Source organism: Anguilla rostrata, chromosome 3 (genome assembly GCF_018555375.3).
Source record: "Anguilla rostrata isolate EN2019 chromosome 3, ASM1855537v3, whole genome shotgun sequence".
NCBI lineage: Eukaryota > Metazoa > Chordata > Actinopteri > Anguilliformes > Anguillidae > Anguilla > Anguilla rostrata.
Genome location: NC_057935.1, coordinates 3101727 through 3172690, shown reverse-complemented (window position 1 = coordinate 3172690; position 70964 = coordinate 3101727). Strand labels below are relative to the sequence as shown.

The window sequence follows — 70964 nt, the reverse complement described above, 5'->3', positions numbered from 1 at the left end:
GATGAGGGACTCAAGGTCGCCCACAACGCGGAGCTGTCACTCGAGCAGTGACCTCACGAGCTCGCGTGCGCGTGGGCGTGTCGTTATGATTATTGGCAGCACAGCTGGGTATTAAAGGGCCAATCGGCAGCCGCCGTCTCCCACGCTGAGGTTAGATTGAATAGCGCGGAATCAATTAGAAGCTTCGCTGTCTCCGGGGGGGCGTGACGCGGAAATTTGGCCGTCGGCTTCGCGTCGATAAACGAAAATGACGATCGACGGTAAACAGACAGATGGCGCGGCAGCATCAGGAGGGCTCCAGCCCGAAGACAGCGGCTGCCAGACCTCCTCCGCACTGTGTCCCTCTCAGTCGGAGCTGGCTCGGGTTTCGCCGCTCGGATAGACGGGCGGGCTTGAGCAGGCGCTCCCGGTCTTGGCCTCGTTTGAGAGCGTGGGCTGTAAGGAAAGGATGCGGACGAAGTGACTGCGACGTGACCTGTTCACTTTCCGCCCCGGGCTAGGTGAAAAGCGTATTGAAATCGTCGTGAAAAAGTGCATTTTTTTTGTGCCGCCATTTTGTCCAATTTTGAGCCAGAGACTGTGCTGTAGGGAAAAGGGGGGACCCGTATATGGGCATGAAGTCCGGCCTGGATCTGCCCCCCCCCCCGCCCGCCCCCCCCCCCCCAGCTGGTCTGAGGGATCCAGGTGTGTGTGGAAACTGTTGCTGAGATTCAGAAGCCTGCCCCCCTCTTCATCCTGCTCGCTCAGCGCAGGTGCTTCACGGCTGTCCCATTTCAGAACGCCCCCTGACGACCAGAATCTGGTGAGTGTAGCAGGCACTGCTTTTGACGGCCCCATTTACCAAATGGCCTTATTTAGACTGCCCAATTGAGTTAGACTTTTATGGTTGTCCTGCTTGGCACAAATCTGGCCTGGTGCTCGGCTGAGGAGCGGCCATTCTTTTGTTCTTGGTTTTTTCCAAACGGCGTCCTGGCAGTCATGGTCGGACTTCCTGGTCTGAGCACCCAATGCCCTGAAGTGCCGCTGGGAGAGACAGTCAATGAAAAAGCTGATCAGCGCAAACTAACATAGGCTTGCGTTGGCTTTTTTTTTTTTTCTTTCTTTTTTTTCAAAAAAACTTTTCTGGAAAAAAACAAAAAAACTAAACTAATTTTTTAAAAGCCAGAACGCAACAGGAATTAAAGCAAACATTCTTTCAGCTCAGCCAGAGAACAGATGTTGCATGAGTCAGATATTAGTACATTATTTTTGGAAAGTATAATTAATTACGGAAACCTTGTACAGTTATCATTCTTGTGCGTAGACTTCACCGGGCCCATTCGAGCACTGCGTCCCTGGATACATACTGAGCTCCAAAATATTGCCAACGTTCAGCCTGAACATTTTTTTTGGCTGCCTCTGAAGTGTTGATTTTTTGTTACTTTTTTGCATAACTAACAGAATAAACCATGGAAGAACACGTAGGCCTACTCCAGATGCTGTTTTTCATGGGAGAAATAACTCACAGATAGAAATGAGGGCACCCCCATATAAAGAGTTATCCATTGTAACGATGATATGATCATTTTAGGAGACAATAAAGGTGGTTATGGTCACAGACTATAGATTCGTTATCTGGACACAGATTACATAGCATTATGGGTTCAGGACCTGGGATCGCAGCTCCACAGTTATACTGTAGGTTCAGTTCCCTAACTACAATATTATGGGTTCTGTTGCCTGGTGGAGAACTACCACAGTACCCTTGAGCAAGGCAAACAAAAATTTGATTTTGGCCGTTATACTGTTATAAAGGGGATTATACTGTTTGAAAAAGAGTGTAGGCCAAATAGAACTGTTTGTGTTTGCAAAACGGTGATGTTACGAATGAATGTTGACATCGATACTAAGGTTGCCAGTCTGCAATCGAGATAAATTGCATGCTTGTGCAAGCGTTTTGCCTGGCCAAGCAAGTCGAGTTTGCTCTGTTTTCCCCCGATGGCTCTGTCTCTCTATAAAATACCCGACTGAAGACTTTCTGAGATCGGGGTGGCAAGGCAAGGGGAGTACCTGGCCGCTATTTAGGAGGGGTCCCCAGAATCACCGAGACTGCCGTTGGGTGACACAGCCCCCTCCCCCAATCCCCCCACCCCCCCCCGGAGTGCCTTCAGGGCAGCAGCTAAGACACCTGCTGGGCTCTTCATTCCCTTCAGCATCCGAGTCAGCTTCTCCCTGTCAGCCTCCAGGTTTGAGGGGATTTTGCGTTTTAAGACCTGTCAGATGGCGCCAGTGCTCGCTGTACACCCTGCGGGAGGCAGAGGAGGGGGTGGGGTGGTGGGGGGGGGTGTTTTGGGGGTTCTCACGGCATCTCCAGGATCGGCTTGTTAATGCAGCCCAGATGCACGGGGTCCGTCTCCATAGTGACACGATTACCGATCCAGCTCCTCCTTCCCGATATATACCTTTCCCAGGGGCTGTCACGTCCATACATGCATAAGCTCACTCTACCTGGCGGACAGGTGAGGGTACGGAGTGAGAGGAGCGAATAACGGTCCCACCCCCACACCCTTATAAACCCCCCCCACCCCCCCCCCCACCCCCGCTTTGGGGATTAATGCCGGCAAACACATGTGCAGCCTGGCTCTCAGCTTTAGCCAGCAGGATCTGTCCAAGCAGACGATAGTGTGCCTCACTCTTACGCTCCCCCCCCCCCACCCTCTCAGGAGGGGCACCTGAAGGCTCAGGCACTCAGCTAGAGGGGGGCGAGGGAGGGGGGGGGGGGACTTAATTTATTTCACAGGGAGGGAGGGGGGAGAGGGGAAGAGTAATCTCTGCCTCCGTGTGCTCGTGCGGACGGGACACTCGGAATGTGTCCTTTTGTGCCGTTCTCTGCCGGCGCCCGGGTGCAAGTGGAGAGATATGGCGGGACAGGAAGCTGGGCGGGGGCGTCCCGGAGAGGCTGCCAGCTGGGCACTTCGGTACCCAGAGGCGGGGGGGGGGGACGGGGGCAGAGGGGTAGCAGGTTCGGGAACAGGGTGCATCCTGGTCCCGCTCCCACCAGCTTTCACAGACAGGGCAGGCAGGAAGGGACGGGACGGGACAGGACGGGACGGGACGCGCCCGTCTGTCGTCTGCTCGCAAAACGAAATGCTGGCACTGCGGACGCGGAGAGGCCCTGCTGCCGCTCTGACCGCACGCGAGCTCTGTCGCCGCACGCGAGCTCTTTCTGAACCGTCAGCCGCAGCGGTCTTATTTCTGCTCGGCGTGAGCGCCTGCCGCGTGCACGTGTGCAGTATGTGCACGTGCGCAGTATGTGCACGTGCGCAGTTGACGCTTGTCCTGAATGCTTCAGAGAACCGCAGCAGTAAAATCCATCAAATCCACTCTTGTGCCTCGTGTAGGGTAATTTCATACGGCGCCGGGGTGGGCTATGCAGCTGGATATCGACTGGAGCCGCTCAGATTACACAGCTGGCGGTCGCGAGGCAGTTAGGGCGGCAGGGGGGGCGCTACTGCAGCTCTGATCGTGAATGGCACGGGCACGGGCGGGGGGCAGGAGACCTGAATCAGACAGCGCGGTCAGATTGGGCAAAGCCCCGTTGACTGTGGTTACCAACAATGCCCTTGCGCTGCGGGGGGCGGGGGGTGGGGGACGCGGGGGCGGACGGGGGGTAGGTTGAAGGGGTACACCCGTTCATGCCCAACGTTGTTCTACCCGCAGGCTTCCATCCTGATGTTGGGCCCAAAGACGTGTTGGGGAAATGCAGACCGACGTGCACCGGAACCTTCGCACCTGAAACCATGGTAACAGCTGAACCAATTGTGACCACAGGACTGAAGTGTGTGGCAGCGGGGCACAAGGCATTGTGGGAAAGCAGCAGGTGTTGTAGCAGTCAAGCTCAGGATCCGGAAAAGGACCTATCAGCTACTGGCCTTCCCTTTATATTTATAACTTTACCTTCCCCCAACAAACACACACACACACACACTCAGTTACGCACCACCACCCTGACCCCACCTATCCAGTCCCCCAGCTCTGCATTAATTAGTGCAACTGTAAACACACGGGTGTGAATAAAGCTTGTTCTTTCGCGCCACTTAAGACTAAATCCATATTTGGCTCGGCCTTAGACAGAAACCGCGGGCGTTCGTTGGAAACTACTGCTTCTCCATAACCACTGGCTCTTTCAAAGCATGAAATACGATCGATAGTTTTTCAGCTTCGTCCCAGAGCAGTTCTCTCCTGATCAATGGAGACTTATAAACCTCCACGGTTTTCCCATCGATTGATCTGCTGCTGCCGCACTCTGTGGGTTCGAGTCCGCACGTGCAACGCACGTTCCTCTCTGATCCACGAGGAGATCCTTCCACACAGAGACCTCTTCATCCCTTCTGCCGACAGTCTGCTCAAAGTGCACTAATTAATCACACAACTGCTTTACCTAATCCATTCATACAGCTCACTATATACTGCAGCAGTGGAGGTTAAGTACCTTCCACAAGGGTACAACGGCAGTACTTGTAACTTTTTTTTTTTTGTTCACACTCACAGAATCCAATCCGCTCGCAGGAGGATGACCAGGCCAAGATGGCCGAACGAAAGAAGAGCGACATCGATACAACCACAAAAGCATACAATTTACAAGAATAAAAGAAGAAAGCAAAAAAAAAAAAAAAAAACACCAAAGGGGGCTATTGGGTAAACGGAACATTTAAATGTTCCGCTCTCTAGCAACAGGTAAGACAGCACACTCCAGGCTGAGGAACACAGTGTCTTTCCAGGTTTGCTCTGGTGGTTTCCCCTGGGGTGGGGGGGGGGCGGGGGAGGGGGGGGGGTGTTTGGGGTCTCACGCTGCCCCCGAAGCACTTCAGCTTCGGAGGCACAGATGTGTCTGTGCCGGGCGAGGTGAGAGAGCTCCGGCACTTTCCCATTTCCGCTCCGCGACGGACGGCGGACGCGAACGCGAGCCAGGCCGCCGGGTGTTCATCAGCGGCTTCATTAAGAGGCGATACTCCAGCGCGTAGCGCGGCTCGCTCCGCGCCTCCTCCTCCCATGTGACTTATGGGGGGCGGGGGGGCACGTTTCTTTTCAGAGCAAGGAAATTAGCTTTTAGTTGTTTTTTTTTTTTTGTTTGTGTGTGTGTGTGTGTGAAACTGAAAGAAAAAGAATAAAATCAGCCTGAAAATGAAAGGGGACGGGAAATTAAAATGAAATGATGAGAACACTGGGAGAGAGGGGGTACCTCTCTGAATAAATTGTTGATATTCTTGCCTTCAGCCGGACTAATCTAATCCTGCGTTAACTCGGGGAGTCTTCATGCAAGGTTGCCTGGCCAAAGTTAATGAGCAAATGTATTACTGAGAACAGTGCAACGTAATAGGGTCAAATTGCTCCGGTCTGTTTGAGATTCTGAACGCTGCTGTGTAATCCAAAGCCGCAGTCCACACAATATTAAGTCACTTTAGGGTTCATGATATGGAATAACTATCGCTGGCATTAAGTTGATGAAGATTTCACAGACAGGGGCAGGGGGACAGAGAGGGTTCTGGGTAATGGCCATCTGTCTGTTGATGATTTTTGTTTGTTTGTTTGTTTGTTTTGTTTGTTTTTTTATTAATTGGCCCCCCTCCCTCCTTGACAGAGGACATCTTTATTTATTTTATGCAATTACAATACATGGAAATCATAGTGGCAATGTCACTGAGTCACCCCTCTCACTCCCCCTTGTGTTTATTTTTCAGTCGGAGAACAGATCTGGAAATTACAGTCTCGCCGAACTTTCCAAGCAGCTGCACAATGTGATTACAGTCGAATAAATGCATTAACCGTAGTGACAAACATTCAGGTAAGGTTATCCATCCTGCGATTCACCCGTCTCTCTATTTCTGTCCCAGATTAAACCCTACAGGTGCCACACGACACACAGATTCATCGCCCTCGCACCGTTGCCCTGGATATACAAAACAGCCTTCGCAAATCAGGCGAGGCATCATCCAATGGCATCTCCCGATTTGCGACGACATCCTTCAAGTACCCATTACTGGCCTATGGAAGGAGAACGGAACTGTGAGCCTCATGCAGTTATGGAGAGAGGCAGAACGTTACTGCCACTGTTACATCATAATCCTGAAATGTTTAGGAATTTAACTTCCATTGTGATGTCATCAAACAGGGACACAGTCAGGGTGGTGCTACTCCTCTGATGTCCTCACACCGCGCCATTCCGAAGAGAGGGATGTGTCGATTTGTGAACGAATCCTTTATATTGTGCGGCAAAGATAACAGGCACATCAGTCCTGAGTCATTTTTAAGCGTTAACTACACGTGGAGGGTGCTGTGGGTGTGACCTATCTGGTCCGTCAATCACTTTTGTGATTCCGTTGCCCTACAGGGAGCACTTCAGTGGAAAGTTGCACGGTCTGACAAAAATACTCCCAAAGTTTTATTAGAGATCAAATCTCTCCCAGAGAAAGTTTCAGTCACACTAAAGTAATACCAGAATTCTTAAAAAACCAACCCCAATAATATCTTTTAACTTAATTATGTTTCAATTAGGCATAATTGGAAGGAAGCTCCACAAACAACACAGCAAAGACCTGTCTGTCATCTGGGTGGATACTGTCTGAGGTTCTTGCCAGTGAAGTTTATAAATAAACACGTCTGATTTTTTTCAGTTTAGTACCTCACAGGTCCAGGCTGGTTTGCCTTTTTTGTGCATAACATTTCCAAGAAACTGGCAAGTGTACATGTTTTTCATAACTGCCTTAAAAAAGAACTAGTTCTGGCCCTCCTTCAACATCCTTACTTTTCATCGGAGATATTGATGATAATCAGCGCAATTACTCAATGACTAATGGGCCCACTTAAAACATTTCGGGGATAAAACAAGAGAAAACTGCATCGCAGCGTGTGTGTATTCAATTAGTCGCGACTCTCTTGTCTGTCCAACTGCTGGGTGATTGCCATTGCCCTCAGTGCTCTGCAGAGCTGGGAGTGCATCTGAGGTTTACAGAGAAAGAAAGAGAGCGGAGTTCTGTTGTACAATTTGACTTCGGTGAACCCAGCTCAACCCGTAAAGAGGCTTTTATTGCCAGGTTTGGGTGGGTGTGTGTGTGTGTGCGATGAAAGAGCAGGTGGAGGAAAAGTTATAATGACACACTGACGCCCAGAGAGGCGTTCGGTCTACCGTTTCCATCCTCCCTGTTTTCTACTTTGATGCCGTATTTGGACTTAGAATACCATGCCTGGCAGAGTCAGAGTCTTTCTCTGTCAGCTGTATACGTGCAAACGTGTCTGACGCTGGGCTTTAACCCTTTTGAGCTCAGAGAGGTCTCAAACCTGATCCTGGAGGCCCCCTGTGTTTTTATTCAAACCACACATAAATCTCCTGAGTAGTAGTGAGCTGTTAATTCTTCTTAATTAGACACTTCTGATGTCTGTTGAGGGCGTGGCCAGAGAAATGGTCGACACCCACGTGCCACTGGCCCCACCCATCCGTGAAGGAGAAGAGCAAACTGTTCTGTTTTTTTTTGTTGTTGTAAATGCTGTACGTCACGCTCGTTACTATGGGAACGCAAACATGGCCCTTTGATCCATATCAGTGATGTTCATTTATTATTTTTTCTTTTTTAAAAAAAACATTGTGTTACTGTGCGCTCGGAGAAAAAAAAATCAGAGTTTCATTCTCGCGGTTGAAAAACGAAGCGATAATTCCGCCAATGTGGCTGAAGAGCTGGCTGGGGAGGGACACTGTGATGGCTGAGGAGGATCTTTCAGGTCAGACAGACCTCAGACTCTCTTTACTCCTGTCTCCGGCGAGGGAGGGGAGTGGGCGGGAGGGTGCGCGGGGATCATCAGCTCAGCGTCTGGCAACCCGGGGAGCTGCAAACTGCGGAAGGAGGGAGACCCACCTAAAAACCAATAAGGTGATAATGGTCCTGTTCCCGTTTTCTGCCATTAGGAAGCTCAGCAGGCTCACTCCTCGCATACGTTTCCTGTTCCTGTACTGCTGTACCATCACAACACCTCTGTGTCCATCCAACCGACAGACTTTCAGAAAAAGCAATGAGAAACTACACATACCCACGAGTGTACAATGCAACACAATAATCAGATGAAGTATTGATACTTAATTTATGGAATTTCATATTTCTAATTTGGCCTGAAATTGATATCAACAGAACAGAAAAAGTGCGGACAAGACACATTAGACACAGTCAAGGAGAAACAAAATCCACTGAAAAGGGGGATTCTGAATATTCTGGCATGCTTGTTAACCTTTTTAGTTGTCCTTGGGTCAACAATCCCCCTTTTCAGAGTTTAACAGCTGTGTAAACCCCCCAAATTCAAATTTTTTTTAGCGTGAAATTTGATTACTTTTCCTGGAGTGACCCTATAATTAGAAAAAGTTCAACATCGCTCTATTTAAATATTTTCTATGAAAGAAGTACAGCATCAGGGCACAAAGATTGTCTTAAAAGTCTTTTTTTTTTTTAAATCGTGCAGTTAATGAAATCAGAAGTCATAATTAAAGTTGAGCGCCCACACGTCTATTACAGCAAAAAAAAAAAAAAAAAATCAAATTAATTATGTGTGCTTTGTAGTAAAAACGAGTGGTGCAGACTGAAGGAATACAGTCTCTCTGGACTGGGAAGCGGGAAGACACTGATATACTAATGAGTGACAGGTTTGTTTCTACATTTTAAAATATTGCGATTCAATTAAGAGGCTTTAAACCCGGGGGGGGGGGGGTCCGGCGAGGCCGGGTCATTTTGGACCCCGTGGGCATGTGGAGCATGCGTAATGTGAGAACAACATGAGGGGTTAATCGGGTGGATGCCATGGGAAACAGGTGGCCAGAACGAGAATGAGCCCCTCTGCCATCCATGGCTGTCGATCACCAGCCTACCAGCTTGAATCCAAATCAACAGCGTGCCACCGCAATCACAATCTCGGACATCTCCCAGCTTTTGGATAAAAAAAAAAAAAAAGAAGATGATTTCTGGGGGTGGGGGTGGGGGTGGGGGGGATCTTCAGAGCTTGGTTTAACAGCTGTGAAAAAGAAAACCCTAAATTAAAATTTTTTCAGCATGAAATTTGATTACTTTTCCTGGAAGTGACCCTATAATTACAAAAAGTTCAACATCACCCTATTTGAATATTTTCTATAAAAGCGGTACACCATCAGGGTTCACAGATTGTCTTAAAAGTCAATCTTTAAAAAGGGGGGGGGGGCGATCTTCAGAGCTTGGTTTACCGTTCTTTGCTTTTGATTTGAGAGCTGGTTCGCAGACGTGGCCAGGAGCCGCCGCCAGCTAGCGGGGTCAATCGCGGCTCAGGATGGCGGGTGCGTCGGCGCGGACCTGACAGCTGCACCTTCAGACGTCTCTGGAAAGCACGGCGCGTCTTCAGAAGCGCGCGTTCCTGCGGTGGGGGGAAGGAGTTACGCGCTCTGAAGAGGAGGATTTTGGGGAGGGATTAAAGCGCTCTCCGTGCCGTGAGTCATCGGTTCGCCGTTTTCTATCTGACGGGCGCGACCTCCTGCCTCCGTGGTCTCGGCCCGGGAGCTGGAGCTGTGGAACTGCATACAGGGCAAGAACACTCCGCCGCTGATTTCTTCAGAAAAGCAGGAGCAATCTGCAAAAGCCATGGCCAATGTGGGCGGCAGCGTAGTATAATGGGTAAAGAACCTGGTCTCGTAACCGAAAGGGTCACAGGTTCGATTCCCGGGTAGGACACTGCCGCTGTACCCTTGAGCTAAAGGTACTTAACCTGCATTGCTTCAGTATATATATCCAGCAGTATAAATGGACGCGATGTAAATGCTGTGTAAAATGTTGTGTATGGCGCTCTGGATGAACACCTGTAATGTAATGTCCAAATCAGCACACTTGCCTGCTAATGAGTATACATTGCAAGTGGATGAGAACACTGGACGAGAAGGTTGTTGAGCAGGTGGAATTTTTCCCTAAATTTAGTGTACTTAAAATCCCAGGACGATACGCTTATGTCTGGTGTTTCACTGAGTACATATTTGGGAGCACACTTTTCAGGAAGTAAACAACCAATTTGGTCCCATAACTGTGAGGCACAGCTTCCCTGCATTATTAAGAGGCTGAACAAACAGGCTTACACAGCCTAATTTGCATTTTATCTAGGAATTACCGCTGAATAATATCATTACTGGTTAATTATCTTGATCAGAGATGGTGCTTCTGAAAATCAAACCTGCAACTTTTTGCTTGCAGGCACAGATTCATAAGAATGTTGGCACACTTAAAGTTTGTTTTGAAAACCTTTGTCTGAACTTTTACTTGGCCAAGCTCCTTCTGCAGGTTAACTTGCATATCATGGAATTTACTTAGCTATTTTTACAGCCTGATATTTGCAGAAAGCAGAAAAAAAAGCACCGCAGTAAGCTTGGTTATAAATACTGTTACAGATCTTTACAAATAAATCACAGTCAGAAAATGAAGTTGCGTGTTTGTGTGATGCTGGGAAGGGAGAAGGCCAGGGACATGTGAATTTAGTTTTAACCGTTATTTTTAAAATATATTTTTCTATTTTTGGGGGGGGTGGGTTAGAGACCTATCACAGTGCCACAAACACTTTTTTGACTCTGAATTTTGCCTGATTTTTTTCATTCGGTTTTATTCTGTAGTTTCCTCTGATCATTGACTGTTTGTTATTATTTTTGTCTTGTTTTTACCTCACCACAAAGCACAAGGATTTTATTTGATTGACAGTGAGCCGTTTATAAACAATGCATCACAAGGCTCGTTTCTTACAGTGAAAAGGTCAGCTTCTGTCTCTTGTTACTGGTGCATGAGACATTGGAGCACAGCACAGGGTGGCCCATACATTTCATGTCAAAATGGTGAGTGTCACATTCAGCGTGTAAATTTGGCTTGTCATCTTAGCTCATTATCATCACTTGGTGACTATTTCCCTTTCCACAGCCAGAAATATAAAATTAGCTGTTTTTTTTATTTTTTTATATTTTTATCGGGTGTATACAGTAGGAGTGTTGTCATGGCGCTGTATCAGGGAGGAGCAGCCCCTTCGTGCTGCACTGTCAGTGTGTCACTGTGGCGACCGTGCATCTCTCCTCTGGGTTTGACAACTGTTGCCTTGTCTTGTGAGGTCATCACCTGACAGGACCATCTGCACCATGGTGATGACAGCCGTTTCCTGCAACACCCAGCCGCCCCCCCCCCCCCCCCCGCCCCATGCCCCACTTCCTCCACCACCCACAACACACACACACCCAGTGAGTCTGCACGCATGTCAATATGAGCTCAGTCTTTGAATGTCACTCATAATTAAGGCCTCTAATCATGTCCTGTGTGGTGTGTGGGGGGGGAGGTGCGGCCTGGTGACACGGGGACTCTTTCTCCACATGGGTGCCCCCCCCCCCACCCTCCACCCCTTAAGATCATTACCTCCATGTCCCCACAGGCTCCTGGCCTTTCCAACACACCAGCAACCTTTTCAGAAGCCAGTGATGACTGCCTAGCTGATGAATGAGATCACTCGTTGCTTACATCGTTTTGAGGTTTGCAATTCATTATTTATTTATCTTAAATCTATTTATTTGTCGCTTCCAATCTGACTTGATCTAATTTTGGGCTTCTGTTTTTAATTTTTTTCCCTTCAAAGGCTTCGCCAGGGCAGCCATACCACTCTGGACCATTTTGATGGTTGACTGCTCGCGCTAAGCAGATGTGGGTTTGAGGATAGCACACAGGAGTCCAGTCCTATCCGAAAAAGGGCCGGTGTGGGTGCAGGTTTTTGTTTTAGCCCAACGCTTAAGGCACCTGATTTTACACATCAGTGTCTTGACAGAAGACCATGTTAGTTAACCAGTTGAATCAGGTGTTGAGGGTATTGGGCTAAAAGAAAAAGGTTTTATTAGGTACACCACAGGTGAACAGGATACAGGGGTGTACAGAAAAGCTAGAAACAATGAGGTTTTGAGATAAACTGTGCACATATGAAATTTATGTATCAACATGTCAGCCTGTAAATATATCTTGAGGCGCTGTCTATGGAAATCTCTTTCATCTGTTAAATCGTCTGTCCAAGGTATTTAATCACATGTCATACGTACCTTAAGTGCATTGTCACTCAAAAGAAAATTCTGGAAATGCTAATCTCCTGTCCTCTTTACATCTAACAATCATCATAATGCCCCTTGCTTTTAGCATTACGTTTGATGTCAAAATGTTCACCATACTGACAACATATCTTCAGTAACTGTTGAGGACCAGCACTATAAGGGCAAAAAACAACCAAATCATCTGCATTCATAAGGTGGTTGATAACTACATTACTTATAATACAGCCAGATTTAAACCCGTTCAGCTGCTTGGATAAATCATTCATGTACACGCAGGGGCGTCGTAGTGGGGGGAAAAGTGGGACTGACCCAGGGCCCAAATGGGGGGGAGGGCCCTCGAAAAGCCTGGAATGATGCGTGAGAGACATGGATCAAGAGAGGAAGGAGGCCCACAGAGACTGCTTATGTATAGGGCCCAGAATTTTGTGCTACACCCCTGTGTACACGTTAAACAAAACAAAAAAAAAGGGGGGGGATAAAAATCGTCATATCAGCAAATGAAGATGTACTTAATGATAATGTCTGGTGAACTCACAAATCATAAAACGCGCAGGAACAAGCCTGTAATATGTGCAATATGCCCTACTGCGTAATTCAAAAATAAATATTAATCAGCTATGACTACTGTCCCTTAAGCGACCGGGAGATCTTTCTTTCAACGTTGACAGGGAAATAAGATAATGTATGCCTATCAGAAACTAACTGTCAAAAAAACTAGATGTACTCTAGTTTTTTTTTACATCGCTTACGCAAAAATTTCCCATATGTAGTTTTCTGTTATGCCGTACTGCCCTCTACTGGCTAGTTTTCGTGAGGAAGTGGGTTCTGTCGGCACGTCGTTCTTTCTGAGAGAATGTTAGAAAATATATGGAATTCTGATGGATTGGGAATTCTGGTCCCGCTTTATTTCATGCACGAAAATGGAGGTCGATGGAAATAATAAAAGTGAACAGAAGAGTCCAGTCGATGACATAAACAGTTGTTATACACTTGCATGCACAGAAGTAGCTTTTGTTTCTTGTTGTGCATTCCGAAACATGCCACCCGTGTCAGTATTAAACTGCAGATCGGCTAGTTATTCGCTTCTAGAAGTCGTAGTCTGACTGTTCTTTCCTCTCATGTACAGGCACGCAGCAGCAGAGTGCACGTTCGTATAGCCTATCCTGTGAGATTACTTTTATTTGGCAAAGGAAATGTGAACTAGCCACCAACGTGAAGCTCGTTGCTTCGGAACATTTTCAAGCATAGTAAATCAATTAATTCAGTTTCTTGAAAAGTAAGCGACTGAACATCATTATACGCATCTTTGCAGAGTTTGTTCATGTAAAGTTTCCGTCGGCTGGACGCCTGCAGTACACCCTCATAGAAGAGGTGGAAAATGAATTTCTGTTGTGTTTGTCCTTAACTTACATTTGATTTCCCTATTATAATTTTTGGCTAGCCTATTTTTATGCTTTTGGACACAGTTGCTCAGGATGCTTCCACATTAGACTGTCAAACGTTTTCTGCGACCTCTAGGAATAGTCCCCAGTGTCTCCACGACGAGTGTACTTCCTCGATGAACATCTTTTTGTGGTTGTATTGCAGACACTCAACGCAATCGACTACGATTAGCCACCGCTCCCCACCACACCTTCGGGGTCCAAACAGAATCGAATACGCTGAACGCATGGGCGCGGAAGAGTAACGCCCCACCACGTGAAAGCGGGTACGGGAACACATCACGTGACTGCAAGACGACCGACATGATGCACCGTTGCACCACGAGTATGGACTGTTTACAAGTTCAGGGCAGGGTTTTTGGCATGATCCAACAATCTAAGAATTTTAAAAAATATCTTGAGAAATAGGAATTTTCAACAACAGTGCAATGGGGAGCTATGTCATATTTAATTTTACGTAAGCAATAAATGCCTAGCTAAAATGGTTATACAGCCACGCTGTTGCTCGTAGTGTCTGTGGAATTTCATGACATCGCATATTAAAATGGATGTTATTTCTATAAGCTCTGGGAGTGAGGATGATTCCGACATTGAGATTGTCAGCGTTTACAATGACACCAAACTCGAACCAAAGGAATTTGTCAGGGAATGGGCAAGCCTTCCATCGGTAAGTAAGAAACTTACTACGCATTTAATCTTTCGTTTGACGTTTCATTATTTTCCGTATGTAAAGTTGTGCGCCGTTTCACAACTAATCGTTTCATAATCACAACTAATCCCAACTAGCCTAACTGTTTAATGACCAATCGCGAATCGCGCGGGGAGAGATAAGCTCTGCTGTTGTGACAGTTAAAGCAACCGGCCTCCTACCACATCGTTGCTTAGCTTCAAGTTTTAGCTAGGCTACCCCACGCTTTCTTAAAAAATAAATAAATAAATAAAAGCGGATGTTGACTGCAGGTCTGCGCTCGTCTTCAACAGAACAAGTGCTTTGAAAATAAACAAAGTGAAAGTTAGCCGAAGGATGTTTGCTTATTTACTTTTTTATGCATTTTTGGTAGCCTAGTCTGAAGCTCACTTGTTTGTTGTCGCTTTAGTTCTTATCAGCTAGACAGCATTGATTTGTGCGAAGGCTAGGATACATCTAAGCTGTAGGCCAAGCTGTAGCACAAAAAATAAGACCAGACAACCTACATTACTGGCCGTGTTAGCTACAGTATATGTTATTTATATACGACACCTGTCAACATCGACGAACACAAAGCCGGGAGTTCAAGTAATAGAGAAAGTAGCATAAAAAGAAGCAACTTTGGCTCAGATTGTATGCCATCGTTCCTTAAACAGTGTAGGCACTATCTTAACCTGGGTTAAAATAATGTAAGTTCTTAAAAATCGCTAGCAAATGTTATTGAAGTCATATTAATCAAGCATCTCCAGGGGCGCCGCCAGTGATTTTGGTGCCCCATGACATGATCTCACATCGGGTCCCAACACCGTTGACTGAAGCTATACACACCTTGAACTGGGCTAGCTAGTTTTATCAGTAGTCTTTTCGTTGCTTTGTCTGAGTTTGAAGTAGTTTACAGTACCAGCTCGGTGCCACGCAGATTTCAGTTCTGTATCGGCTTGCACTTTGTGTATGACAAACAGACCAACTGATAAGAACACATTCAAAGAGCAATGGATCTTTTCCGAAGTTGTTAAATAACTTAAAACTGATTTTTCTGTCATGGCGATGTGTTCGTGTGTGTGCGCGCGCGAGATAATTGCAAGCCATTTTAGAGCAGTAGGAGGTGCCGAGGGCGCGGGAGCGCCGCCAATATCACTCACCTGTCGAGTTTATATCCGGTCGGTTTATTTTCCACCACAGAGAACCTGAGGTGAGATTTTGTTTATGCTCTGGAAATAACTCGACCTGGACCTTGTGTCGCGTGTTAGAGATGTAGGGTAAATACACAAAATGTCATCAGGATGTGTAAATAGTTAATCTAGCTAAGTACACGTTTATCGTTATTTTATCACGCGAGTGTATTTAAGTAACGTTAGCCAGTATTCACAAGCTATAAACATAAACAGATAGTACATGGTTCAACATAGGCCTGCGGCACAGTAGTTTATTGATAAAGCCGGTTTGATATAACTTTACGATATGTGAACAAGTTAGTAGCTACCAAGTGAGCTAACATTAGCTAGACAGGTAATGTTAACCTACCAGCATCTATGGTTAGGTCAGGTAGCTTTATATCCGGATTCCTAAATGACAGATAAAATCCAAGATGGACATCGTAAATTAACGTCATTAAACATCTAGTAAAAATGTAATCATCTAGTAAAAATGTAATCAAACAAATGCACACTCATAAATGTGAAAATACTCAAATAAACAGGTGTTTTTCTTGTGTATGTTACACCTGTAAGGATTGGCTTATTTCTAATTATGAAGAACCTGGAGGTTAATATGCTGTCAGGTTACATGTGATGGGCCTACATGTAAACAAATAAGTTTAATATGGCTTTGTGGCAAACACGCCTGCCACAGGCCACCGAAGTGGCTTTTCTTGGGGCCCTCCAGCACAGAGACACAGGGAGAAGATGTTCAAAACAGTCCACATTTATTCCACGAGGGTTTGGCAAGATGGTAAAGCCAAATGAGCAGATGTTAACCCTGTCATGACGGAAGCTGCCTGGTGTGGTGGGATGGCAGATTTAACCTGTGCGCAGTGATTACTCACTACGCACAGGTGCAGCCACTCCTGTTCCTGGGTCAATAGCCTGGCCAATTATCTAATTCTTCACCAATTATCCAATTGGCCAGGTCTAATTAGCTTGACCCAGGGCAGGTGTGGCTGCTTAAACCAGCCATCCCCACACCACAGGCTTGCTACATAGTTGTTTGTGAAATAACGTCAGTTTTTGGCTATTGTAAAAATGGATTGAATGCCATTATAGTTACTTGAAATAATAAACTGGTAATCAACCCTGTTCCTGGACATCTACCGTCCTGTAGGTTTTAATTTCAACTTTAATTTGGCACACCCGATTCTACAAATTTGCAGCTTAACTAGATCTCTGGCTGTTGTGTGCTTTGTTAGGGTTGGAATGAAAACCTTCAGGACGGCCAATCCACAGGAACAGGCTTGGGCAGCCCTGCTTTAGCTGCTGAATGAGGTGTGCTTTGTTAGAGTTGAAATGAAGACCTACAGGACAATAGGTCTCCAACAGGGCTGGTTACCACTGAAATATTGTGTTCAAGTTAGCCAATATTGCTAATATTATGTAGTTGTAGCCTGTATATTGAAGGCGTTACCATGACGCAAACTGTAAGTGAAATATTTTCTTTGTCCCAGCCTTGCATTGACCTTACCGATTCTTGCTGGGAGCCACAAAAGAGGCGGAACCGAAGGAGAGGAAATGACTCCCTATTGGTTGCAGTGGCCGTGAGTGATAACAGCCTATCAGAAGGCGAGGTGGAACCACTGACCTCGGCAGTGGAACTTGCAACGCCGGAGGTCGAGCGAAAGACACTGTGTCACTCTCCGACCAAGTCCCCAGGAAAGCGGGAAAGGACTCCTGACTTTCTGGACAACCTCATTTTGGAAAATTGGGAATGTTCTCATCGCCACCCTTCACCGGAACCGAGGGAAGAGCATCGGGACGGCAAGTCGTGGAGTTTCCCCTGGGAGTCTGACCGCCGCTCTCCCTCCGAGAGTTCGTCAGAGGAAGAGGGAATTCCCGGATCTCCACTCTCTGGCATTCCGGAACCTGCGCGGATTCCCCGGACTACCGAAACCGAGCAGGAGACTCCGGGATCTCCGCGACCCGTGACTGTCGCCCCCGGCGTTTCGGACGGAATACCAGCTCTGACTGCGGCAGAATCGCGGCTGGAATGCGAAACCGATAACGCAGTCCGGGACGCGGGGGCGCAGGCGAGCCCTCTGCCCACAGGAGGAAGTGTAGGCGAGTCGGAGGGAGAGGAGGACAAGGAGCCGGGAGACCTGGGGAACGACTTCCCAGACTACCCCGAGGCCACCTCTCCCCTGAGCCCCTTCAGCCCGTACTACTGCCCCAGTGAGATCGACTCCCGGCTGTTCTCCGACGGCTCCAGCATACACTGCTCGCAGGACGGCGAGGACCTGGACAGCCCGCCCCCGACCCCGACCACCCCGCCTCAGGGCCCAATCAGGGACCTGCTCCTGGAGGACCTGGCCTACGGAGCCTCGCCTCCCCACCGGCCGCCGGACGTGGACTTCTTGAGTGACAGGGAGCTCCAGGACCCGCCCTCACCCAGGCCCCCACCCACACCCTCACCCGGACCACCCCCTTTCTCTCCGGGCTTTGATCAGTCCCCCCCGCGGCTCTCCCCCGCTCTCCGGCCCGGCGTGAGGTCCGTGTCCCCCACCTCTACAGAGATACTCGCCAGCGACTCGCCTGATTGGCTGGGGGACGATGCTGAGCTGACCAGTCGCAGCCCTGCCAGCCTCCTCAGCAGCGGGGAGATGGGCAGCGATCCCCGTTGGTCCAGCCCTGGAGCCGAGAGCCCTGCGCACAGCTCGGGGCCTGGGGACAGCGAGGGGGAGGGGCTATCAGAAACGGAGGCGGGGTCTGGCTCCAGGGAGGCCAGTCGGAAAGACAGACAGTATGTGTCGCGAACCCAGTTAAACAGGCTGAAGCGTTTAATGGGGAGGCCTCTACAAGAGTCGGTAAGGAGAACTGCGCAATACACACACTCACACACACACACTCACACACACTCATATACATTCCCAAACCTTGTACACATACTAATATACTCACTAATATATTACACATAAGCATTAGACACTCCTTTTTCCACACACTCTCAAACCACACATACTCACGTGTGCAACGCACAGTTTTCACACCCCCAATCATGTTTAGATTTGCATAGATCACATCCTGGCCCGGTTTATCCGTCACCCTGCTACCGCTAACCTCTTTGTCCCTCAGCAGGGCGGAGACGACAGCCCAGGATCCCTGGACGATGGTGATGATGATGATGAAGAGGAAGACTCAGGCCCCGGGGAGCCTCTCTGCCGACAGGGCCTGAGCCTGGTCCACAGCTCCATGGAAGAGCGTTGCCATGACAGCACGCTGCAGCTGCTCTCGGACTTCCTGCGCCCCCGCCGCTACCCCCCGCCCGACGTGGTGTCCCACTTAATCAGGGCCATCCTGCTGGGCTCGGAGACCCCCCCGGCCCAGGTCCTCCAGGCCTACAGCCTCCTCATGAGGATACAGAAGTGAGCACTCGCATTATTTAAGAAAAAAAAAAAAAATTTTAAATGCCTTAAAAGCCATTAGTATTCCTGGCTTTGACCCTGCTGGTGTGCACTGAAACAAAAGGCCATGAAGACCTCTTTAAATCTGGTATCCGCAGACAACTGGCTGAAAATTCCATTTTGGAAAAGTAATATTTAAGAAAAAATTTTAAATGCTTTTTTTTTTTTTTGTTCGTTTGGTTTGGCACTGCCCCCATTTAAGCTCAGAGGGCGACGAGGCGCTCCGGAAATGAGCTAGCGAGCGAGAACTGTCTGAAGCAGAAGACGCCCTTTTTAACTAAAAAGCGAATTATAATGGAATGGAATGGCTTGCTGGCAACATCATTATGGCCAATTTTCTGGAGTAAGATCCGAAAAAGCTCCAGGGGGCTGAGGTGCTCGTGTAAAGTCTGTTTCTCGCCCTGTGAATTAAGGTAAATTAGGGTGTAAATGCAGCTTTCTAGCGTCGCCTCTAAGATGCCTCACTGGTCCAGTTCAGTGTGGCTCTGTTTCGCAGAGTAAACGCTCTGGTTCTCCCAACTTTCTTTTTGTTAATGCTTTTCAAGCTCAAGTGCATATTCCCATTCTTTTCCTTTTCATTTTCTCAACATTGCCATGCAAGTGTTGCACATTTAGTCTGATGCTATTTTATTGCCATTTTCTTTTGGCGTCTATGCAAATGTTTTGTATTCAGTGGATAACCAACACATGTAATTGCATGGCCCATTCCCAGTTCATCCAGTAGAGGGCACTGTTTGGTGGCCAAACAGTTTTTTCCCCCACTGAACCTCAGAAAGCTAAATTGTATATATAGTGCAGTGGGATATATATATATAATTATTTTAAAAACAAAAAAAACCATAGGCAGTTGGCCTGACCTGCAGGCAGTGATGTCAGCGCTGAGTGATGTCAGAGGCCGTTTTCTCCGTGGTGTTTGCTGATTGGTGCTCGTCTCTGACTGCAGAAGCCTCCCTGCCACGGTGTCTACGGTGCAGTGGGACTGGGAGCTCATGACCTCGGCCATGCAGGAGCGGGTAAGACAGAGAGCCTTAAAATCGCTGAGACCCATACAGGGTCCCCAGGTCCCCACCTGAGGAGAGTGTCTGTCTGTCTGTCTGTCTGTCTGTCCAAGAAGTAAGAGAGGCTGGATAATTAAGTTTACACACACACACGCACATGCACACACACACACACACACGCACACGCACACACACACACACACACACACACACACACACACACACACACACAGACAAACTATCTCACTGTCTCTCTCACGCACATACACACACACAAAACTATCTCTCTCACATTCACACACACACACACACAGACAAACTATCTCTCTCACATTCACACACACACACATACTACCTCTCTCACATTCACACACACACCCCACACCACTACTCTCTCACACACCACACACACTCACTACTCACACACACACACACACACACACACAAACTATCTCTCTCACATTCACACACACACACACACACAGACAAACTATCTCACTGTCTCTCTCACGCACATACACACACACACACACACACACATACTACCTCTCTCTCACACACACACACAGACAAACTGTCTCTCACACACACACACAAACTATCCTCTCTCACACACACACACACGTGTATATGTTTCTGTGCAGATTTGTTTGTGAGTTCTTTTAGTTGAAATGGTTTATTAAAGGATGTCTTTCTCTCGCTCTGGAAGACAATAACATTGTATTTAAATTTCAAATGACAAAATAGCATTTGTAATCAAATTCCATTATGTTATTGCACATATGTATACAACAGTTAAATTCGTAAAAGTTAATAAAAGACATGCATGCGTTCATGCTGAGAACAGCACAATAGCGCAGTGCATATTAAAAACAATGACATTTCATAGAAACAAACACGCAAAGATGTACGACTCAATTTCATCCAGGGCTTCCCTGCTCGTCCGTTTGCTTCTCTGCCTTGGTAAACTAGCGAATGCGCGCTCTCAAATCATCTGGATTGTATTAGGTCTCAGCAGAATGAACTTTATAACGCTGACTCTGCACTGAGTGTGGCTTTTATGATAAATTGGCATGAATCATCGCATTGTGTCTCTGATAATTATCCTGTAATTAGCAGGCCATTGATTAAGGCTGTGTTTTTTTACACGTCTTCATCGACATGACCTTATATAATAGTCCTCAAAATGCATTTTTCTGATTATTTTGATGGGACATTTCTTCAAGTCAGTTATACAACGGTTACCAACAACGAGCATATGAGTTACTTTTATCATTATTGATTCATTTTAAATAGCTGAAATTTAAATATTTAAACCTCCTGACCAGACAGTACAGGCAGTGAAATTTGGTAAGAGCTGCTAGAGCCGCATGGAGGAAAATGGTGAGCATGCGCCCTTAAATAACGTCACTCCCCTGCCCCCTGCAACCCCCCCCCAGGGAGCAGAGCGGCGGCCAGTCCTCCGCCTCCTCCTGCAGTACGTCCTGCAGACGCTGCACGACGACTTCCACCTGGACCACCGGAGGCGGCAGGGCTCCATCGCCAAGGCGACGCTGTCCTGCTACCAGGCCATGGCGCACGTCAGGTAAGGGGCGGGGCCTTACCGCGGGGTCAGGAAAGGGGCGGGGCCTTACCGTGGGGTCAGGAAAGGGGCGGGGCCTTACCGCGGGGTCAGGAAAGGGGCGTGGCCTCATAGCGGGTTTACGTTATGGCTACTCTGTAAAGTGTCTTTGTGACAGTTCTCCGTAAAAAAAAGTGCTGTACAAAAATAAATTGAATTCAGCTGAATGTTTGTTGAAAGCATTGTCCCAGTCACAGTCGGCAGATTGCGTGTTAAATTATTTCACGCTCGTCCCAGGCTCAAGTCCGCGCCCGTCGTGTCAGCTGAATGAGTATTTTGCGTGTCAGTGCGGCTCCGTGGCGTGCGCTTCTTCACCTCAGCCCTTGCGTGTGCTGTAGTGAACGCACAGCGCCGCCGCACCCTAATCTTGGCTGAGCAGGGCCAGTTCTGTTTCAGTTCAGTCCATCCAAAAGAAGAACTGAAATTCCATCGAGTCGCTGGAAACGTCCCCATAGAACAAAATATTTCATATTTGTCCATGAGTTGAATTACGGTTCATTTCGGGCCTAAACCTGCGTGCGTGCGTGTCTGTGTGTGCGTACGTGCGTGTGTCTGTGCGTGTTTGTGTAATGTAATGTGTGTATGTGTGTGTAATGTGATGTGTGTCTGTGTGTGTGTGTGTGTGTAATGTAATGTGTGTGCGTGTGCATGTGTCCATGAGTTACATTGCTCATAATTAAATTAGCTTGCCCCAGCCCAGCTCCACAGATGGATAAAGTGAATTTTCCAGGGGCTTCCGTTATATTGCTTTTCCTTAATAAAAACCCCATTATTCAGTGTAACATGGCATGCAGAACTTTAATTATAATATACTCTGCAGTTTATACATACAAAGGGAGTTTATTACTGTATCTCAGTCTCTCTAATCACCGAATGACTGCGGCCGGTGAGAAACAGCAATCCGCATTTTCATTTGGAAATATAGGGTATGGAAACAAATCTGTATGAAGTGATCTGCCTCAGTTTCTGGCTTAGGCTTGTGGGACTAATCACACAATAAAAATGCAAATTCGAAGAGTGCTCTCTTTGTACTGATTGCATTTTTGTCTCAGTTCGGTTGAAATGATTGTGACTTGAGCACAGAGAGTGGTACTGCGTGAGATGGAAATCTCTGGAATATCTGGCTAGTTATTCTGAAGGTGGACAGACTGTAAGTCGGGCAACGGAAACAAACATTCTGACAACTTTCATTCTCTATTCTTCATATTGTTAATACTTTTAAGTTCGTACTGACCTTTTCTTTCTTTGTCTTTTTGATAGTCACTTTTTGTCCTTGCTGCAGGTATAATTCACCTTCTGTTAAGTGTGCTCGCCCAACCTCAGTTGCCCGGTCAGTAAGGAAGATCGCTGTGTTGCAGAGATGTGATCGGTTGGCTGGTTGCCGCGGTGATGAATTCGACCTGTGACCCCGGGGGGCGTGACTGTGAAACTGAGATGGAGACGCAGAAGGAGAGAGACGAGAATCTCAGGTGAGACAAAACGCCACTGTGCTGCCTCATTCTTTATTTATACTCTTCACCTGAACACACCGCTCGGGAGGTACTGGAGTGTGGGTTTACTACTACTATTATTATTATTACTATTATTATTATTGTTATTATTATTATTATTATTCCTAACCTATGCAGTCACTCTGGAAAAGTGCATCAGGTAAGTACCTGAATGGGAACGTTAGAAGCACAACGTTGTTTTTCGTTGTTTTGTTATTGTTTGTTTTTTTTGGGGGGTTTTTTTTGTATTTTTTTGAGGTTTGAGCCTCCTCCCTTTGTGCTTTCTAACCCCCCCCGGCTGCAGGATAGTGCTGGTCCTGCAGAAGATGCTGGCCCTGGCCATGGAGGTGGACTCCCCCACCACCAGCTCCAACAAGATTTGCGAGGACCTCCACCTGATACTGATCGGCCCCCACCTGCACAGACACCACAGGTGAGGGGGGCGGGCTGAGTTGGGGGGGTCGAAAGGATGGTGGATGAGTACCAGTTTGGGTGGAAGTGGGACTGGCGGGTTACAAGAATCGCGATGCCACCGGGGTTTGGTGTCCGCTCTGTTTCAGTTCGACCAGCGTGTGTCTGTCTGTCTGTCCTCACTCTCTGTCTGTCTGTCTGTCCTCCCTCTCTGTCTGTCTGTCTGTCCTCACTCTCTGTCTGTCTGTCTGTCTGTCCTCCCTCTCTGTCTGTCTGTCTGTCCTCACTCTCTGTCTGTCTGTCTGTCTGTCCTCCCTCTCTGTCTGTCTGTCTGTCTGTCCTCCCTCTCTGTCTGTCTGTCTGTCTGTCCCTCACTCTCTGTCTGTCTGTCTGTCTGTCCTCCCTCTCTGTCTGTCTGTCTGTCTGTCCTCACTCTCTGTCTGTCTGTCTGTCTGTCCTCCCTCTCTGTCTGTCTGTCTGTCTGTCCCTCACTCTCTGTCTGTCTGTCTGTCTGTCTGTCTGTCTGTCCTCGCTCTCTGTCTGTCTGTCTGTCTGTCCCTCACTCTCTGTCTGTCTGTCTGTCTGTCCTCGCTCTCTGTCTGTCTGTCTGTCTGTCCCTCACTCTCTGTCTGTCTGTCTGTCTGTCCCTCCCTCTCTGTCTGTCTTTCTGTCTGTCTGTCCTCGCTCTCTGTCTGTCTGTCTGTCTGTCCTCACTCTCTGTCTGTCTGTTGTCTGTCCTCCTCTCTCGTCTGTCTGTCTGTCTGTCCTCCCTCTCTGTCTGTCTGTCTGTCCCTCTCTGTCTGTCTGTCTGTCCTCCTCTCTGTCTGTCTGTCTGTCCCTCACTCTCTGTCTGTCTGTCTGTCTGTCTGTCCGTCCGTCCTCCCTCTCTGTCTGTCTGTCTGTCTGTCTGTCCTCCCTCTCTGTCTGTCTTTCTGTCTGTCTGTCCTCCCTCTCTGTCTGTCTGTCTGTCCCTCACTCTCTGTCTGTCTGTCTGTCCCTCTCTCTCTCTCTGTCTGTCTGTCGGTCAGGCTGCTGCTCCTGCAGACCCTGGAGAGCAGTCTGCTGCAGTGCAAGCTGGTGGAGCTGCTGCTTCAGCATGTCTGCGCAGACAAGACTAAGCTGCCCATGTCTCTGAGTCTGATCCTGCACTTCCTGCGCAGTGCCACACTGCCACCTGACCCCACGGTGACTACCCACAACCCCCTGCTCCTACCCACAACCAGCTGCTTCTACCCACAACCCCCTGCTCCTACCCACAACCAGCTGCTTCTACACACAACCTCCTGCTCCTACCCACAACCCCCTGCTTCTACCCACAACTCCCTGCTCCTCCTCACATCCTACTGCTTCTACCCACAACCCCCTGCTCCTACACACAACTCGCTGCTTCTACCCACAACCCCCTGCTCCTACACACAACTCGCTGCTTCTACCCACAACCCCCTGCTCCTATAGATACTGTACCACACAAACACACCACAGATCCTACATATATTGTACCACACACCCTGTGGCTCCTACAGAAAAATACTTGTAATGCTCAACTGACTGGGCCATCGGCCAACAGTGTACGGTTTCTCCAGCTTTAGATCCCAAAGGCGCACACCCACACTCACACCGCAAGTCCCAGCATGCACCACACCTCCTCCCGTCTCCACAGGGGACAGAATGAAAGTCTTATTATCCTCCTGTTCCAGGACGGTGTGGAGACCTGGAGGAGGTGGAGGGAGCTGGTGCAGCTCCTGTGGATGCTGCTCCTCAGCTATGAGGAGGTGACAGAAGGTAGGGTTCTGAGTATACCCTCCTGAGACCTAGCAGGAAAAAAAAGTTTTGTTTTTTAAATTTTTTCACAATAATAATAAGTGTCTTGGATTCCAAAAACATGTTACGGTGAAAATAATTATTTCAAAAATAATCTTATTTTTTTTTAGCGAATGTCTGTCTTTTTTTTACTACACTCCCGCTGTAAAATATTACAATATTACAGAGGATATTTTCATATTACTGAAAATATTACAGACTATATTTTTCCCATACTGCCCTTCACATACTAAACAGTATGCGGTAAACAGTAGGCAGTATGTTTAGTAGACAGTACATATTTTGAGGACGCAGTAGTTAGGAGGCTGTTTGGGACACGGCCTCTGACCTTCCTCTTCCCAAGGTCACCTTCGCCGACCCATTACCCAGCGAGCCCAGTTCAGCCACGCCCCCATCTGGACCGCCAACGATGACATCACGCCAGCGGAGCTGCAGGAAGCTGCAGACTGCTTCCTGTCCCGGGTGTCAGCTGACCTAGGCCACGCCCTCCCGCCGCAGGTTCAGGAGCTGTTCTCTTACCTGCGGGATCACCTGCTCTGTTTCTGTCGACACTGATCTGCGCACCTTATGTTTCGAGAGCGTTATGACATTTTAAATAAATATTTATTTTATTCTATAAGCACTGGTATGTTAACTTATGAGCATTATTTCAGGTTTATTGAGCGGCTCTTAACAGAGATGGAGTTTGTCATGGGTACACAGGATTTAATAAGCACAGTGCGTGTGTGCACACGTGTGTGCGAGTGTGTGCTTGCGTGCATGCCTGTGCGTGCTTGCGTGTTTAAGAGTGCAAGTGTGTGTGAGCATGTGTAGAGGGATGTGCATGCATGGAGAGGTGTATGTGTGTAGAGGGGTGTGTGTTGTATGAAGGTAAGTGCATAAAACACTACAGTTGATATTAAATGCAGTTAAATATAAATGTTAAGTGCATACCCTTGTTAAAAAGATCCTTGTCAGATTTCCCATCAAACTCACTGTAAAAGACCCCTGAGGTATTACCATCTACAGACATGTGGGAGTGTAATCAGTTATCTAACAAGCTTGTGGGCTGCACTACTGCTCCATGCCACCAGGGGGCACTGTCAGACATCTGCCTGCCTGATGAGGTATGTATGACTGCGTCACAGAGCCATTCCACTGGGGCAGTTGTGCTAGACGTATTACAGACTTCAAACCTGAGAGAGCTTGGGGATTTCTGAGAGGACATTAGGCTGTTAAACAGTCTCTCACTTCGAATCCACCTGTTCCCGAGGGCTGTCTGCCTGTCAGCACCAGTCATTTTGAAGCAGTCTCCACTGAGAACCATCCATCCCAGAGGTGGGCAATGGGAGCCGTGTCCGTTTCTGGTTTACATGCAAACTTAATTGCTTAATTAGCCCATTTATTAGCAACGTAGCCCATATGTCAGCACCCCCACGAGCCTGGCCAGGATAAGTGGGTATAGATGATGGATGGATGGATAATCTATGAGCAAATCGGTGTAGGTGTGTACTGCCAGTTAGCTCATTTAGCCAGGGTAACTGGTGGAAACGCAAACCTGCAGACACACCGGCCCTCCAGGACCAGAATCGCACCACCCTGATCTAGCCCACATTCACGCACCAGAAACACAGTGACACACAGACAAGCATTTGGTAGCCTAATGACGTTACAGTCATTTTGTAGTCCTTTGCTCTGGTACCCAAAGCTCCGCCGGACTCATTTTCGAACCCCGTGTTGATGTGTGAATGCGTATGCGGGGGGCGGAGGAGAGGGGCGTGCGTTTCAGACGGGCGGCGAACATCTCGTCTCGCATTTGGGATGAGCCTGTCAGGTCCCATTTTGCACGGCGCAGTTGGCGCTGCCGCACTTACGACTCCGCGGGGATAATTCCCTTCACGCTTTCTGCAATTTTAATGCGATGTGAGCTTTTCGCTGGAAACCGTCGCTCCCTCACACTCAGCTCGCTCTCCGAGTCTCCGGGTCCGTTGGTCGGGTCCGGTTTCATTTTAAAGTGGGTCACTCGCTTTGGAGGGGGACAAATGGCAGTCCGGCATCTGGCTGTTTCACATGTTTATGTACTTGTGGGGACATGTTGGAACAAGGTGGGGGGGGGCTTTGAAGGATGGTGCCGTTGGTGTCAGTGAATACACTTACCTAGATTCAGGGGTTTTCACGCTTTTCTCATCCAGGGATCCACCCAAACTCAGACTAAAAAGTATCCAGTGCATCCGATCATAAATTCAAATATGTTATATTAAAAAAAAATAAAAAAAAGTTTTCTATTTTGAAATATTTTCCAAAATCTATATATAGTCAACTAGTCATTTCATTTTTCCAGTAGCCATTGCATTCTGAAATATGTTGGATCCATAACTCCGAGACAGCTTGGCAAACTCCACGCCGGGATCGAGACTATTGCTTGGACCATTTCTTCCATGCTGATGAGGAAGCCAGCTTGACACAAAATGGCAGTCCACGAAAAGCACAACAGCTGCACTCAGCCATCTCTGCCAAAGAGCATTCCTTTGTTCTCTAAGGTCAAACCACACTTGTTTTCGCATACCTAATGAAGCCAAACGAATACCTAATGAGCACCTTCACCTATACACCTACACAGCATTAACCCTAGAAAACGTGTTTTTTTCATGCGTGTGGTACAAGGAGTCTTGAATTTACCCAAACTCTTCTCAGTAGCCTATAGCCCTGATTATCTCTATACATGTACATTTGAGGGCATGTCTGGTACCCAATAATGGTTTTTAAGTAACTCCAATGTCACCCATGACACATTTGCTCAAAATGTTTATTGTTGATTGGCTTAAATGGATTTAAAAATGTAACCCGAACAGAAATACACACTGGGTAATGGGAAAATGGAGAGGGGAGAAGGAAAAGGTTGCCTATACTGGAGTTTTTTTATTATTATTATTGTAACTGCCCCTTAAACACACGATTGCTTCGAAGAAATGTTCATTCATATCAGAAACGTTAATTGAATCAAAATGTAAATATCTTCCAAAATGAATGGCTACATTTGAACTATCACAGTAGCCTACAGAATAACTATGCGATGTTCATTCCAAGAAATGGACCGAATAAAGGATAAAAGCAAACTATGTATATTGTATTGTGATTTGTTGATATTTTTGTACTGATTAGAACAGCTAGAGGGAAAATTGTATCTGGTTTGCAAGTCCAGTTAGCCTTGTTCTTCAAAACTATCGCGACACTGTTGTTTTTTTCAGGGTTGGTACCTTCGTTGCTTTTCTCTTCGCGTGCAAAGCGACCGTTTTCTAATAGGCTCACACCATACACGCGACAAGTGTAGACTAATAATAGTCCAGCGTGAGGAGTACGAGGAAAAAAACAACACCTATTGTGCGTGAAAGATTTGTGGAGGCGTTGTGCGTGAGCGACTACTCATGGTCCGGGCCGTCCCTCTCCCAGCCAATGGCGTCCAGCGCTCTTATCACAGAGCGAAAAATATCGCGGCCGCCATGATGCTTGTTTGCTCTCGGTGAGACAGCAGCGGATACGAGTGAACCAGAAACAAAGAGATCAACTCGGGTCTTCGTCAACTGGTATGCGTTTGCAGGTAAAACATAAAAAAATAAAATCTTATAATTCTCCAAGCTTAAACATATCTCCACATGTGTGTATATATAAAACACAAGCGTATTTTGTATTCCTTGTCCCCTTTTTGTGATGGGAGTTCACGGAAAACCGAAACAATAAGGAGCGCAAATGCGCTGTTCAGGTGGCAATGTTGTTACTGTCTTATCGAGCAGTAATACAGCTAACGTTATCGTTAGCTCATAGTCCCTACAGTCTATGCAACCAACAATTACGTCAGAGGAGAACGATATTAGCAATTAAGGTTGCTGCGTTTAAAAATAAATAAATATACGACCACGATAGTATTGAATATTCTCTATCTTTTAAAATTCATGCACATTCAGAACTGGCTCAGCAGCTAACGTGTTATAACGTTACTTAGCCCTAGCTTGGCGATATGCTAATTGGTAGCTTGCTAACGCTGGTTATCGCTTGCATAACATGGAAAACTAGCGAATCCTGCACGGTAATAAATACTTTATTGAAATTCTTGACCGTAACTTAACGCGTTATGTGCATGTCTAACAGTGGTGTAGTATGCTAACATCACAAACTTTCACTTTTGTTATTCGGTTGATATTACGGAGCTAGGTACTATGTTTGCTACCTTTCCAGCAGGTCGGTAGACATTAGCCGTCTTGAATAGTTGCCAGTTTGTTCGTCGAAAAAAATGTTCAACTCTCCACCGCAGGTAGATGTTATGGGACCTAAGTTGCATGCTGTGAAATCTAGCTTACAAGCAGGCTAAAGCTAGCTGGGTAGCTAGCTACACGCATGCTGGCTGTGCGTTTGTTGATGTTTAGGAATACGAATGTTTTGAATGATGTCGTTGTGGTTCTGCACTGTTTGTTTTCATTAAACTTGCTAGCACCAACGTTGGCTAATTCAGACGTGGACATGTTTCTTGTTACTCCACGTGTATGATGCACAGCGTAGTGCTTCCTCTTTGTGTAATTTCATAATAACTAGTCATATGTAAACATTTTTTTTTTTTGCTTTTGCGGCCTGTCTTCCATTGAAAGCGTTCTACTAACACTGGCTATCCAGCTAGCTCTAACGAGGTCTGAGGAAGAAAGACAGCTCTGATGGATACACGTCAGCTACAGTACAGAACTGTCAACCTCGTTCTTTGGATATGAACATAGTTGCATAGCGTTTAGTGTATTTTATCAGTTATGTTTGGCTTGCACTTGTCCGGCGACTACTTGGCTTGGGGGTATTCATTCAAATAAAGGACTGTACGGGCATGTTTTTTTTGAAAACCCGGGGTTAAAATTCTCAAACTTTAATTGAACTGTATTTGCCTGATATAGTGGACGGGGTGTTTATGTAACGAAGTGGTAAACAAGGCCTTGGTCAATCTAGTGTGGGCTGCATCCAAATCGACCAATCCTTGGTTTGCTAACTTTATGTACGAAATGCTTCATGCTAAAAACTTTGACAGAGATCCACGATTTTGTCAAACCAAGCGAGGGTCGAAACTGTGGTGCATCAGCCCCATGTGTGAACAATAACTGTAATATTTCTTTTTTTTAATTATTATCATTTTATGTCCAGACGTTGTCTGAGTGTGAGAGGCTGCATCTGTTTTGCTTACTAAGGGGAATCCTCAACTTTCAAGGCTAGTTAGGGGGGACAGGCAGTTGGCTATCCCAAGCTTGCAACACCTTGTACAGGCTTGTAAGTTTGCAGACTCCCATGTGCTCATTACTGTTGTTATAGTAATGGTCAGTTATAGCCCTTTTTTATTTTTATTTCAGTGAATAATAATCTGTGAAGTAAACTTAAAGCCCAGTTTGGTCTTGAAAATGTGATCGTGGCAACACAGAAGTTGCTTATTCTGAACTTTAAAAAAGCAGGCTGTAGTGTGTTTAAAGCAGGCATTTTCATGACGTGGAGGGTCACAGATAAGAGAAGTGGACAAATTTGACCCAACAGATAATGCTGGAATGATAGATGTCAACAGTGTAGTATAATTGATTGGGAACTGGATGAGCTGTGTGTAAACGCAGATACTCTGGATCGTAGTGGGCTGAGCTGTGTGTAAACGCAGATACTCTGGACCGTAGTGGGTTGAGCTGTGTGTAAATCGGGTACTCTGGACCGTAGTGGGTTGAGCTGTGTGTAAAGGCAGATACTCTGGACCGTAGTGGGTTGAGCTGTGTGTGAACGCAGATATTCTGGACCATAGTGGGCTGAGCTGTGTGTGAACGCAGATACTCTGGACCGTAGTGGGTTGAGCTGTGTGTAACGAGTACTTTGACGGTGAGCTGTGTGGTACTCTGGACCGTAGTGGGTGAGCTGTGTGTAAAACCGGAGAGTGGTGAGTGGTGTGAACGAACTCTGGACCGTAGTGGGTTGAGCTGTGTGTGAACGCAGATACTCTGGACCGTAGTGGGTTGAGCTGTGTGTAAATGCGGGTACCCTGCATGTGTTGTGGTCAGTTTAACGGCTCTGGCTGTAGCAGCTGTCCCACACCCCCCTGTGTCCGCTCGTCCTGACGAGCGTTTGCTGTAAGAGCTGCAGGAACTGTTGCTCTGCTTTTTCTCCCTGTCGTTTTTTTTACCCGCGGCCTCCTTGTATTACCTTAAAAAGCCCCCTTTTTTCCCTTCCCAATTCAGAAATATCATGTGCTGTTCTTCAGTTACTGCTGGGCTGCATTTCAGTTTGAAAAGTCCCCCCCTCCCCTTTTTTTTTTTTATATGAAAGAGACCCCCCCCTTATAGAAAAGTGACCCCACTGATACATTTTCATAACTCACGGTGGTTTCTATCTTGTGGAAACCTGACCCCACCAAAATCCCAAGAGCCTACCTTATAGGCTAATACCTGGGTAATAAGGTAAGGGGGGGGGGGGGGTCACTTCTCTATACTAGAAGAATGACCTGGGGGCCAGGCCATTTATAGAAAAGTTTTCCGTGAGGTCAGATTTCTGTATGACACTGGCCCTGGGGTTCCGGTGGCCCTTTACAAGGCTGTTGCTGTGGCCCCGAAGTGCTTCAACATAAACCACACGCAGCGCTCAGCAGCCAAACTGTGGCCCTAAACGACTGCGAAGAGCTTTTATGCCAGAGGCCATTCCTACCTGCGGCTGAAGCACGTCGTCTCCTCGTACACTGGCCAGTCAGCGTTTAACCCTTTACTGGCCTCGTGGCACCACGGGGACACAAGCTCTGATTGGTGGAGAGACGCACCTCTTCCTGACTACAGCTGGTGGCCAAGAGGTTCCTGGTGAGCTGTCAGTCAGGAGGGCAGCGGTTACCTAGGGAGTGAACGCTTGCCCGGGTGCTGACATGTCGGAACACAGTTCACACTCCAGAGGAGCTCCCTTAAATATAGCAACTAAGAAGAGTAAAGAGCATCTCGCCTCTGTTAAACGTTACTGCTGGTTAATGACCTGGCATGGGTTTGGGCCTGTTGCCGCAGAAGCTCGGCTTGTTCTTGCAGCGGGCGGGTTTATCAGCTGATCCTCTCGAGAGCCTGGGAGGTTGCCTGTCAGTTAATCGCGAGCCGTGGCAGAAAAAACCTGGGGGCGTGTTACAGTCGGTAGCTCTCGATCTTGTTGCCAGGAAATGCCAACCGGTCTTTGCTGATTGTTGCTTTTAACCCTTTGGACAGTTTTTTTTTTTTAAGTGCGAGTGTTCCAGAACTCCGTTGCTCTCGGTCACCAGTAGTGATTGTGACATCAGCATTGGAATGTTCGGCTAAGAGCATTCTAATCCCAGGCCTGTGATCTTCCACCTCAGAGCTTTAATGCTCTGTGAAGGCTCTGTGGAAGCTTGCCAGAGGCCGTGCACGAAGGTAACCTGTATCATGTGTCACTTCCTCTTTTTGTTTCTAAACTCCCCCCCCCCACCGCAGTGAGACTTGTGTGCAGGTGTTATGAGCGGCCAACACTGCCTCCTGCTCTGGCTGCTCTCTCTGCTCACTGGTCCGATCCTCAGCTCCAACCAGACCACGGACACACTTTTCTTTTTACCCCCCCCCCCCCCCTTTGATCTTGATTTGTAGGGATGCAATGCAACCAGTGAATCAAATCTCTTTTTTAAAATTTTATACGTATCTTCATTTACGTACGTTCAGACGAAAGATGACAGAACTACAGTACAAATCCTGCTACGGTACACGGTTTGTCACCCAGTGCAAAATTGTGTAGTGGATGTGGTGTCATTTACTGGATTTGTTTCTTAGAAAAGCTGCGTGTATATTAGCTGCATGTCACATGCATGTTTAAACTCCCATCATGCTGTGACTTCTCACCTCAATAGACCGTGCACATTCGTGTCTGTCATTCTGTGGTTGAGCAGTGATTGGCAGCGTGGTGTAGGGGGGGCTTGCCTCATTGCTAATCATGCATGTTGCTGCTGAGACCCTTCACTGCATTGGTTAGGGGAAATCTCTGCTGCTGAGACCCTTCACTGCGTTGGTTAGGGGAAATCTCTGCTGCTGAGACCCTTCACTGCGTTGGTTAGGGGAAATCTCTGCTGCTGAGACCCTTCACTGCGTTGGTTAGGGGAAATCTCTGCTGCTGAGACCCTTCACTGCGTTGGTTAGGGGAAATCTCACTCTTGCTAATTCTCCCGACTTCCTTCTGTTACTATGGCATCCTCGGGGCTCAGTGAACACCGGGCTCCACAGAGTCATCCACCCATCTGTCCTGCTAGTATTGCACGTCCGTCCGTCCGTCTGTCTTTCTGTTTGTCTGAGGGTCCCGCCCCCCTCCCCCCCGAACTGGGCTGGAAAAAGCTGAATTATAAACCCACCATTTTCCATTTCATTCATCCGTCCATCGTCCATCAGTGCACGATGCAGGCAGACAGTGTTTCGGTGCTCTACCAAAACCCCCGCCCCCCGCCCCCCGCCCCCCGCGGCACCTGCTCCACCCGGCTCTCCGTTTGGCGCTCTCCTCCGTCAGCTGTCCCGGGGAAGGATGGAGCGCGGGTGCGGGGCGTGAGGCGCTGCAGAACGCTCGGAAGCAGGCGTGACCTCCGCCGGGCTTTCATTGGGGGGGGGGGGGGGGGGGTCAGCACACGGGTTTACAGTATAGAGGGGGTACGCTCATCTGGCTGACAAGGAGACCCATGAGGGCCGATTCTGGTCTTTGTGGTACACTTTTTTTTGCCGGCTTTGGGGGGGGGGAGGTTTTTGCAGGGCTGTGACTCCCTGCGGCTGCGTAATCTCTCCCCGGACGCTACCTGGAACAACCCGCCCTGCTTCTGTCACCGTTCACTGCGGGTCCACTAGGCTCCGCCCACAAACAGCCCCCACAACTGCTTCTGACTTCACTTTCTCCTCCAGACTGCGAGCGCTTTGAGTTCGCCTGACGGAGCTGGAGAGCGGGTGCCTTACGCGCTCATCAGAGGTCAGGGACACGCAGAATGGAAAATCACCAGCACTTGTGTGAGCCTACGAGGTGGGGGGGGTGAGAGAGAGAGAGAGAGAGAGGAGGAAGGAAACACAAATATAAGCACAAATTGCACATTTCATTTCCGAGGCCAGATGTTGCCATGACATTGCGCAAGGCCGTCGCTGTCTCGCGCGCATCGAGCGCCGTCAGCACAGCAGCGTCACCGCGGGAGCTCGCCGCCGCTTCTCCTTCATCTTCTTTGTTTTTAGAGGAGCGTGAGGCTGTGACGCGCTGACGGTTCCTCACGGCGAACGCACAGGGGTCTGCCGGACTGTCCGTCGCCTGGCGGGTGCCCGGGCATTAAGCCCCCCCCCTCCCCCCCCTCCCCGTCCGCAGCATGGGGTGCGACGGACACTCCCGATGGATGCGTAGTGAAACAGGAAGTGGAGACGGCGGAGGGAGAGTGAGGCGTTCGTAAACAAACAGCGTGTGCGTTTGAATGGAGGCTCATGGGAAGGTTCATTTTTGGTGCGCAGTGCGTGCGTTAGCAGTAGCGGTTAGCTGATGCGCTCGGCCCGTGTGTTGGGTAGTGGGGCGGCAGTGTGGTGTAGGGGTTAGGGCAGGGGGGTCTGCTGCCTCGCTGCTGGAGAGCCACGGGCGCTGCTGGGCTCTATTTTGGTAAATGGACTGCATTTATATAGCGCTTTTATCCAAAGCGCTTTACAATTGATGCCTCTCATTCGCCAGAGCAGTTAGAAGTTAGGGGTTAGGTGTCTTGCTCAAGGACACTTCGACATGCCCAGGGCGGGGTTTGAACCGGCAACCCTCCGACTGCCAGACAATCGGTCTTACCTCCTGAGCTATGTCGCCCCACATTTTCATATTAAAATCAGCACCCAGCCCAGACCCAGGCAACCAGGTGAAGTGAGTTAGCTGTGTAAACAACTGCTCTGACTGATTAAACAAGTGCAGAGTGACAGCTCTCCAGGACCAGGGCTGCAGATCCCCGGGTTAGGGAAATGGGCTCATAACTTGAAGGTTGCAGGTTCGATTCCCTGGTAGGACACTGCCTTTGTATCCTTGAGCAAGGTACCTATCCTGCATTACTTCAGTGTGTATCCAGCTGCATGAAGGGAAACGATGTAGAAATGCAAATATTTGTGCAAGTCGCTCTGGATAAGAGCGTCTCATAAAAGGCAGTAACGAGGCGTAATATAATTTTTGAATTGAGAAACTTTGATCCATATGACCCCCCTGGCACATGGGCACACATAACCACCATGCTTCCACTCAGTGGCCCTGGCACAGCCTTTAATAAGCTCTTCTGCTGCTGCCAGCCAGGCCTGGATTTACTGATTTATTCATTTGCACACAAAAGCTTCCCTCTGGTGTGTAGATTCCCCCCCGCCTTGGAGTGTGGGTGTGTCGGCACACAGCCCCCCCCCCCCCCCCCCCCCCAGCTGAACATGTATATGCTGGAGTATATATGCAGCCCCCCCCCCCAGCTGAACATGTATATGCTGGAGTATTATGCAGCCCCCCCCAGCTGAACATGTATATGCTGGAGTATGTATGCAGGCCCCCCCCCACCCCCAGCTGCTGCTCTAATAAATGTGCTTAATATGAGCTGCCTGTTGCACTTGTGTGGGTGCCAGTGTGTTTTTAATCGCTGTTTATTCGCATCGTAAATTCTCACTGCTGAGAACGTGGGGGGTGGGTGGGGGGTGGGGGAGGGGGCGGCTTGGTTGCCCTGAAATAGCAGCAGCAGCAGCACGCAATTAAACGTCTGGTACGTGTTCAGCTTCTGATTGGGTGAGAGGCTGAGACTGAGACGAGGCTGGTCTGCAGTCCTGAAGGCCCTTCACTACGGTCCTTCACAGACTGTGAAGCGTACGCTCACGAGTCTGCAGAAAGTGTAGTGAGACGTGCGCTGCGTGCTTCATCACGAGCCAATAAACAACCATTAAAAGCGGCACATGACTGCCTGGCTCATTGGCCAGCTGATGCTGTGTTTGTGTGCGTACGCGTGTGAGTGTGCACGTGTGTTTTATACACACACACACACATTTATGTACATTATGTAATTCGGTACGGAGCAGAGAGTACGTGGCCTTTATGGAAAGTTTTTCTGGCACATTCCGTTCCTTACCTCTAACTCTGCTTTGTTTCGGCTGTTCTTGCTTTTGTTTTTTCAGCTTTAAGTTGGCTGCAGGGTTTTTTTAAATCATAAATGGGAACAATAAGAGGAAGGCTGGAGGGCGACTCGAAAGTGGGCACGGGGCCTCCTCAGGAGGAGCAGGGGTGCGAGGGGTACCCCCTAATTCGGCGGGCTTTAGCTCGAGTCCCGTCTGTACGCTCTGACTTCACACCTGACACTTTTTTTGTTTTAAGTTTCAGTACGTCGATGGTATCGCTTGGTGGCCTGTCCGGGGGGGTGTTCCTGCCTCTCGCCCCAATGCATGCTGGGATAGAACCCCCAGCGACCCTGCCCAGGATAAGGGGGTATAGATAATGGATGGATGGATGTATGGATATGTCGATAGTTTAGTAGAAAAAACTGCGATCATCATTTGATGCAGCTATTAAATATGCACAGTTAACCCTTACAGACGAAAATAATAAGGTGTTGAAAGACCCAATTTAAACACACACACACACACACACACACACACAGAGTCATGCATGCAAAGCGTTCGCCAAATGTGGGTGACCTTTTGGTGCTCGGTGTGTTAATCATTAGCGGCTAAATGAGAGCCTTTTAAATGTAAATGCAGCTCATTATTAACCACGGCTGGCATTACCTCCCCTCCAGCTTCAGTCCAGTCTGCCTTAAAGGGGCGGGTCACCTTTTCCGCTGGTTTGCACAGACGTGCCGCAGATTGCCTCTCGCTGTGTGGCGATCATTCCCTTTAAGAGCCCCTGGATCGCTGTGTTTGTTTGTTTTTTAGTCTGGCAATGCAAACAGCCGGAACACGGTGCGATAACCCGTTTCACCAGACGTCGCCCCGGGAAGATCTGTCCATTTTTCGGCTGGACAGCTTGACGTGTCAAGATGACGTTCTTGTCTTTCAAACTATCTTCCAGTATCGTTTCTGTGGTACCCTTTCCTCAGATTCCCATAGTTCATTGCAGCTTCGTTGTCTGTGGTGTCTGGGGGGTGGGGGGAAGAACCAACATTTGGTTGGATGAATACATGCTAAACATAAGAGCTGATGTATTTCCCTGAGCTGAATATTTTCACTATGTTTAATGTGCCTCTGTTTTAGTTTTCATTTAATTGCTGGTTTTGCTAGTTGACACTGTGGTGGTATGCCGTTTGTTTTTAGGCCGATCGTTTGGAATATTCCAGTGTGTCTGGATTGTGTACAAGGGACAGAAGTATGCCTGTACGTTACATATTTAACTTGAGTTTTTACTGTGTTTGTTTTTCTTAAGATACACGGAAGAGCATTTTCTGAATAACATTGTATCGGCTACCAGTGGTGTTGTACAGGGAAAGGATGTGTACTGCTGTCAAGTGGAATTATAAAGTCTGTACTTATAGATCCATTTAAGAATCATCCGTTTTAACTTTGGGCATTTTTGTGCTTTTTTCAACAGCCCCGGGTTCATTTCTTAGAAAAATGTTGACGATGTTTTGCCAGATAAACACGCCGGTTTTATCTCAGCCTGTCTGCTGTTCATAGTGGGGGCCTAAATGCCGCACTCTGCGTAGTCAGCCTGGACTGTTTTGATAAAGTGAACCGTATGAGTTTTTTAGACACTTGTCTTTTGTGTGTGTCTTTATGCCATGCTGCAAACTGTAGTGCCCGAAAGGGAGTTGGGGGGTGCTGTCTGTCCACCAGGGGGCAGCACCGGCCCCGCACACAGGTATAGCCACAGCCGCATTGCATTGTAATCACTGCAGCTGTGGCCTGTTACTGAATCACTGGGCCCAATACAAGGTCTGTTTCACGGACCTAAAGAGAGAGAGCTTTGGGAAGCTGTGTGACGGCCTAGTGCTGTGTGTGGGTACAAGTTTTCCTTTATGGGTCTTTGTTTGTTTGTTGTTTGGGTGCACTTGTTGTACGTCGCTCTGGATAAGAGCGTCTGCTAAATGCCTGTAATGTAATGTAATGTTTATGGGTTTTGGTGGTACTTTCCCTGGGAGTTCTTTGGTTGCCAGATTAGACTTTTTTTTCCTTGTCTGGTTGAGAAGTCTGTTGGGTTGTCATTTTTGGGCAGAAATCCAAGCCACCCCCAGCCCTGCATCACAAAAGCATATCGCTCAGTCGCACATTTTCTGCTGTGATGCTAATGAAATGAAGAGGTGGTCCAGTGAGTCAGCATGAGACCTCTTTTGATTTAGGTTTTTGTTCAGCCATTTGTGAAATTCTAAAATTATAAAATGTCAAAACACTTTATGCTTTTAGCAGGTCACTGTGATCTTTTGCGGCAGAAACTGCTTATTAAATTAGTGCTTAGTGTGTGTGTCAAAATCCAGACTGAACAATGTTTTCGAGCGAAAGGCTAAATGTAGGTTTTCCCTTGGCGTTAGTTTGTATTTGTAATTTTCACTTTCACTTTCTGGAACGACTATAAAGCAGATTAGTTCTGCTTTTAACCCTTTGGGTGTCTTTCTTTGTTGAAATTCATCGTCAGTGGTCACATTAGTGATGCGTGAGCAGCACACATGGTGACTGTGGACTGTGTTGGATAAACTCGTTATGAAATTAAATATTTAACCCAGCCTGAATTGCTCTCTCCGCTCCAGAGACTCGGCAGCCAGCCGGGGTCGTTTCAGTCCTTGCGCTGTTCCCCAAACCTGTTGCCAGGTAACGGGATGGGCGTGGCGCTCCCCGACCGCATGACTGAGTTCGCCCCGCGGCGGTCAGCGCGAACGGTCGCCCCGCGCGACCTCGTTTAAAGAGGTCGTTCTGACACGTGCTCACTGGGGCAGCTCTGTGTACCGGCTGCTAAAAAGGTAAATAAACCACCAGATTGTCCGTTGGCCTGCGTGTGGGGCAGGGACGGGGCGGAGGGGGCGGGGGTAGGAGGGGGCGGGGGTAGGAGGGGGGCGGGGGGCAGGAGGGGGCGGGGGGCAGGAGGGGGTCGGGGTGGGCAGTTGAGCTCTGCATATGACTCTGGTCTGTGCAGGTGAGTGCTCCGGGTGACCTTTGAACTTTCCTGCATGGTCCTTGCGGCTCTTTGATGTGGTAACCCTTCGACCTCACGCAGAGGTCAGGGGTCGTGGGTTAGAGTCTGGACGGCCAGCCCCAGGCGGGGCGGAGGGCCATCTGTCCCGTGTGTTGAAGCCAGTCCCCCCCCCCCCCCCCCCCCCCGCTGCAGGTGGGGTCGGTGAGTGAAGCCTTGACTGAGGGGACAGGTTGTGCGCTAGGCTTGGATTAATGCTTTGAGTTTGGCTGTTGTTGGCAGTTACGTCTCCCTGCCCTTGGCTGTGTGTGGGGTTGTGCTGCTTCACTGCGTGTGTGTGCGTGTGCGTGTGCGTGTGCGTGCGTGCGTGTGTGTGTGTTTGTGCGCGTGCGTGTGTGCGTGTGCATGTGTGCGTGTGCGTGTGCGTGCGTGTGTGTGCGTGTGCGTGTGTGCGTGTGTGCGTGTGTGTGTGTGTGCGTGTGTGCGCGTGTGTATGTGTGTGCCCGCTTTCACGGGTGTGTGCGTTTGTGTTCGTGCTTATTTTGATCGCGGTCCTCGTAGCGTGTCTTTTAGGAACGCACAGTTTAAAATGTTGGCGGTGGCATTTTGCACTAATGCCACCCCTGCCCCTTGGCACCGTTGGCGGGCGAGACGCAGGGCGCTTGGCTGTGGGCGTGGTGACGCGTCTGTGCCCGGGTCAGGATTATGCCCGTGACATCAGAGGGCACCCGCGGCTTCAGCGGCAGCTTATCCTGGGGGAGGGGCGGGGGGGTGAGGAGGAGGGGGCATTTTGCCACCTTGCCTAGCATAAAAAAATAAAAATAACCGCTTGGTCACTCCTTTCCTCTCTGGTCACGCGGTGGATTTCTGTTTTTAATTTGTATTTGTTATTTATTTATTCTTTAATTGAGAAATGTGGAGCCTGTCTCCATGACGATCTTTGGTTAATGTCTCACTCTGCCGGTAAACAAAAAAAAAAAATGTATTTTTGGGCTTCGGAACGAATCTCTTCCTCCCTGGGGAGGCTGGTTTCTGGGCAGCGGGAGCGTACCGGATGAAGAGATGTGTGTGTGCAGTTTGGACGGGTCCAGAGCGGATGTCCACCAGACTATGAGCAGGATGATTGTAAACCAGAGAAACCTTGAAAATGCCACTCTCTCCGTGTGGTCTCAGTGTTCCAGGGCGTGTGTAATCCTAACGCTGTCCTCTCTGTGTGGTCTCAGTGTTCCAGGGCGTGTGTAATCCTAACGCTGTCCTCTCTGTGTAATCCTAACGCTCCAGGGCGTGTGTAATCCTAACGCTGTCCTCTCCGTGTGGTCTCAGTGTTCCAGGGCGTGTGTAATCCTAACGCTGTCCTCTCCGTGTTGTCTCAGTGTTCCAGGGCGTGTGTAATCCTAACACTGTCCTCTCTTTGTTGTCTCAGTGTTCCAGGGCGTGTGTAATCCTAACGCTGTCCTCTCTTTGTCTCAGTGTTCCAGGGCGTGTGTAATCCTAACGCTGTCCTCTCCGTGTGGTCTCAGTGTTCCAGGGCGTGTGTAATCCTAACGCTGTCCTCTCCGTGTGGTCTCAGTGTTCCAGGGCGTGTGTAATCCTAACACTGTCCTCTCCGTGTTGTCTCAGTGTTCCCGGGCGTGTGTAATCCTAACACTGTCCTCTCCGTGTGGTCTCAGTGTTCCCGGGCGTGTGTAATCCTAACACTGTCCTCTCCTTGTTGTCTCAGTGTTCCAGGGCGTGTGTAATCCTAACGCTGTCCTCTCTCTGTTGTCTCAGTGTTCCAGGGCGTGTGTAATCCTAACGCTGTCCTCTCCGTGTGGTCTCAGTGTTCCAGGGCGTGTGTAATCCTAACGCTGTCCTCTCCGTGTGGTCTCAGTGTTCCAGGGCGTGTGTAATCCTAACGCTGTCCTCTCTTTGTCTCAGTGTTCCAGGGCGTGTGTAATCCTAACGCTGTCCTCTCTTTGTCTCAGTGTTCCAGGGCGTGTGTAATCCTAACGCTGTCCTCTCGTGTGGTCTCAGTGTTCCAGGGCGTGTGTAATCCTAACGCTGCCTCTCCGTGTGGTCTCAGTGTTCCAGGCGTGTGTAATCCTAACGCTGTCCTCTCCGTGTTGTCTCAGTGTTCCAGGGCGTGTGTAATCCTAACGCTGTCCTCTCGTTTGTCTCAGTGTTCCAGGGCGTGTGTAATCCTAACACTGTCCTCTCGTGTGTCTCAGTGTTCCAGGGCGTGTGTAATCCTAACGCTGTCCTCTCTGTGTGGTCTCAGTGTTCCAGGGCGTGTGTAATCCTAACGCTGTCCTCTCCGTGTGGTCTCAGTGTTCCAGGGCGTGTGTAATCCTAACGCTGTCCTCTCCGTGTGGTCTCAGTGTTCCAGGGCGTGTGTAATCCTAACGCTGTCCTCTCTGTGTGGTCTCAGTGTTCCAGGGATGCCCAAGGAGAAATACGAGCCGCCTGATCCGAGGCGGATGTACACCATAATGTCCAGCGAGGAGGCGGCCAGTGGAAAGAAGTCGTACTGGCCGGAGCTCGAGATCAGCGGTCAGTGGGGGGAGGGGCCTCTGGAGGGAGGGGCCTGAGGAGGGCCGGGCGGGATCACAGCATTGTTAAATTTAGTACTGATGCCTTACTTTCTAAATCCTCCCATCACCCCGTAGCTTTACGTGCGGTAGAGGTTTGGGGTAGAGGTCAGGGCTCTGGGCAGGGCAGTCAAGTTCTTCTACACTGATCTCGACAAAACCGTTTATATATGGACCTCGCTGTGTGCCCAGGGGCCTTGTCATGCTGAAACAGGAAAGGGCCTTCCCCAGAGTGTTGGTCACGCACAGAATCATCTAGAATGTGACTGTATGCTGTAGCATTAAGATTTGCCATCACTGCTATCCCAAACCATGTAAAACGGCCCCAGTCCAAGGAGTGTACAGATAATTTTGGTCATGCAGTGTATTAACTGCTGCTACTTGACATCAACTCTGCTTATTTCCTAAACCTGTCTCTGTAGCTTTGTAATTCACTCTGAGTTAGAGCCTTGGAAACGATATTTGCAGACTGTTTAGCCAATCATTTAATTAAATTAAGCACTCAAGTGCAGGAACAGAATAAAAACCAGCAAACATACTGCATGTATCATTGGGTCTATGTGATGTATGTGTGTATGTACAGTATATAGTCGGGTGTAAGTGACGTGTTTGTCGCCACCTGCAGGTAAGGTGAGGAGTTTGAGCACTACCTTGTGGTCGCTGACTCACCTCACAGCTCTGCACCTCAGCGACAACTCCCTGTCCCGCATCCCGCCTGACATCGCGAAACTGCACAACCTGGTGTACCTGGACCTGTCGTCCAACAAGATCAGGAGCCTGCCGGCCGAGCTCGGCAACATGGTCTCTCTCAGGTGAGGACTGAGGACTACATCTCCCACGATCCCCCTCCCCGGCCGCAGTCTGACCATCACGTCGGCGCGAACTGCGGAGCGGACTACATCTCCCATGATTCCCGTGATAGCACGAGAGCTGGATGAGGGGCATGTATGAGCCTAAGAGGACAGGGGTGGTGGTCGTTCGTCCTGATGGCAAATTGAGATGATGCCGATGTAGTTGGTGTCTGTAATTCACAAAAGCCGAAACGCATTTGGTCGTTTCGTGTGAGTAGCGAGCGAGTGACCCATGCGTTCTGTCCTCAGCTGTCATCTGTGTATGACTGAGGCTAAATATAAACATGCTTCAATTTGTCCCTGACGTCATTCAGTTAAATAGATTTGGTTACCAGTACGCACAGCTAATAAAAAGGTCATTTAAACAAACGGCTCTTTACAACACAACTGGCAAAAGGCATCTTAAGTAATGATATCAGAACTCTCCACCATCAGGTTGTTAGCCGTTTTTAAATGGATCTATTTCCTACGATCGTTAGATATGTACCTTTAATTGTGCAGTTAGCCTGTTGGGCTTGTTCTCTGATGCAGAACCATTGACACAGGTGACAAACAACTGCTTCCTTAATAAATGCTTATGCACTTCAATACAAAAACACAATGGAAACGGTTGTAAATAGTTGTCAGATGTCTTCTGATGTAATTCAGTCCCTATTGTGGGTATTTTTGAAATCATAAATTGATTTTAGATCATTTTTTGAATGGACTGAATGAAAATTGAATTGACCCCGACCCTGCTATAGGACGTTGGAGCACGGCAGTGATTATCTTGGAATCGCTCCTCACTGCTGCCTCCTGCTGGTAATAGAATGGAACTGTGATGTCACTGAATCATGTCCCTTTTTGTTGGTTTTTTTGGAGGAACCTTGATTGAGTGAACAGACTGTCCTCGTGTAGCCCCATTTTCCTCTGACTCTCCCGCCCGTCTCTTAGCGATGGCAGAGAGCACAGAACACGGCTTGCTGTTCCCCTGTGCTCTGGGATCGATTGCTCCGGTCTTTATTGATCGGGCTAATTCGTCGAGCTTCTCGGAAGGGCTTAATATGCTCCCTGCTCGTCCGTGGTGTTGCCTGCAAGCTGTGTGTTTTAAAGAGGGGACAGTGGAGAGAACAGCCCTGCTATCCAAAACTGGGATGTTTTACACACCGATCAGGGATGTTTTAGAACGGATCAGAGATGTTTTATTATAGATCAGAGATGTAGACGCGCAGAGGGAGGGAGCGGTGTGCTGTAGACTGGACCGTTTCCTTTTGTTGGAGAGCCTTACTGTTGAAGTGCAGAGCCTTAGACCAAACTGCACCCTGCGTGGAACGACACACACGTCATACGGGTTCATGACTGAACGGCCCGGCCTTTTCAAGTCTCAGTTTCATATGAGCAGCGCTTTTGACAGAGGCGCCGTCACAAAGATCCTCTACAATAAAGTGAGGACATTTGGGGAATGCATTTTGGCCTTTTTCCCTTGTGCTTCATTTACAATCTTTCTTTTGTCACACACACATGCATGGAAACGCCCACGGACACACACACACACACACACACACACACACACACACACACACACATTTCTAGATAAGTGCCTTTTGTCTTGTGTTAAATCTGGAGACAGAGGGGGATTATTTTTCCCGCTCTTTTCCTGGCTGGTGGTTCTCCGGCCCCACCTCCTATAAATCCGGCCGGAGAGAGCTGGAGCTCGGCTCTGTGGCGTTTTTCGCGCGGCCGGGGTTTCTAAAGGCTTGTGTCTCCCTGTCTCCCCTCAGGGAACTGCTGTTAAACAACAACCAGCTGCGGGTTCTGCCGTTCGAGCTGGGCAAGCTCTTTCAGTTACAGACGCTGGGGTTGAAAGGTGAGTGTCGCCGTGGAAGCGGTAAGCGTGCTCAGTCCCAAGACCGTTTCTGTGTTGCGGTGTTATTTCGGACTATATAATGAGCCTGCGTTCTGTTTCTCTCTCTCTTTCTCTCTCACTCTCTCTCTTTCTTTCTCTCTCTTCTTCTTTCTCTCTTCTTCCTTCTCCTGTGCTTCTCTCTCCTGTCGCTCTCCTCTCCTCCTCTCTCTCTCTCCTCATCCTCTCCTTCTCTCGCTCCTCGTCGTCCCTCCCGGTAACCCACTGCACAGGTCTGATTCTCGGACGACGACCCGGCGCTGCTACTACCCTCGGAAACCTGGCCGGGCAACTCAACGCAGGACTGCGGTCTCCGCCCACTTCACTTCTGTGGCCAGCACCCTTCGGGCGTGGCCTCAACCGTTCGGGCCTCCCACCCCACACCTGTCCTGTGGTCAGCCACATGTCGTGTGCGCCCCCGCCCCCCACCCCCACCCGGTCCCGACATTCCACCACTGTCGCCCCCCCCCCCCCCACCCCCGCTTTGCACCTGCAGCCAAAACGGCCTTGGTTTGGAGCCCTGAAATCTCACCCTCCATTCATCTTCCTCTTTCTGGGAACATATTTTTCCTGTTATTTTATGTTTTTGGAAACAGAAGCTGGAGAGATCCTAGCGTGGGTTTGTGATTTAGGGTCTGTTTTTGCAGGATGTCAGTTGAAGTGTAGCCCTTTTTTAAATCAGAGCCTGTCGGTTTCTGGTGGTGTAGATTCCGACGCTACGCCCCCTCCGTTCCCTCAGACTGATGTCAGTTTGTCTGAGTGTACTGAGCAGTTCCTCTGTGTGGACCAGTAGCACTGATGATAGGAAATCATTTCAACACCCGCCCCTGTGCTACCCCCCCCCCTCCCCCACAGTTCCCACAGAGCAGCCCCCCTCCAGGTCCTGGATCATTCTGCAGGAGCCCGACAGGACACATCCAGCAGGTGAGCTCACACACACACACACACACGCAACCGCACACCCTCATACACACACACACACACACACACACGCAGACTCACACCCGCACACACACCTCCTCATACGCACACACACACCAACATGCAACCGCACTCACTCACACACACATACACACACACACACACACCTCCTCATATGCACACACACACCAACATGCACACATGCACAAAACATTTCTCCTTTTTATAGAGAAATATAAGATACCCCTTTCTGCTGCTGAGAACTCTCTCCCCCTCCCTCTCTCGCCATCTCTCTGTCTTTCCCTCCTTTCCCTCCCCTCTCCTCCCCCCAGCCCTGTTCTCGGTGATGTGCTACAACGTGCTGTGCGATAAGTACGCCACGCGGCAGCTCTACGGCTACTGCCCGTCCTGGGCGCTGAACTGGGAGTACAGGAAGAAGTCCATCATGCAGGAGATCCTCAGCTGCAACGCTGACATCATCAGCCTGCAGGTCAGCCAGACTCCGCCCCCGAATTTGTTCACCTGTTTATTTAGCCAAATACGGATTTTTTTATTAACCCATTTAAGCCTGCTGGCAATTAAAGTTGCCAAAGTCTCTACCACTCTTTTTTCATCTGTGAATAAATCTGGGCATTAACAGGTTAACTAAAATTTCTATCACTATCCTGGCAACTATTACTTTTTACCCTGTGCCTTTTAAGTAAGACTAAAAGTTGATCACAAAACCCCAAGTAGAGTACTAAAACTTTAGACAAGCGGTGTAGTTATGTACGGTTTCACTGCATCTGTAAAGTAGTATTCGTTTTTTTTTCTTTGTTTGTTTGAGCAGGAAGTGGAGACGGAACAGTACTTCAAGTTCTTCCAGGTGGAGCTGAAGGAGCAGGGCTACGACGGGTTCTTCAGCCCCAAGTCGCGCGCCCGGACCATGTCCGAGTCGGACCGCAAGCACGTGGACGGCTGCGCCATCTTCTACCGGACGGAGAAGTGAGTTCGGCCGAGTCCCGACCGGAGCCGTCGCTCGAGGCGGGCCGACGACACGCTTTCCTGCCGGGACGGCGGCTAATGCTAACGGTTTCCCACAGAACGGTTTCTGCGGAACGATTTTGATTTTGATCAACGATGACGTTGATCTACATTACATTACATTACATTACAGGCATTTGGCAGACGCTCTTATCCAGAGCGACGTACAACAAAGTGTATAACCATAACCAGGAGCAAGTATGACGAAACCCTAGAAGATGACGGTCCAAGTGCAGGGAACAACCGCATAGTTAAACTTGGGCCCTGATGGTTAAACTGATTAACACTAACAACGAGAACGGCAACAACGCAGTCTATGGAAAAAATACAAGCATTAGTTAAGTAGCTAATTACGATGGATGGTAACGAGCGCGAGTGTTCACCTCGGATTACCCACGGATGTTTTGTCGTTGCAGATATTACATTTATTATTTTGATTTTTTACTGGCTGGATGAACAGAGTTGACTTCCTCTGTCTCCTGGCGCCCTCCCCAGTAGCAGCCGTTGGTGTTCATAGTGCACGACCTTTTCCGATTGCTGGCTAGCAGAAGAACAGGAGATAATTTGTTCGCTGTTTGCTGACGTTAGCCAATGTTTACCTTGTGAAGCATACGTCTTGTGTCACACAAAGTGCTTTGTGGCATTAAGATCATTCTCTGTCTTTTTATTTTTATTTTTTGGATTAAGCAGGTTTTTTGGAATGTTTCTTCAAAATTCGGAGTCAGTGTTCTAGAACCTCACTGCTTACAGCAGTCACCAGCAGTGATTGTTACATCAGCATTAGAATGTTCAGTGAAGAACATTCCAGTCAGATGTTTGTGATCTCACCCCTTAATGGTTTGAACGGCATTGGTGGAAGTATGACCCGCTCTCTCCCTCCCCTCCCCCGCAGGTTCAGCCTGGTACAGAAGCACACGGTGGAGTTTAACCAGCTGGCCATGGCTAACTCTGAGGGCTCGGAGGCCATGCTGAACAGAGTCATGACCAAGGACAACATCGGCGTGGCTGTGCTGCTGGAGATACACAAGGACATGATGGAGATGTCCTGTGAGTGTGTATATGTTTATACACACACGCATGCTCACATGCACACGCACACATACACACACACACACACACACACACACTCTTACACAAACACACGCACATGCACTTGCTAGGGCAGCTGTTCATTGGTACAGAAGAGCGCCCCCTGCAGGGCATAGAGAAACAGCACACAGCCGTCGGCTGCTCTGATTGGCCCGGTTTCCCCTTCTCCTCGCAGCCGGGAAGTCCCTGCAGGGCATGGAGAAACAGCTCCTCCTGGTGGCCAACGCGCACATGCACTGGGACCCCGAGTACTCGGACGTGAAGCTGGTGCAGACCATGATGTTCCTGTCGGAGGTGAAGAGCATCGTGGACAAGGCCACGCGCAGCCTCAAGCTGTCCTCCGTCTCCGGGGAGACCAACGCCATCCCGCTCGTCCTGTGCGCCGACCTCAACTCGCTGCCCGACTCCGGTGAGCACCCGGGGGCGGGGGGGGGGTCCCAGAGGGTGGGGGGGATCAGCACCAGTCATACCTAAGCTTTCAGTTGGGTCTCCATATTTCAGCTCTGTTTAAGGATTTAAATGCCATAACGTGGAAGTGTGCTACATCACTCAATGCACAAGTTAAATTAACTATGAATAGGATAGTAAACTGTGTGCAACAGGGCTGCCTGACCCTGTTCCTGGAGATCTACCACCCTCCAAGTTTTCATTCCAACCCTAATTTGGCATACCTGATTTTAGCAATTAGCAGCTCAATGAGATCTTTCACCAGCTTGTTTCCCAGAGACACAGTTGTCCACAGGGGGGCAGTAGAGAGGCTACAGCAGGAGCACTCCGATATCCCTTCGTATCATGGGGTCATCATTACGGTCTGTTTTCATAAGAGCTGCTAAAACAGGAGTAATCAGATTCCCTCTTTGCCCCTCTGTTTAATGGCACACAGTTCACAGAGAAAAGTGATCAGGTGATGAAGGGTTTCACCTCTGAGAGCTTGTCTGACTGAACCAGGGCTATAGGTGGCAGCAGAGGCTCTGTGTGGAATGAAATATTAAAGAACGTGGTGTGTGTGCGTGCGTGTGCGTGTGTGTGTGTGTGTGTGTGCGCGCGTGTGCGTGTGTGTGTGTGTGTGTGTGTGTGCGTGTGTGTGTGTGCGCGCGCGCGTGTGCATGTGTGTGTGTGTGTGTGTGCGTGTGTGTGTGCGCGCGCGCGCAGCGCGTGTGTGTGTGTGTGTGTGTGTGTGTGTGTGTGTGTGTGTGCGCGTTGTGTGTGTGCGCGCGTGTGTGTGTGTGTGTGCGCACATGCACCCGTTTGGCGCAGGTGTGGTGGAGTACCTGAGCACGGGCGGGGTGGACTGCACACACAAGGACTTCAAGGAGCTACGCTACATCGACAGCCTGACCAACTTCAACTGCAACGGCAAGAACGGCACGTCCAGCGGCCGCATCACGCACGGCTTCAGGCTGAAGAGCGCCTACGACAACGGCGTCATGCCTTACACCAACTACACCTTCGACTTCAAGGTGAGCTCCATAAGGGCGTCATGCCTTACACCAACTACACCTTCGACTTCAAGGTGAGCTCCATAGGGGCGTCATGCCTTACACCAACTACACCTTCGACTTCAAGGTGAGCTCCATAAGGGCGTCATGCCTTACACCAACTACACCTTCGACTTCAAGGTGAGCTCCATAGGGCGTCGTGCCTTACACCAACTACACCTTCGACTTCAAGGTGAGCTCCATAGGGCGTCATGCCTTACACCAACTACACCTTCGACTTCAAGGTGAGCTCCATAAGGGCGTCATGCCTTACACCAACTACACCTTCGACTTCAAGTTGAGCTCCATAGGGCGTCATGCCTTACACCAACTACACCTTCGACTTCAAGGTGAGCTCCATAAGGGCGTCATGCTTACACCAACTGCACCTTCGACTTCAAGGTGAGCTCCATAAGGGCGTCATGCCTTACACCAACTACACCTTCGACTTCAAGGTGAGCTCCATAAGGCGTCATGCCTTACACCAACTACACCTTCGACTTCAAGGTGAGCTCCATAAGGCGTCATGCCTTACACCAACTACACCTTCGACTTCAAGGTGAGCTCCATAAGGGCGTCATGCCTTACACCAACTACACCTTCGACTTCAAGGTGAGCTCCATAGGGCGTCATGCCTTACACCAACTACACCTTCGACTTCAAGGTGAGCTCCATAGGGGCGTCATGCCTTACACCAACTACACCTTCGACTTCAAGGTGAGCTCCATAAGGGCGTCATGCCTTACACCAACTACACCTTCGACTTCAAGGTGAGCTCCATAAGGGCGTCATGCATTACACCAACTACACCTTCGACTTCAAGATGAGCTCCATAGGGGCGTCATGCCTTTCACCAACTACACCTTCGACTTCAAGGTGAGCTCCATAAGGGCGTCATGCCTTACACCAACTACACCTTCGACTTCAAGGTGAGCTCCATAAGGGCGTCATGCCTTACACCAACTACACCTTCGACTTCAAGGTGAGCTCCATAAGGGCGTCATGCCTTACACCAACTACACCTTCGACTTCAAGGTGAGCTCCATAAGGGCGTCATGCCTTACACCAACTACACCTTCGACTTCAAGGTGAGCTCCATAAGGGCGTCATGCCTTACACCAACTACACCTTCGACTTCAAGGTGAGCTCCATAAGGGCGTCATGCCTTACACCAACTACACCTTCGACTTCAAGGTGAGCTCCATAAGGGCGTCATGCCTTACACCAACTACACCTTCGACTTCAAGGTGAGCTCCATAAGGGCGTCATGCCTTACACCAACTACACCTTCGACTTCAAGGTGAGCTCCATAAGGGCGTCATGCCTTACACCAACTACACCTTCGACTTCAAGGTGAGCTCCATAAGGGCGTCATGCCTTACACCAACTACACCTTCGACTTCAAGTTGAGCTCCATAAGGGCGTCATGCCTTACACCAACTACACCTTCGACTTCAAGGTGAGCTCCATAAGGGCGTCATGCCTTACACCAACTACACCTTCGACTTCAAGTTGAGCTCCATAAGGGCGTCATGCCTTACACCAACTACACCTTCGACTTAAAGGTGAGCTCCATAAGGGCGTCATGCCTTACACCAACTACACCTTCGACTTCAAACACCAACTACACCTTCGACTTCTTCAAGGTGAGCTCCATAAGGGCCTCAAAAAATTACACCAACTACACCTTCAATTTCAAACACCAACTACACCTTCGACTTCAAGGTCAGCCTCAGCACCTGCCACGCCCTTTAGTGTGCGAAGACTCTCTTACAGCCGGTACCACAGTGACCCGTGATGTTATTTTATTTTATTTTATTTTATTTCTACAGTCCTCTCTGGTCAGTGGGTGGAAAAAAGTAGATGACTATGATGGGTTTGTCTCATCACAAGTTCTGCCCTTTTCTCTCTGTTCACAGGGAGTCATCGACTACATCTTCTACTCCAAGCCCATGCTGAATGTGTTGGGGATCTTGGGGCCCCTGGATCCCCACTGGCTCCTAGAGAACAATATCAGCGGCTGCCCACACCCCCACGTCCCCTCCGATCACTTCTCCCTGTTTGCACAACTGGAGCTGGTCCTGCCTTACCCTCCGCCCGTCAACGGAGTCCACCTGCCCGGCCGCAGGTAGTCCCCCGAGCCACCGGGGGGCGCTGCTGCTTCTCCCTCAAGGTCTTTTTTTTCTGTAAACTTAAAGAAAAAAAAAATGTATAAAATTCGGAAGTCCTACAGTAAGAGGAGTGAGGTATGGCCAACAGGGATATATATATTTTTGTTTTGTTTTTTGTTTTTTGTTTTTTTTTTTTATAATAATAATTTTCATCCATTTAAAACGAAAGTCAAAACTCTGTGGTAAGTCTGCTGTTTATCTGTTTGGTCCGCCCTCCCGCCCACTCTACCTGTTGTGCTTTCGGCTTTGTTTTTACGGACCACCCAAACATTCCTCGCCTCCCCTCTGTGTTGATTTTTTTTCGTTTTTGTTTTGGTTTTTTTTTTTAATTAGACCAGTCATTCAGTTTTAATCAGGGGTTAGATTAGGGGTTAGATCTGGGGGTTCACATGCACGCGTTCATGCCCAGAGAGGACCGCAGAGCTTGCACACTGCCCCACTCCAGCCTGCAGGGGGCGCTCTGATCCTCATGGGGGTAGGCATGGACTGAGTAACCATGGGTGAGGCGGTGGGGCACTGCTTCTGACACCCTCAGAACGCCACACCACTGGTTCCAGCCCGGCGTCCATTTTACAACTACCAGCTAAGCGGCCGGCCTCCCCCCCCCGTGTGAGCACAGGAATGGTACGTTCCACACTGTACTCCTCTCTATGGTGCTGAGTCCAGCCCTGTGGGTGCTACCGTCGGGTCCTCACGTCCCACCTTTTCTGCCAAATGGTGCAATTTTTAATGTAAATTTGGTGCGTGGCAGTGCTTAGGCAACAGCAGCGTTATTGGCTATGGAGAAACACTGCTGTTGTTTTTTTTTGTTTGTTTGTTTTTTTTTGTATTTTAATATGTTACCATACACTGTTTGTAAAGTAGGTTAGTGATGTGGAGTGTCGGCAGAGGACGGTGAATTTAGATGCACTTGTTTAATCGGCTCATACAGGTTCGCGGATTTTAGCGCTTCGTCTCGGCGGGCGGGACTGCTTCTCCGAGCGGCCGCTTGCTCGCAGAAGAAGATCGATGTTGTGCTTTGAAGGAAGTTTAATCGCAGGGGGGAAAAAAATGTAACTTGACGTAACCAAATGATTATTTTAAGTAAATAGGGGCTTGGGGGAAAAATTGTGTTATTTGAAGAGGTCAGATTCCACTTCCCTATAGTGTCCTTCAGTTCGGAGTTCAGGCAGGAGGAAGTCACCCACTTCCATCTATCTCTCATAGCAGTTTCATTATCTTTAAAGTTTTTAAGTGTAACCAGAACATGTGACCTCATTTGGAACGTACCACCACTTGGAATGGGGCGGGGGGGGGGATTCGGCTGAGGGGGGTTGGCTTTGGGGAGGGAGACACTTGTGTGTGCCATTTTCAGGGGGTTTTTTTTGTCATTTGTTTGTTTTTGGTAGCTATAACTGATATGAACGAGCAGTAGTTTGAATGGGAGCACCTGCAGCCCAGTTTGAGGGGGGGGGGGGGGGGTGGAGTGGTGGGCTGGCTCCTCAAATCAGTGGAGAGATTTGGGTCCAGGGCAAAATCTAAGTTAATTTCTGTCTCTGTCAGAGAGGGACAAACAATCTTTGGAACTCTGTAATAGGCACCAGCACACGCACACACACACTTATCGAGCACTGTCTTAGAGGCCAGTAGTGACCTTCCTTAGCCGTATATTCCATACTTCACTCCAGGGGTTTTTTCACGCAAGTGTTTGTATAAAATATAAATTTGGATTTAGCCTTCACTTGATTGTATATGAACCACAAAAGACCTGATGTATGGCATTTTTTGTACTTAAAATAAATTATGATCAGATTTGGGGGAAAATATGATTGTATTGTAAATTAAGGCTAAATTTTTATCCAGTTAATGTTATTAAATGCGAAATTTAAATGACCAGCTTGTAAAAAAGACAAGAAGAGGTTGTTCCAGGTTTTCACCCTCACTGTTTTGCACTCCTGTTTTTTTTTTTTTATGTAAAAGTGTTTTTATTTTTCCTCTTTTGTACAATTTACTGAGAGCGGTGCACTTGAAATTTAAATTCTGGCAAATTGAGATTTTTTTTTTTCGGATTTTTTTTTTCTTTACCTGTAACCCATCTCCGCGGAGACTGCACACGCCAGCCACGTCCTCGCGCGCTGGTCGGCACATTAAGACACTGAACTGGTCGTTTTCCGCTCTGTCCAATCCGGATCCTTTTCAGCAGCGAGGCTGAAGCGAACCTGACCTCGCAAGATGGCCGCTCCTTTGAGCTCCTGCGCTGGTGGAAGGGGCGGGGCGGACATCGAGGTCGCTGGCTTCGCTCTCGTGTCGCTGCTGTCTCAGATCTGTGGTCAGCGTGGTGAGCGCCTGACAACGGTCGCTACGGCCGAGCGCTCGGCGACCGGGTAGACACGCCCTTCCTCAGACGAAGCTCCGCCCCTCTTGGGGGGGACTGCCGTTTGGGTTTTCCGACAGTGCGTTTGACCCTCAAAATGGGGGGGGGCTGGGGGGCGTGCATGGTTTAACCTCCATACCACGCATGTCCCAGGCCCATGGTGCACTGCGGGCGGGTCAGGGGTGGGAGGGGGGGAGCGTGTTCCCGCTCCGACAGCCGTCACTACCGCTTAAAGCCCTCTAGACTGTTAGCTCTCCGCTCCAAAGCTAACCCCCCCCCCCCCCCCCCCAATCCTCTGGAAGAGCAGCTTCCCGCCTCCCCCCTCTGCGTTTGAACCGCACTGCCCGTGCTGTGGGGGACGCCTGCACAACCTCTTTTTGATTTTATAAAACACTGTTAAAGCAATTGTGAAGATTTTATGAAGTCTTTCTATGTTTTCGTTTTTTTTTTTTTTATATATATATATCAGCTGTGATTTATTTCCTTTCTTCTCCTGGCAGTAGGAAGTCTCAAGTAATCAGTGGCTCGTAGCTGACGGAACATTTTAGTCTTTCTTTTTTCCTTTCATATATATTTTTTTCTTTTCGACTGTTCTAAGGTCTGTTTTGTTCTCTGTCCTTTGTCACTCAAGGGAAAAGGCTTAAGAAACGCCTCTCGGAAACCCCGCCCCACCCCTCTCTCATTGGTCAGAATTAAAGTTTGTTTTAAGGACAGCCCCCCAATAGCCCCACCCACTTACCTAACTCAGGCAACACAAGTAATTTTGATGATTGCATTTTGTTTTGTTTTTTTTTCTTCAATTCCTGTGTTTCCCCAGCTGGGGAACAATATTCTCCCTGTTAAATGGTGCCATTTTTAATATTTCCTTGAAGCCAAGTTTAAGGACAGAAATTCCACTTTTGCGTAACTCGCGAATTTGGGATGTTTTTAAGGGGGTAAGGGGGCGTATTTCTCCTGGAGCTCGTCCTTCCAATGACCTTTGATTGAGCAGGATATGTAGCACAGATTCGCTCCATTGATCCAGCTTTTTGTGGACCGCAGAGGTTCTTTAAAAATCCACGCAGAAATGTGAAACGTTCCCTTTCTACTCCAAAAGCCCACATTAAATTTCAGGATTGTCTCGTTTTAATTAATAATTGGCCTTCAAAGCACTTAAAAGAGACCAATAGTGCAGCTACCCCCCAGAGAATTGGATCTTATGACCTTTTTAAAAAAAACAAAAACAAAAAAACAATTTGAACCCAGCAGGTTTTCAAGAATTTTAATCTTTTTTTTTGTTTGTTTTTAAACAAAGGAAGAGAAAAATCAGGGCAAGGTTTATTTCATCCTTGTGTAGGACCTGTTCCTTTCTGTACCTTTGTTCTCTCCTGTCATTTTCTGCCATTTTGTTTTGAACGAAAAGCAAATGTCCCGTTTCTAAAGACCTTGAATTTTGCTGATTTAGTATTGTAGTAGAATTAAAAATAGCTTTTTTGTAAAGTGTGAATAAAAGGTGTATCTCATGTTTTCTTTCTTAAAAAATCAATTGTGTTTGACATGTATATCATGAATTATCCAATAGTATTATGATTGCTTGGTTGTTTTTCTTTTCATCCATTTTTTCTCTTTTTTATTTTGTCATGCTTCTCAAACCAAATTATTTCTGTTGTAGAAACGTTAGCAATGGATTGATGTGGTTCCTAAGTGGGATTCTAACGGTTGGTAATCGGAACGTGATGGAGGCTGTGTCCGTTTTAAAAATGGAAACACGATAGCGCGCGATGGATAGTCGTTGGTGTCCCCAAAACCGGAAATCTGAGACCTGTCGTCTTTAGCTTTATTCAGAACGTCACATTAGGCTAACTGATTTGTGAAAAAGATAAATGCATAAATAAAACGGAGGGGGCGGGCCTGGACGGCCCTTGCTTTATCATTGGTCAACGCTTACGTAGAGAGAGAGCACTTTGCTACAGTGGTGTGAAACGTGTTCGTTATAAACACAGCAGCCGCAGGTAGAAGATGTCGTAACGTGAGTCTACTGTTGCACCCTCTCGCTATCTTTGTTCCCGTGCTTCTCAGTGGTGAATTAAGTTTCTAAAGTGATGTTCTCTGCTATTTTTAGAGTTAATTGAAGGACGCTCCCGAATACCCCCCGACCCGACCGCTGTCTCTGTCCTTCGGAGGGGGGTACAGGGGACAGGCCTAGGAAGAGTAACCCTGAACTTCACTCGCCATCAGTCCCTTCTCAACATGCGCATTTTTGCTCCGCCCTTTCCTCCTTTTTCCTCCTTCATCCCTCTTCCCCTCATCCGCTTTTCATTTCTTAGTCCATCTCCGATTGTTCTCCAGGCGTCTGCCTGCTCTCTCTCGTATTTCTGGATCGTGATTACGGCTCAGAACGGGTAGCGGGCGATAGCGGAGGCTGAAGCTTCGCCTTCGGTTTCAGATTAGCAAAAAAATAAATTAATTAAAAAAATTAAAAAAAACGCAGTGAGATCATGTCCTCGTTTGACGGCTTGCGATGTCGGAACAATCACCTTTCATTCCAGACCAGGGAGAAACTCCGGAATCTTGGCAATAATAGTCTCTGATTTGGGGAAACTTTATTTTTGTATAATATCTGAGAGCGTTTCCTCGATGCCACGCCCCTCGCCGATGTCACACTCATCTCGCGAGGGGCGTGTTCACCACCACAGCTTTTTTCTACTTCTCACCTCCATCCACCCATCATCCATCCATCCTGCCCTGCTCTTCACCTCTCCCATCTTGTAAATTTCCCCCTGATTTTATCCTCTCTGCCAGTAGTGATAGTCGTTGGAAGATCAGGAGTGTCTGTCTGTAGCCGACCGAGTACATATATCAATATATATGTGTCACTATGTAATGCACTGGACCAACGTCTTGTTTACCATTTGTGGAATACCAGCAAAACACTCGCACAAAGTTTAAAAAGAATGTTGAGTTGATTATTTAAAAAAATAAAAATTATATATATATACACATATATACGTGTGTGTGCATGTATGTATGTGTATATAAAAAGGCAGCTGTTTTTAAATCAATATTAGAAAATGAATATGGGCCGAATGGTAAACAAGGCATTTCTGTTTTATCTTTAACTGTCTTCTTGGTTATCTTTGAACTAGTTTATGTTTATAACAGGGTCAGCTTGTTTTACTTTACACCTATGTATTTTCCTACTTATGGTTGAAAATAAATTCTATATCTGTTTCACGTTCTGTGTGCTGTCCTTCCTTCCCGCTTTGAATTCTGGGTAATTACATGGTGTCCAAGAAGTTGGAGACCCCCCACCACCCCCACCCCCACCCCCACCCCCTTCATAAATTACTTATAAGCTAGTCTAATTTTTCATTTATTGTCTCTGCTATGTGACAGGCTTGGATAGCTGGTTTTATGTGATGCTAATTTGCTCATCATTTGATCTGTCATGTAATATGTATTGGAACATGTTGACAGGGCTCTGCGACTGATTGAGTGCTGTATGCTGCTCGTGCTCATGACCCGCTTTGAGCAGCTGTAATCTCTATGGAGTTTTCACCAGCACATTCTTAATCATTTTTGAATTGTCTGCAATTGCCGGTTTCTAATAACTCATTTCATTTGAGAATTCAATATGTAGTAGGAGTCTAGAGTCATTTAGTTTATGATTGCGTAACATGATGCGCAATATTGTTTGTTACATAGCTCGCGTCTGTGTAATTATGCATTTTCTCATGCCGGCCACTAGGTGGAGCTATCTGAACAGCATTCCAAGCGTTTCTGAGGCATCCAGTCGGCCTCCGAGGGTAGAAGTAGCAGTTCCAGCGGACAGCTTCAGTCTGTGCTTGGGCACCAGAGCAGACTGAGACATCAAGTCGAAATAATCGATACATAATCAGTCATGTAAGGCACGTCGGTCAGAGCGCTGTTCACCAGCAGAAACGGTCATTATAAGAGATTCTGTTTTGTGCTTTTTGGTCACAAGCCCAATATTTTAGTAGATGGCGATGAATGCAAGGAAGTGTGTTGTTTTTAGTGCACAAGGTTGTGGTGTTTCTTCTGAGGGAGTGACGGGGTGAAAATGTGACGGTACCGTACAGTCTTAATGCGCCGCCAGTACCCCCACACTGGCTGTGGCAGCATACGGGTTTATATTGGCCTGGGCAATATAAAATACTCCGATTAACACACAGTAATGACACATTTCTGAGTGTGTCAGCTTGTCTGTGCACGGCGATAAATTGCAGGGCAGACCAGACGGGGAGGATTGTGGGATTGAATGAACACAGTAGGCGTAGGCCAGAGTAGCCTGTGAACTCCGGTGTCTCTGTAGCTTGGCATCAGATCTGACGCGGCTTCCTCAGCCAGCGGATTCACCTCGCGCGTGACGCTCTGCGTGCTTGCCCTGATCCTCCGTGCCGTGCGCGACACACTGCACGCGGCGGCGCTCTCTCTTGGCGGTTCCGTACCAGCGCTGGGGGGGCCCGACGCAAGGAAACATCAAATGAAAGTGCAGAAAAGGCTCCAAGGTAAAACCAGGCCTGAACCCTAAAATGATGATTTTTGGGAGTTCAGGGCTGTGTTTTTTTGCCCCGTTTCTCTGTTTCACCGTCGTTTTCACAGCGCGTCTGTAAAAAAAATCTCCATGAGTTAGGCTACTTCCTTTCGGCTGACGGGGATGTAACGGGTTCGCGTTGTTCACGCTGCCGTTCGCGTGTTGGGGGGTTGTTTTTCATACGCATGTCAAATTAACAGCTGGATATTAATTCAGATGTAGACGGTGCCGATTCACACTTGCTATTTCGGTGTCGGCTCCGTTTTAAAGAGCACGCTTAACTGCACTGAACATATGGAGGCAGCAAAAAAATATAAACCGAGTGGCAATGTGCAAAATAAGCTGCCATCGTATAGGCTACAAACCGTAAAACAAATGAGCTGCGACGTTATATATATTTGACGCTTTTAAAAGGTCGCTCGCTTTTGGCCAAAGATGTATTGCCGTTACATAAATCTTAGTGATCCTGCACGTCGGGGTAAATCGGGTCATGGTTTTATTTTTTTTTAGCTGTGGTACTAGCTGTAAAAGCGATCGTCTTTTGAGGAACGTTCGCAAACACTGTCTCGTGCTGTTCGTTGCTCGCAGACCGTTTCTCTGTTGACGTGGCAGTGAGCGGTCGGGAACCAGTAAAGCGCTTGCAGATGTGTGGCGTCTCTCTCTCTCCCTCTCTCTCTCTCTCTCTCTCTCTCTCAGTTAAGTTGACTCCCTTTTTCTGACTGGTAGCAGGAATTACAATATGCCATGGTTGTGGTTAGCTTTGGTCGGAATATGATCTTCCTGCGCGATTTTGACTGCGTAAATGTTATTCAGGCCTTTCCTGCTTACAGTGTAAGGACTGTAAAAAAAGGAGGAAACGTGTTTGAGACAATTGCATGTTACTCGAGGAGTTTTTAGATTCTGTATTTGCAAATGCACAAACTGAGCTGCTTTCATTTTGCGCACAAGCATTGGTGCAAAAGGATCTAATTGAAATAATGAAGCACACACTCTGGCAGGGTCCAGAAATGTTTGTCATACACACACACACTCAGTCATCACGTTCCAAATCTCAGCACTCTCTTCTCATCTGTCAAACTCACGTGGAAGACGTTAGCGATGTTTTTTTTTCCTGTCAGGTTTGGCAGCGGAGCGCCTTGCGTGTCCTCTCTGCGCGAGCCGTGACGCAGGAATCAGACGAAGCCGACGTTACATATCGGCTCTTTGACCGAAAAATATGTAAACAGATGAAGGAATTGATTTATGGGGAATTTACGGCGGCGTTTCTCCTTTGTGAAAACGAGCCAAAACGCATAAAACTCAGAAAAATACAGCTCTGACATGAAATGTGGAACAGATGACACCGGACACCACATATTAACCACAGGGGTTTCTAATTTGAGGTCATTTTTGGCGTTCGGCATATTCAGGTGCGGACGTTTGCGTTGCGGGGTATTCATATTGGCAATATGCCAGCACCTGTTCTTGGTTGGTTTGTGACATGGATAGCCTATCGTCCTCCTCCCTAGTCATAGCACTGATTTGATTTTTGTTGCACTTGTCTTGTTCCAGCAGCTTTATAGCCATGTTGAGTACACCTTCTCTACTTCACTTTGACTGAAAGGATCTCTTAAATTTGAAAGCCCTCCCCCCCCCCCCATAATAATTCCAGTTCTCAGCGCACCTGAAATTGGTTTATAGCGTGAGGCACATTTGACCTTTGACCCTGCTCTCTTGCCATGGAGAATAACCTGCCTAAAGCAGCTTCCAGTCGGAACAGGTGCTGCCCTGGTGTTGTGGAGATTGCCAGCGCAGACACAGGGAATGAAACTGGACCATTATCCCCATACCTCATATTCACAGTTATCAGTTTCATCTTTGAACTTTGGAGACTTTAGGACACGGTACATTCACACACTCACTCCCCTGTGTTCATTGCACTTCTTCATTTACCGGTTAGGGGGTGGTAGTGTCTTCTCACTGCCTTCAAAGGAATGAAGAGATCTTAGCTGGTTCAACAACAACAAAAAAAGAAAAGCTAAATGCATACACAGTGCCCTCTGAAAGTATGGTAATGGTAGAGTGAGCGATGTTTACTAAGCATTTAGATTTGAGATCAAAAGATGACTGTGAGACAGAAGTACGGACAATCAGCTTCTGTTTCATGGAATTTGCATCCATAAGTTTTTTTTCCCGTTTTACAGAAACTGTTTTTGTGTTGAGTGCCCCTCATTTTCAGCTGTGCCAGAGTAAGTTAACAGATGACTGACAGCTGTTGACCATTGCTCAGGAATTTTGTTTTGCATGGAGTGTTCACACGTAAAACAGCAGTGAGTGTCTAGTCTTGGATTTAGAATTTGTGGAGACTGCATTTGCAGTCAGACGGCATGCGCCATCATGAAGATCAGGGAACAAACTATGGCTAAAAAAAAAAACAATTAATCTGTAAAGCTGAGAGAACTGGAGAATTCATTAAGAAGGATTGCAAAGAAACTGCGCAGTGCGGCAGATTGGACGGTCTTGAAAACAAACAAAACCACTGGTGGACTCAGAAATAAATACCATGCAGGTTGACCAAGGAAGGCAACTGCAGTTGATGACAGACAGATCCTAAGTGCTGTGAAGAAAAACGCGAAAACAACGGTCAGTGACATCACCAGCGGTCTCCAGAGGAGAGGGGAGAATATTCCACAAGCCACTGTATGCAAAATACTTTGAGAGCAGAAGTATACAGACTCCACTGCAACTACCTCTCATCAGCAGCAAGAATAGAAAGGAAGGCCAGATCGGAATTCACCAAAAACTACGGACAAACCAGAAGAGTTTATGTTTTTTTTATTTTAAAATACGGTATTTTTCTATCGTATTGTTGAGCTCAAATTCAAATGTTTTAAGTATATAGCACAATTTGGCCATACTTTTTGTTTTTTTTGTATTCACAGACAGGTTTTCGGTCCATATGTTTTTCATTCCCACGGACAGCCACGGGAAACTCCGCGCTGGATGCAGGGCGCTGAACAGCAAATTAAGTGTTTCGATACTTAATCAGTTCCCATTAAACGGCATTTAAACGCACCGAACCGAACTAAAACAAGTGGGCAGTCCCCCGCCCCCCCCCCCGCCCCCCCCCCCCCCGCCCTCCCACTGCTCTTAGCGGAACAGCGCACACGCCATGTCCTGCCTGGGTGCTGCAGTAAGTCTCTGCTCTACACTGGGGGGGTGGGGGGGGGGCTCTGCTCTCGAACCCGAGCTCCTAAAGAACATGGGAGTGGAGAGAGGGGCCCCGGCGGGTAATAATGGCTAATTATCGGCGGCTTGGCGGAGCGGCGGAAAGATCGGCACCCGTGACGACGGGTCTGGCACGTCGCCGGCTCTGGGCCGGAGGATTACTCGTTGTCAAGGATGGGCGCAAAATGGGGGGGGGGGGGGGAGGAAAATCCACTTCTCTCCACGGAGACGGTGAAATTAGCCTGGAGATGTTCGAGGAGCTCAGACAGAGAGGAGTGGTTGTCCTGGAGGGGGCGGGTGAGGCGGGGGGGGGGCGGTGGGGGGAATGTCTGGTTTGGCGACCACAACCACCCAAGGAGGAGCGGGAAGGGGGGGGGGGGGGAGTCAGGTTGGGGGTATACCGCATTTCCATGGCGACTGACCAGCAGCAGTAGACCTCGATCCCGCCATGCCCCCCCAGGGTCTCCCTTGGGTGTCTGCATGGCCACAGCCTTCAGGACGCTGAAGCCAAGATGATCAGACCCTCACCTTTCTCTCCAGGTGTATTAGGTGTTATCAGAGATGGAGGTGAGTGGAATGGAGAGAGAGTGGAATGGAATGGAAAATAAATGGTAACTTTGCCACCATGTTTGCATGGATTAAGGGGATGAGCATTGCATTACGGTTTATTTGGGGGGGGGAGGGCATGGGCCTGGAATTGTATAAGCATGCCATCCCTCCCTGGTTTCCTCTTTCCTCTCTTCACTTCCTTCTTGCTCCCAGCTTGTTTCCACGGAAACCGTAAGCTTGCGCTGCAGAACCCTCCCCAGACCCACTGCGTTCAATCCCAGAAGCACCAGGGAGAGTCAGTGGTGCTTTGAGCGGAAGAGATTGCATCTGCTCTAACTAACACACTCACTCACTCACACTAACCTGGGCAGTGCATCTGCTCTAACACACTCGCTCACACTAACCTGGGCAGTGCTGTCTTACCTGGCTGCTACCACCTTCACCTGTTTAATGATGGGTCTGGTAAAAATAGCACAAACGTTTTTGCATTCTGAAATATTTTCCCAAATCTATATATAGTCATTGCATATCGAGTCTGGCTATGGAACCCCTACAGCAGTGTTAACCAACCCTGTTCCTGGTGATCTGCCATCCTGTAGGTTTTTCATTTCAACCCGAATCTGGCACGCCTGATTCTACTAATTCGCAGCTCAACAAACCCTTCAGCTGTTGAGGTGTGCTTTGTTGCTGTTGGACTGAAACATACAGATGGTACTCCCAAGAACAGGTGGCACCGCCAGCTAGTGAGGTGCTTGTTAGTTAGTGAACCTACAGACGTAGATCTCAGGAACAAGGTTGGGCAGCCCTGCTCTAGCTGTTGAGTGAGGTGTGCTTTGTTAGGGTTTAGTGAAAACCTACAGGACTGCAGATCTCCAGGAGCAGGGTTGGTTGCCACTGCCCTGCAGTACCTTCAAGGACCTCCAGGGGTCCACAGACCCGCTGTTTGAAAATCCTGGCCACTGAAAGAATTCCTCATCTTACGACCCAGTTCTCCCGCTGGACCCTTCCCAGGGTCCTCAGAGAAACCCCAAACTGCTCTCCTCTGGGTGGATTGTGGGAGCCAAGCTGTGGTTGGCCGGCGTGCAGCTGTTGTTTCCCAGCCTTCTGCTAAGTATAGGTGCCGGGATATCCCAGCATGCAGTTCTGCATGGCAGTCTGAGCTCGGGAGAGGCCATTGTTTACGGCGGCCCAGTCGCTTGTATTTATAGGCGCGTTCGGAGAGCCGGTCGGTAATTACTCTGCGCCGATACACACGATTGCTTTAATTGCCGGGTTTTGGCTTCGCGAAACACGCCGAGTATTTCACTCTGTCTGCGTTGGGCCCAGAGTGCCAGCTCACGAAAAAAAGGGGGGAGAGAGAGAGAGAGAGGCCTGGTCTTTATGGGACTGTATTTGATGTGGTTTCCTGTTGACCGGTCACAAGTGGACACGCCCATTGCCGGCCCAGAGTGTGCTTGTAGGGTCACGCTGAGTCCGTTTACCTAAAAATGAAACCCCCCCGCTGTCGACGTGCGAACAAAACCAGTCCAACGTCTGTCGCTTTAAAGACCTGTCAATCTTACGGGTAATATTATGAACACTGGAGATCTCTCCTCTGCCAAAATCCTCGACCTGTTTTTTATGGCCTATCGGTGCGCTTATGTGTGCTCCATTATGACATTTACCTCCAGACGCCTCTTCCATCACTTTTATAATTAGACGCGATTCCCTCGGCCAAATAATTTCCAAAAATGCTTTCATTACGCGTCTGGTCTGCAAGTCCCACGCAAAAAAGCAGATCGTTTTACTCATTATCACAGTAATTGATAATTAAGGCGGTTGTGTGATCTGTCAGAGAGTCACTCCTCGTTCACTTTTTCCACGCACGGTGTCTGCGTTAGAGAAGGGCGGATGAAAAACGCGTCGTCTTTTTTCTGAGGAAGGTGCGCGGCTGTCTGTCTGTCCGTCCGTCCGTCCGTCCGTCCGTCCGTCTGGCTGGCTGTCTGTCCGTCTGTCTGTCCGTCCGTCCGTCCGTCCGTCTGTCCGTCTGGCTGGCTGTCTGTCCGTCTGTCTGTCCGTCCGTCCGTCCGTCCGTCTGGCTGGCTGGTGAGGAGGGGATTTGGCGGTTTCGGCAGCGCGGTGTTCTGAGTTATTGCCGTACGTGTGTAAACACTGCGATGATCCGATCCGATCCGACCGGCAGAGGCACGGAGAGAGGGCCCCGGTCTGTGGAAAAATTAATACTCCAAAGGCCTGAGCCTCGCGCTCGCCATGCGCGTGTTATTAATGCACCTTAAAACCCGGCTCCGATTCCTGCCACTACCACACAACAAAAACAAAAAGTGCGTTTTTTTTTTCCCAAAGGGAAACCGTCTATCAAAATGCAAAACACAAAAAAGAAAAGGAGCACAAATCCGCACATTTCCCCAGATTACGAGATTGTGTTTGCCCAGGCTGCCGCTCTCCGGTGGAATTTTAATTTTGACGAGCCGTAGCTACCCTTCCCCCACGGGCTGACGGGAGGCCTTCTGCAGTCGCTTTTGATGATTTCGAGGTTTTTAAAAAATAAAAATAAAAATAAAAAGTTTTTCAGGGGCCGACGTGCTGCCTGCAATGTGCTCCTGCCCGTGCGTCTCCTGGATACAGACCGGGTGTGTGGTGGTGCGGCGGTGTAGAGGCAGTTTTATCAGTTTATCAGAGCAGAGCTATAGGAGGGTATAGGAGACTGGGATTGGGGCGGATAGTGACCGAGTTTCAGGGCTCCCCCCCCCCTAATTCCAGCCGAAATCCTCCCCAGGTGAAGCATCCATCCATCATCTAACCTGCTTATCCTGGGCAGGGTCGCGGGGGGGGGCTGGAGTCTGTCCCAGCATGCACTGGGCGAGAGGCAGGAATACACCCTAGACAGGCCGTCAGTCTATCGCGGGGCACACACACACACACCATTCACTCACACACTCACACCTTTGGGCACATTAGAGTCTCCAATTAGCCTCCCACCTTGACTTCGGACTGTGGGGAAAAAAACCGGAGTGCTCGGAGGAAAGCCCACGTGGACACGGATAGAACATGCAGCCCCCCCAGAGGCCCGGGACGGGAGTCAAACCCGGGACCTTCTGTGCTGTGAAGTGACAGCGCTGCCCATCGGAGACCAGCCCGTGGCCGGAGCAGGGCTGTCACCCTGGCGATGATGGCCGACATATTGCCGCCCGCGCGGAACACGTTAGCAGGAGCAGCCGGTGGCACGGCAACAGACCGCCACGTGACACGTGGCTGATGGGAGCGTGACGGGTGCGCGATGGGGGGGGGCGGGAGAACGCGACAGGTGCGCAGCCGAAAGGAAGCTAGCTGGCTAACCAGGCTGCCTGACACGGAGTCAGGGATCAGATGGCGTCTGCTCATGAATATTCATGAGGGCGGCTCGTACGCGCTCGTGTGTGTTTGTGCTCACACGGGGGGGGGGTTTGACGGTTCGGTGAGGCGGCCGCGCCACCGTTAGTGTACACTGCTGCGTACGTTTGTCACCATGACGACCGCCTGTCTCTGTCCAGTCACTCAGGTGGTGGGTCGGGGACCAGATGGGGATGTTGGGGGGGTGGGGGGGTGGGGAGGGGGGGGGGTTATTTTCCATATGTTAATCACAAACCTGCCACAACCAACACCGACCTTAACACGCATCAGAGGAGCTTCGAGTCGTGTGTTGCGAACAGTGAAGTTTGACGGAGGATCACACTTTTTTTTTTTTTTACTCATGCCACTGTTCTCCACAGTACGTAGATTGCTAACGTGCACAACCAACACTTTTTTTTTTTTTTTTACTCTTAGGGTTGGATAATTCTGTCTGTCAATCGAAGGCTTATTTTAGCAAAGTTTTCAAGCGCTGAAAAGAAAATAAGGATGTTTAGCGAGGTTCTGTCAACACAGATGCGCTCTTAGTTTATTTATTTTTTACTCCTGTCGCTCGTTTGCACTGCTGGGTGTTTACAGTAGCAGCTGAGGCTGCAGTACGTACGTGGCTATCGGGCGCTGCTACGGCAGTGCCACACCGGAATTGAACCCGCAGCCAAATAGAGACTCCGGGTCCGTTTTGTTTCTGTGTCTCAGGGAGACTCAGCTGCCAGGCAAATTAAGAGTCGGAAACTTTGGCTTCGCCTGCTCGTCTGGTTGTCGGGGGGAACGGAGGTCGCTCGTTTGTGCGATTTAGAGTGCGCCCGTTTTTAATAAATCCTGCTTGCCGCGGCCCCCCACCCCCCTCCCCCAGGCTGTTAATATCGTTTAGCCCCTCCCCCCTCACACGGCCCGCGGGACGGCCTCCCGCTCCGGGTGCACCCCGAGTTTGGGAAGTGCGCCTCACGCCAGACGCGTGGACTGCAGCCGCAGGTCAGTCCCGCGTTTATTTTTCATTTCTTTACTTTCTTACTAATCAGAAATTACCGCATATTCCTATCCTATGGTTTTGTTATGGTCCCTTTTCCCCTTGCCCTTCCATTGGTCAACCTGCCTGCCAATCACCTTGCTGCACGTTCGGAAACCGGACACACTGTCCAGATGCCCATCGCTGCCTGGAGAAGATCTGATTGGTGGAAACAAGCTGCTGCATACCTTGTGATGCCCACAGAGCAGAACCGCACTGGACTCTGGAAGGGAGACCGTCTGTCCTGCCCATGAGGACTGCCAAACCCTGGACTCCAGGCACAGTCCAGCGGTCTTCGCCTAATGTAGCAAACATACGCTTTACCTCAGAGCTGCACAGCGCATAAAACTATAAACAGTTGCATTTTTTAAAATGTTATTTTTTTAAACTTTTTTTATTGCCGTGACAATTATATGTGTGCCCAAAATGTATTTACCATAAGGCCCCCGGGCTCTGCGTCCCGTATTATCATACCCCTGTGAATTATGGTTATTGTCGGGACAGGTTTTACAGCTGAGGTATGCTGTAGGGCTGGCCCGTGGTCACGGGGATTTTTCGGTTGCGCGGTACGGAAGCGCGGGACGATTTTAGCCTGGCTCACGCACAGCTGCGTGCGGTCGGCCGGCCGCTGGGACTGTCCGCCGATCCGCTGGATTGGCCCGGGCCGTGTGTCGCTGCTTAGGAGAGCGATCCCAAACGCGGACGTGACCCAGACAGCCCGGGGTCAGCCAATCCACCCAAAAAAAAAAAAAAGACGGTTTTTAGCCTACCTTTCCAAAAAAATCCAGGGATGCGCAAAAACAACAGGCCTGTATTGCTATCGACTGAAAACAGCTTAACGTTAACTTATCGACATGCTATCAACATATTAGCAACACGCTAAGAGCAAGCCGATTGGGTGATGCAACGTACATGCGCCAGACGGACGCCTTCCAGCTCCGGCACAGGCGGTAATGTCAGCATCACAGATTGATCCGGTGAGAGGCACACAGCTGACCAGCTCACACGTCAACGCCGAGTTCACGGTAGCCAGCCTGGCAATTAATTCTGTAGGAAATATTTGGGGTGACATGTCTGCCTGTCTACCCCACCACCCCCCCCGTCCCCCAAAACATATGTGTTTGAACTCCAGCAAACTCCAGCTCTTGCAGGTTATTTGTGTTACCCGAGGGGTGTTATTCCCCCCCCCCCCCTACTGGCCCTGCATTGATGTGTGCTGTGGGGGAATGGCTATAGGTTCTTCTCCGTTGAGAAATGTCAGTGAACAATGCAATCTGTGGCGCTCTCATTCAGTAATTACCTCCTCAAAGGGCTTCAGACGCAGTCTGACCCCAGCCCTACTGATGAGTGATATTAGGCCAGGTGAAGGGAACACTGAGCTCTTTGCTGAAAAAGACGGACGGATGGACAGATGGATATATAGATAAGCAGACAAACAGATACGTAGATAGATAGATAAATAGATAGACACAGTCTGGAACATCTCCTGTTGCTGTCTCAGCTTATAATACATAAATCCCAGTTCTACTCCAGAACTGACTTGAACTTAGAACATTAAAACAGCATCACACTTTGCCCTTTGTACCACAGGGCCTTTTCGGCCAGACAAACGGACAGACGGAAGGACCAACACACAGACAGAATAAAGGACAGGTGGACAGATGGACAGATCAAGGACAGGGCCAGATAAGTGTCTTTCATAACCCACAAACACTTGCTAATATCCAGCCAATCGCATTGCCCGCTTTTCAACAGCCCAATTTGTCGGTTTTAAAAGCGGCGCCCCCCCAGCGAGGCGGATCTGAGGGCTCTCCTGCTGGCGCCTGGAGCCGCGGGCACAGGCGTCCCACCGCGCCGTTCTCATGGGAACCCCCCCCCCCCCCCGGCTGAAATAAAGCAAGGCTTCACCTTGCCTGTCACACAGCCTTCACTTGCCTAATTAATTTCTACAAACCCCCCCCCTCCCCCCCCTTCCGAGTTCCGAGTTCTGAGTCCTGTGCTCTGGTGGAGCTCACGATAAGTGCTGCTATTTATTTTATTTATTTATTTTATTTTTTTCTTTCTTCTGCTTGTTGTCGCTCAAGCGAGAATCTGAAAAGGGGGTGGGGCGTGGTCGGGGGGGGGGGGGCAGGAAGGGGGGTGTCCAGCCTGTTGTCACGCTCAGAATAACGCCGGCAGGTTCACGGCACCCCCATACAAACCACCGCGCCGGGGAACCGCGTGTTTAATAATTTAATTTTTTTTACGGCGTTCGCCTCAGCAGCCCCCCGTCTGCCTTGCGTAACTCCGTCACGGGGAGCGGAGAGAGAGAGAGAGAGAGAGAGAGAGAGTCTGCGTTCGCTTCAAGGTCGAGACGACCGATGGATCGCGCTCGGATGAAAAAACAACCCGTGCGGTGGCGTTTAAAAAAAAAAAAAAGAAAAAAGCGGTTAAGAAATGCCTCCTAACCCCGCGTTTGTCTCCTTCGCGGATCGGGGGAATAATACTCGCTTCGGCTATGGATTCGCAGACGCCGCGATTCTGCGAAACCCGCATTGTGCGCTGCTCTCTGAAGGAATGTAGCGTCTATTGATGCTCTGTCACTTCCAAGGGCCGGGAATTTAAATAGATACGCACAATTAGTCGGGGCTGACCTTCAAAATCAGAGCCCTCTTTAGAATTTGAAAAGGTTGGAGAAAAAAAAAAAAAAAAGATTTGAGGAGTGCTCACGAGCTGTTGTTGTTCTTGTGTGTGTGTGTGTGTGTGTGTGTGTGTGTGATCTGAAATATATGTTATCTTTCCCTGGCTTGCTTTCAAAGGGACCTTAGTCTGAACTTCCCCTTCTGAATTTCAAAAAAAAAAAAAGAGCCCATTTCAATAGGCCCGTTCTCGTCTGGTTAAAGAGGGTCGTCTCTGAATCACGACGCTAGGGATCATGGGAGAACTTTTGGTCTCCGTCTCGCCGATATGTCACGATATTTACCAGCCCGTCAAAGGCACGCCACGCAGGTGCCACGCCTCTTCTCTGCCGAGAGTACTCTTCAGAATTTACGGTGGTCAAAAGAAATGGGGGGAAGATGAGGAAGGATAATAAGGAGAGGAAGAGCGCGTGATGAGGTTGGGGCGGGGTCTCCGTGGAGATAAGGCACAGCCAGGAAGGAAAGTCCTCCAGGGTGGTGTCCGTTTTTATTTTTTTCTCCTTCCTTCCCGCGGGATGCGCTATAAATAGCGGGGTCTTTGCGTTTGCTCGTTAAGCCGCGCGGGCGGGCGAGCGCCCTCCCGTCGTGCCTCGCGGCTTAGGGGGCGGGGCCTGCTCCCTGACAGATGCGCGGCTCTTCCGTCTATTCCCGGCCATCTTTTTGCCATTTACGCTAACGGCCTCCATTTTACTCATCAGAACAGCGGCGGATACGAGCAGCAGCGGCACCTTTTGATCTGTCTCCCCTCAAGCCCCCCCCTCCCCATCCCCCCCTCTTCGTTTTTCGGTGGTGGGTAAGCCTTTTCCAGCGCCATTAGAAATTTCCGGAAGATTCAGCCGTGCCCACGCCCACGTACCCCCCGCGTATCCCGAATGCCTGGCATCGCGCGCCAGCTGTTTTATGAAACGGGGGCTGCGGTCTTCCTCTGGGAACGATGTGGGGGGGGGGGCGGGGGGCGAGAGAGAGAGAGAGAGAGAGAGAGAAAAACGGAGCCTTTGTCTCACGGGAAACGCCTTAAAAGATGTCAGGTGGGAGCACGTCGGCGCGTTCTGTTGCCGACGGCGATGCCTGGCTGTTTAAGTTCCGAATTGAACTCTGTAAAAAAAAAAAAAAAAATTTTTTTAAAGAAATAAAAAAGAGAAAAAGGAAAGAAACGCTTGTGCTCTAAAATCAGAAATAAACAGTTTGTTGGCAGACTTCCATCAGGGGCTGTAGGCTTACCTGTGTTGATGTCTGTTAGCCAGGTAGACTATTTGCCTCCAGACATAGGCTCCTCTCCCCCCCCCCCCCCCAACAACCAACTGGCTCTTCCTGTTAAGTCTCTGTTCCAGTGCATGGAGGGGCACCACGGTCTAGTATCAGATCTGGACTGTCCCGGTAATGACTTGTGGCTGTAAAATTGCCCGGTCATTACCGCTGGCCCGAGGTGACGGTGTCACTTAGCGCACTTAGCGTTGGTCATTCCTGCGGCCGCCAGCGTGTCTGCCGAGCTGCACATTAAGCGCCTTCCTCCACCTCGCGTCTGTGTGAGCCTGACATCCAGAACCCCCGCGGCGTGACGACAAGCGATGAGGAGAAGTTCTGGAACGTTCCGTAGCCGTACGGGAGTTCCAGCGGCCGCCCGTGGAGCTGGGTGGAAGGATTTCAGATTCCAAGGAATCGTAGGAGTCAGGCCGTCCAAAAGTGAGAAATACATTTTACAAATTTAAACAAATAAATGGCTCTCTGGCTCTGCCCCAGAAAGGCAAACTTTACTCAAAGGGGCAAGAGACGATTTCAGTGGGACAGGGTCAGAAATAGGCAAAGGCCAAGTGCAACTGCTTCTGTTACTATAGAGGAGCTACAACGCTCCTCCTGGTAGGAAAGGCTGTTTAAGTGATCTTTACGGCTTCTCTAACTCTGTGTGTGTGTGTGTGCGTGTGTGTCTGCAGGCACGCGCTTGTGTGTGAGTGTGCATGCATGTGTATGCATGTGTGTGTGTGTGTGTGTGTGCGTGCATGTGTGAGTGAGTACGT

General features: G+C 48.8%; 2 protein-coding genes across 4 annotated transcripts; both read left to right on the top strand.

Moving 5' to 3' along the window:
- Window positions 1-13002: 13002 nt before the first annotated feature.
- On the top strand, window positions 13003-25796 carry simc1 (SUMO interacting motifs containing 1). 3 transcript variants are annotated; one of them, XM_064325436.1, is made up of 12 exons: window positions 13003-13042; window positions 13685-13805; window positions 14104-14206; window positions 16887-18239; window positions 18511-18797; window positions 19780-19849; window positions 21274-21419; window positions 22814-22924; window positions 23250-23378; window positions 24385-24541; window positions 25054-25138; window positions 25521-25796. In XM_064325436.1, exons 1-12 carry the CDS (start codon window positions 13018-13020, stop codon window positions 25730-25732), a joined length of 2799 nt encoding a protein of 932 aa, XP_064181506.1. In that variant the 5' UTR covers window positions 13003-13017; the 3' UTR covers window positions 25733-25796. The 3 variants fall into 3 exon arrangements, with proteins under 3 accessions (XP_064181506.1, XP_064181505.1, XP_064181507.1); XM_064325435.1 differs by having other exon boundaries at window positions 18508-18797; XM_064325437.1 differs by lacking the exon at window positions 24385-24541 and having other exon boundaries at window positions 18508-18797; window positions 25521-25673.
- Window positions 25797-28579: 2783 nt separating this feature from the next.
- LOC135249696 (CCR4-NOT transcription complex subunit 6-like) lies at window positions 28580-56801 on the top strand. Its single transcript, XM_064325214.1, has 11 exons — window positions 28580-28754; window positions 41661-41782; window positions 42446-42632; window positions 44432-44582; window positions 45261-45477; window positions 45807-45964; window positions 46304-46458; window positions 47390-47544; window positions 47762-47995; window positions 48844-49046; window positions 50984-56801. The coding sequence occupies exons 2-11, from the start codon at window positions 41671-41673 to the stop codon at window positions 51194-51196; spliced, it is 1785 nt and encodes a 594-aa protein (XP_064181284.1). The 5' UTR covers window positions 28580-28754; window positions 41661-41670; the 3' UTR covers window positions 51197-56801.
- The last annotated feature ends 14163 nt before the right edge of the window (window positions 56802-70964 follow it).

Bases quoted from the DNA above. Each gene is read 5' to 3' on its own strand.
- simc1 (XM_064325435.1), top strand. From the start codon at position 13,018: ATGGAGGTCGATGGAAATAATAAAA. The intron at 13,043-13,684 runs GTGAACAGAAGA...GTTGTATTGCAG, and splicing joins GGTCGATGGAAATAATAAAA to ACACTCAACGCAATCGACTA. The intron at 24,542-25,053 runs GTGACTACCCAC...CTCCTGTTCCAG, and splicing joins CACTGCCACCTGACCCCACG to GACGGTGTGGAGACCTGGAG.
- LOC135249696 (XM_064325214.1), top strand. From the start codon at position 41,671: ATGCCCAAGGAGAAATACGAGCCGCCTGATCCGAGGCGGATGTACACC. The intron at 44,583-45,260 runs TTTCGGACTATA...CTGGTGGTGTAG, and splicing joins GTTTCTGTGTTGCGGTGTTA to ATTCCGACGCTACGCCCCCT. The intron at 45,478-45,806 runs GTGAGCTCACAC...TCCTCCCCCCAG, and splicing joins CGACAGGACACATCCAGCAG to CCCTGTTCTCGGTGATGTGC.